Source organism: Thalassophryne amazonica, chromosome 5 (genome assembly GCF_902500255.1).
Source record: "Thalassophryne amazonica chromosome 5, fThaAma1.1, whole genome shotgun sequence".
NCBI lineage: Eukaryota > Metazoa > Chordata > Actinopteri > Batrachoidiformes > Batrachoididae > Thalassophryne > Thalassophryne amazonica.
Window position 1 is genome coordinate 33,139,601 of NC_047107.1, and position 72,089 is coordinate 33,211,689.

Consider the following 72,089-nt stretch of genomic DNA (forward strand, 5'->3'; position numbering starts at 1 on the left):
TAAAAGATGAAACATACCATTCAACAAGGTGTACCACTGAACTCATAAACATTCATTATTTATGAGGTGAAAGCTGGAACAAAGCATTCAACAAGGTGAAGCCAAGTGCAAACTGTCAGGCGATAGTGAGTGCCAGTCTGCACCTCACTTTCAAATATGAGAGTGACTGGGACATGTTTGGTTAAATTTAATTGGCCACAAAATCTGTAATGTGGATCAGATCTGGATCAAACTTTTGTCAGTCAGTAAAGGATACTATCCTGCACAACACACGAATATGAAATAAATTTGGTCTTAGGAATTTTTGAAAATTTGTTCAATGCTAAAGATAGGGATTTTTCCAGTTTTCCAAGATTTGGCCTGACTTTGCCCTTTGACCTTGAAAATTGAATCACTTCTTGCATATGAATCTTGAGTAAAGATTTCAGAACAATATATGAAAAATTGTGGGCTCCAGGCTGTTCCCAAACAGACAGACAAACAAGCAAGCGGGCGAAAATATAACCTCTTCCAACTTTGTTAGCGGCGGGTAATAAGTGAATGAAGGCATATCAGTGCTTCCGATCATCTTCTGAGCTTTAGCTCTTTTGACCTTATTCACAGTTTTGGCACAGTCTACACTAGGGGTGGGCATTCACTGCAGACACTGTAGGTTTTCGTTCCTCAGCAGGTGATTTCATGAATGTTCAGATCTCTCAGCAGGTGATTTTATTGACGATCAGTTATTTATGTTCAGGGCTCATCTGACTTCATCGTGAAGATTAAATTCATGTAATTATACCTTTCTGCAAAGTTTGCTGGTGGTCAAAGCCTTATTCGCACACATATTGTTATGATCCGCAAAACTGATATCGAGTTGGAAGATGGTGGACATGGCAAAATTGACATTTGTTTACCTTGGAAACTACTGTCAGCAAACAGTGTTTATATGGCGGATGCAAATCACACATTTAAATGAGATAATGATTAGGTTTGACAGAGTACCATCATTTTGAAATGTAAACAATGAGAAACCGGTCACTGATTTCTGGTGTTTGTCCCTTAAAACACAGGTGTAAATTACCAAGATCTTCCCACCTTCAAATGCTCATAACAGTGTGTCCTGGGTCTTCCCAGGACACACTGGAGGGACTACCTCTCCCAGATGGTTAGGAAGAGTTATTCCATCCAAATACACCTAAACTCTCTTTCTGAGGATGACGATGTAAAAACACTAATAATTCTTTTGATTCAATTAAAGGTCCACTTATGAAGCCTTTTTTTTACTACTACTAATACTACTTATAATAATAATTATAATAATTTCCAGTTAGTTTTCAAAGGAGTAATCAGTAATTGTATTACTTTTTCAAAATAACTGTGGCAACACTGGTCCTCAGCATGCTGAGTCTGAGTGTATTTACATGAGCAATGATGACATGCAGCTTGTGTCATTCACCCAGCCTGCTCTGAAGTACTTGTAGCTGTCCTTATTCTTGTGGGCCTTCATTGTTTGTAAGGTGTAGGGTGAAGGGTTCTCCATGAGGTACACCATGATGTCACTGAACTCCAAGGCCAGCAATATCAAAGAAAGCAACACGGTAGGTGCAGTGTAGGGATAACAGACACCCAAACGGCAGTTTTCTCCTTGTACCGCTGTAATTCAACACCAGAAAGATGGCTGGTATGTTTGGTTACTCCACTATCAGGTTTACCGTATTTTCCACACCATAAGGCGCACCTAAAAGCCTTAAGTTTTCACAAAAATCCGCCGTGCGACCTATAATCCGGTGCGCCTTATGTGCACACTGAATTCCAAAATCTGTAAAAACGACCGACGTCTTTGACCGTCAGAATATCGGACCATTTCCCGCTGACACAAGGACGTAATACGTAAAGTACGTACGCTAGCAGCATAGAGTACATACCTTGGCAGCGATAAACCAATCGGAGAACATTACGTAATACGTAAAGTACGTACACTGGTAGCATAGAGTACGTACGCTGCCAGTGATAAACCAATCAGAGAAGAGTCCGTGAGTCCGTGGTACGTACACTTACCTCCGCCACTCCTCCGGTAGTTACCGTGTACAGGTATCCTGCAAAACAACATTTGTTTGTCTAAGGACCCCCGAAAATGGCACCAGCAAAGAGACATGCTTACGAGGCACAATTCAAACTGCAGGCTATCAGTTACGCGGTTGTTCATGGGAATAGAGCAGCTGCGAGAGGAAACAAGAAAATGAACTGCGCCAAGTTAAAAAGACCAAACGGAGTTTCCGCAGAAACAAAGTGAGGTGGCCACAGCTAGAAGACCAGCTGTTCAATTCAGACACAGAAGATGAAGGCTTCGATGGATTTGTGACAGAACCATAATAAAAAATAATGTGAGTACCATATTGTTAAATACCGGTAGTTCAAAGTTGTTAAAAAGTTCAAATAAACTCACCGTTTTGCTTCCATGACCTTTTTTTTTTTTTTTGTAGACTATATGTTTTAGCGTGCTCCTTTTGTAAGGGTTAAGTACCCGCTAATTGAGGCCGCGCCTTGTAATCCGCGTTTTGTAAGGGTTAAGTACCCGCTAATTGAGGGCGCGCCTTATAATCCGGTGTGCCTTATGGTGCAGAAAATACGGTAGTTCATGTTGAGTTTATCACTAACCACCTCCCACACTTCGCGGTATGTACCTGTAAATAATCCTGGGTGCGATATGTTTAACCGGCAATATGGCGGCGGTTAGCGGCCGGGTCACATGACTGCAAAGCCCCTATAGACAGACAAACAATTCACACCCGCACGCACACCCATGGGCAATTTAAAGTTTCCAATTTACCTAACAATGAATTGGAGGGAGGAAGCCGGTGTAACAGTATATCTTCCCGAAGATATACTGTTACACCACAGCACACCACCTCCGAGTGTTGTTACACCACAGCACCCGGAGGAAACCCACACAAACACGGGGAGAACATGCAAACTCTATACAGAAAAGCCACAGGCGGGAATCAATCCCATGAACTTCTTGCTGTGAGGCAACAGTGCTAACCACTAAGCCACTGTGCTGCCCCGCCAATAATCACCAATTTTTTTTTACAATCTAACTGCTGCATACAAAGATGAGAAAAGCGCTCACATTGCACACAGATTCATCTTCAAAACACAAAATGACTGATTTGAAAATACAGTGTCAAACCAGCTCTAACATTGTCATGGATATGCAGTGTGGCAGTTCAAAGCTCTATACTTTGTAAAGATGCTCAAACCCAAAAAAGAAAGTCATGATAAAACATTCTCTTGGCTTGTGTTTATTTACATTTAAAGATTATTTATACACTTTGCTGATTTCTCGCAAATCACCCTGGTAACTGTTACTCTGAAGGTCCAACATATTGTGGCTCAATGGGTTCGGTTACTGTTGAGTCCATTCATCATTTGTTGTGACTTCCTGCTTTCTGGATTAGTTCATTGTTCACTGTCACTTCCTGATCCTTGGAGCAGTCCATTTATTAGTCCACTGTTCATTTGGACTTCCTGCGATTCATTCAGTTCATTGTTTATCCTACAACGAGCTGCCAACAACTCAGTGCGACAGTGAATGAATCACGAGTCAAAAGGTTGCATTGCTGTGGCACTGACGGCTCAATACTTCACTGAATGAACTGAGAGTTGAATGCTCCTTTGATTTAAAAGCACAGTGAAACTAGAGCGCCGCGCTCATAGAGCACAAACCTCTGCCAACACTAGTTTCCAATTCCACAAAAATTTACCTTAGAAAAAAATTTTCAAGGTCAAAGTCCTGTTAGAAGTGGCTTTTCATAAGTTAAATTAGATGTGATCAAATGTCAGGAGTATGTATTTAGTTCAGGCACTTGAATCGGTTCTTTTGTGGTGTTATCAGGTTTTGTTTTGTTTTGTTGTTTCAACTTTTTCAGTTTCGGAATTCTTTTTCAAGATAATTTTCACAGAACATTGGTTATCTTTGCTATGCACAATTTGTCATTGGTTTTTGGCACTTGGTTTTTGCCTGATAACAAACAGGCATAAAATTGGAACCTCCATCCAATTTTGGTGGTGCAGGTAAATCCATAACAGTAAAGTGAGAGTGACGGAGACACTTTTGATTGAGATATTATGCAAAATGTACACCAAACGAGCTTTTCAACATTAAATTCAAATGTCCATAAAATCCACAATCTGTATCAGATCCTGATCAAACTTTGTCAGAAGATAGTGAGTGCCAGTCTGCACTTCACTTCCAAATATAAGAGTGACTGGGGCACGTTTGATTAAGATATAATGTTAAATATACATTAAATGGTTGTTTTTGACATATATTTGAATTTTTGAATATTCCTTCAATGTTAAAGATAGGGATTTGTCCAGTTTTCCAAGATTTTCCTGACTTTGACCTTTAATCTATGACCTTGAAAATTAAATCAGTTCTTGTTTAACAGGATATGAATCTTCAGTAAAAATGTCATAAAGATATGTGAAAAATTGTGGGCTCCAGGCTCTTCAAGATCAGACAAACAGACAAACAAACAGGTGAAAACAGAACCTTCTCCAACTTCGTTGGCAGAAGTAATAAGCATCAGTCAACATGAACAAATCTTTGTCCATAATTGTTAATTTCAAATATCACATAGCTCTGTCAGAAGTGCTTCGGTTGCCAGCTACTGTACACATCACAAAAACAGAAGCAGCCTTGAAATTTTTAATCTGGCCTCACTCTGGATGAGCCGACAGGACCGGACACATTATGATCAAGCCCCAACCTGTGGTGCTGAAAAATGAAGCCAGAACACAGAACGGCCAGATTGTGCAGTTCCTTGAATGCCCACTTGAGGCTGGCTCCAAAAATTATTCACTTCCCATAGACCCCCATGTTAAAATCCCAACTTTACAGCAGAAACAAATGTTTACAGCCTTTCACAAAAGAATGGTTTTGGTCTCTGTAGCTAGTTGAATGGGAGGGAACATTCTTTAATAAACATCAGTATAAACTATTTTAAGCAATAAAGTTGGGAATAATTACGTGCATGGTTGCTGTGAGTGACAGCCGGCAAGAGGAGTCTAGACTAGAGTCTAGAGTCCATACTGCCAGAGGGTGCTACCTGCTGTGGACCTGGCTGTTTCTGCCCTTTTCTTACAAATATTACACTGTTACAATAAACAAAGAAATTAAGACAGAGTGTTGGTGTGACCATAAATTTGTTGACTGCAGACATAATGAAATACTGATGGCTGAGTTGGAAAAGGAAGATATTCCAAGCTACAAGAACATCGAGTGTACTCAAGCATCTTCCATTTTCTTGTGGAAAAAGGTGATCTTGGCCAACATGATACACCCCGACACAGTTTTATCAAGTGTTTTGAACATTCCCAAAACTCCACCTATACACCCCAACACCATGAAATGAGGTTGGGAACACAATGTTTTGACTGGTGCATACAATACAGTTAATGGAGAGCATCTTTATGTCCTCTTAACTCAACCCACGTGAGGCAGGATTCAAACACCTGTGCTTCACAGAACCACACTGGCAGTAGCGCAGTTGTTGGCTGAGATACCGATGCGGCGGTGGCATGTGAACATTTTCCGAAGCTCAGCACGGAAGCGGTCGTGTAGCCAGGCATACAGGAAAGGGTTACAGCAGGATGAGCTCATTGCACACAGGTGACACAGCAGCTGAATGAGCAAGAAGTATCGCTTATCGATCAGATCGATGTCAATGTCACGCAGAATGTTGAACACACTGATGGGCATCCAGCAGACACCAAACGCTGTGACAACCAGGCTCACCAGGCGGAAAGTTTTACGTTTGCGCATGCGCTGAGCCTCTGCCTGACTCTGGGTGTGGTGCCCGGGTACAACACAGTTCCGTAGTTTTACAGAAATGCACAGGTAAGAGGTGCACAGTGCCGATAGAGGTAGGACATAGGTGATGAAAAGGGTGCTGTACGCGTAAGCGAGTCGCTCCTTCTCCTGTCCCATCCAGAACTCCTCGCAGATGGTGAAGCCCTCATTCTTAAACTCCACGTGATAGGTGTGAGCCACAGCTGGAGCTACTAGGCCACAGGACAGCAGCCACATCCCAGACAGAAGATACGTGCATGCCAGGACTGAAATGCGCTTTTTCAGTGGGTGCACTGTGGCATAATACCTAGAAAGAAGAGTAAAGCTTCAGTTGTTTGTACATTATCTGTTCATCTTAAGTCATTGCATCATCCTTTAACATACCTTTTATGTACTTGCTTGTGTTGTAAGATGCATCTATTAAAAAAAACAGCTTCATATCACAAAATTCTACAGCATATGATTCATGGTGGCACTCAGAAGTCTGCCTTTAATATCAACACTCCTGGTAACCAAAAGAAGGAAAGAAGCACTATTGTTGTTCATTAGACCTACAAAACCTTTGTGATTATACTAACAATAACCATATTAATAGGTGAAAAGTCATTTCATTACCTATTTTATGTTTTACTATTTAATACCCTTAATTGGAGTAAGTGGTTGAAGAGTGAGTGAGTGAGTGAGTGAGTGAGTGAGTGAGTGAGTGAGTGAGTGAGTGAGTGAGTGAGTGAGTGAGTGAGTGAGTGAGTGAGTGAGTGAGTGAATGAATAAGTGAGTGAGTTTTACAATTGAATGTGATTTAAGGGATTAATGTGATTAAAATTTGAGTCTGGCATATTGATTAGTCTGGCATGTCAATTATCCTGTTGTTTTTTGTCTGTTAGAGACCTCTCCCAGTCAAATTTAGTAGATATAATAACAGTTTTTGGCAAATACTATTCCAGCAGAATATAAAAAACTACAGTCCTTGGGCAGTTACATTTATGTTTTTGTACATTATGTCAATTTTTAGTAACTCAGCCACATGGGGTGTTGCAGCCAGTACATTCTGAGTGCCAGTCCCAAGCCCGGATAAATGAGGAGGGTTGCGTCAGAAATGGCATCCGGCATAAAACAAGCCAACCCAACTATGCAGACTAAGAATCGAATTTCCATACTGGATCGGTCGCCCCTGTTAAGAACGTCCGCCACCGGTGCTGTTGCCCAATAGGGTGCCGGTGGAAATTGGGCTACTGCTGGGCAAAGACGACAAAGAAGAGAAGGAGAACGTTTCCACAAACAGCAGGAGAAGAAGAAAACTAGAAGGGTGGAAATGAGAGTGGGGACTTTGAATCTTGGTAGTATGACTGGTAAAGGGAGAGACCTGGCTGATATGATGGAGAGGAGAAAGGCAGACATATTGTGTGCGCAAGAGACCAAGTGGAAGGGAAGTAAGAGCAGGAGCATCGGTGGTGGGTACAAGTTGTTGTACCATGGTGAGGACAGGAAGAGAAATGGTGTTGGGGTCATTTTAAAGGAAGAGTATGTTAAAGTGTGTTGGAGGTTAAGTGAGTGTCTGACAGGGTGATGAGTGTGAAGTTGGAAATTGAAGGGGTGATAATATCATCAGTGCATATGTCCCACAGGTAGGTTGTGAGATGAAGGAGAAAGAAGATTTCTGGAGTGTGTTAGATGAGGTGGTGGAGAGTGTGCCCAAGCATGAAAGAGTGGTGATAGGAGCAGACTTCAATGGGCATGTTGGTGAAGGGAACAGAGGTGATGAGCAAGTAATGGGTAGATGTGGTTTCAAGGATAGGAATGGGGAAGGACAGATGGCAGTTGATTTTGCAAAAAGGATGGAAATGGCTGTGGTGAATACCTACTTTAAGAAAAGGGAGGAGCACAGGGTAACACATAAGAGTGGACGAAGGTGCACACAGGTGGACTACATTCTTTATAGGAGATGCAAGCTAAAAGAAATCAGAGACTGTAAGGTGGTGGCAGGAGAGAGTGTCGTTAGACAGCATAGGATGGTTGTTTGTAGGATGACGTTAGAGGTGAAGAAGAAGAAGAGAGTGAGAGCTCAACAAAGGATCAGATGGTGGAAGCTGAAGGAGACTGTTGTGTGAAATTTAGCGAGCAGGTGAGAGAAGCACTGGTTGGAGGGGAAGCAATTTTGGACAACTGGAAAAGTACTGCAGATGTGGTGAGAGAGACAGCTAGGACAGTACTGGGTATAACATCTGCACAGTGGAAGGAAGATAAGGAGACTTGGTGGTGGAATGAAGAGGTCCAGGAAAGCATAAGGAGAAAGAGGTTGGCGAAAACGTTTTGGGATAGTCGGAGAGATGAAGAAAGGAGACAGGAGTACAAGGAGATGCGGTGTACGGTGAAAAGAGAAGTGGCAAAAGTGAAGGAAAAAGCATATTGTGCTGTACAAGAAGTTGAATAGTAAGGAAGGAGAAAAGGACTTGTACCAATTGGCCAGATAAAGGGACAGAGCTGGAAAGGATGTGCAGCAGGTTAGGGTGGTAAAAGATGCACATGGTAATGTGCTGACAAGTGAGAAAATCCTTGAAATCCTTGAAAGAGTAATTTCCATTCAATTTAACAATCATCTCAAATTTAATAATCTACACTCAACAAAAATATAAACGCAACACTTTTGGTTTTGCTCCCATTTTGTATGAGATGAACTCAAAGATCTAAAACTTTTTCCACATACACAATATCACCATTTCCCTCAAATATTGTTCACAAACCAGTCTAAATCTGTGATAGTGAGCACTTCTCCTTTGCTGAGATAATCCATCCCACCTCACAGGTGTGCCATATCAAGATGCTGATTAGACACCATGATTAGTGCACAGGTGTGCCTTAGACTGCCCACAATAAAAGGCCACTCTGAAAGGTGCAGTTTTATCACACAGCACAATGCCACAGATGTTGCAAGATTTGAGGGAGCGTGCAATTGACATGCTGACAGCAGGAATGTCAACCAGAGCTGTTGCTCGTGTATTGAATGCTCATGTCTCTACCATAAGCCGTCTCCAAAGGCGTTTCAGAGAATTTGGCAGTACATCCAACCAGCCTCACAACCGCAGACCACGTGTAACCACACCAGCCCAGGACCTCCACATCCAGCATGTTCACCTCCAAGATCATCTGAGACCAGCCACTCGGACAGCTGCTGGAACAATCGGTTTGCATAACCAAAGAATTTCTGCACAAACTGTCAGAAACCATCTCAGGGAAGGTCATCTGCATGCTCGTCGTCCTCATCGGGGTCTCGACCTGACTCCAGTTCTTCGTCGTAACCGACTTGAGTGGGTAAATGCTCACATTCGCTGGCGTTTGGCACGTTGGAGAGGTGTTCTCTTCACGGATGATGCGAAGGAGATGTGTTGCACTACATGAGGCAAATGGTGGTCACACCAGATACTGACTGGTATTCCCCCCCCCCCCCCCAATAAAACAAAACTGCACCTTTCAGAGTGGTCTTTTATTGTGGGCAGTCTAAGGCACACCTGTGCTCTAATCATGGTGTCTAATCAGCATCTTGATATGGCACACCTGTGAGGTGGGATGGATTATCTCAGCAAAGGAGAAGTGCTCACTATCACAGATTTCGACTGGTTTGTGAACAATATTTGAGGGAAATGGTGATATTGTGTATGTGGAAAAAGTTTTAGATCTTTGAGTTCATCTCATACAAAATGGGAGCAAAACCAAAAGTGTTGCGTTTATATATTTGTTGAGTATATATGAGGAATTTCAATCTGGTTTTCGCCCCTCCCACAACATAGAGACAGCTCTCATCAGAGTGACCGACCTCCTGATGGCCTCTGACTCTGGTTCCACTTCCCTCCTCATCCTTCTTGACCTCACTGCCGCGTTTGACACCATAGACCATCACATCCTCCTGCACCGTCTCCAGCACCACATTGGTCTCTCCCACACTGCCCTTCACTGGTTTCACTCCTACCTCACTGACCAGACCGAGCATGTGGTCCTGGGGGACGCTAAATCTTGCCCCCACACTGTCACCTGTGGGGTCCCCCAGGGCTCCGTGCTCGGTCCCACCCTCTTCACCATTTACATGCTTCCCCTCGGGTGTGTCGTTGGCAGGCATGGAATCCACTTCCATTGCTATGCTGACGACACACAGCTCTACATCAAGGTCACTCCCTCTGCTCCTCCCTCTGCCTCCATTTCCCACCTCAACTCCTGCCTGGAGGAGATAGGGGCATGGATGAGACAGAACTTCCTGCAGCTGAATGGCTCAAAAAACAGAAGCCATTCAAACCGGTACTCCTCACCAACTCCACTCCTCTCTCATTACTTCAATTTCTCTCTTTGGCCACAGCATTCCCCTCTCTCCCTCTGTTACCAATCTCGGGGTCAGGTTTGACCCCCACCTTTCTTTTGACAGTCATGTCAATAACATCTGCAAAACCACCTTTTTCCACCTCCGTAATATTTCCAAACTCCGTTCTTCACTTTCCCTTTCGGCTGCGGAGAAGCTCGTCCATGATCCCTGGCAGGAGCATTCAAAAGCTCCAGTATGTCCAGAACAGCGCTGCCAGGGTCCTGGTGAGGGTCCGGAAACACGAGCACATCACCCCCATCCTTCACACCCTCCACTGGCTCCCCATTCACTTCCGTATAGAGTACAAGATCCTTCTGCACACCCACCACTGTCTCCATGGTGATGGCCCCACCTACCTCACTGACCTCCTCACTTCACATACCTCTGGCAGAACCCGGTCAGGCCAACAGCACTGTCTGCTCCCGCCCAGGACACGGCTCAAGACCATGGGGGTCCGGGCCTTCGAGGCTGCTGCTTCCCGCCTGTGGAATGCCCTCCCAGACCACCTCAGGGCCCCACAGACGGTGGATGCTTTTAGGAAAGGATTAAAAACCTTATTTTTTAGAAAAGCTTACAGCTAGTTTTTAACTAATGTATGTATGATGTATTGTAATTTTATCTTATCTCTTTTATTGCTGTTTTATGTGCACTTTAAGATTTGCATTCAAATTTAAAGTGTGGTACAAATAAAATTTATTATTATTATTATTATAAGTAGATGAGTTTAAATACGTGGGGTCAACTGTTCAAAGTAATGGAGAGTGTGGTAGAGAGGTGAAGAAGAGAGTGCAGGCAGGGTGGAGTGGGTGGAGAAAGGTGGCAGGAGTGATTTGTGACCGAAGAATATCAGCAAGAGTGAAGGGGAAAGTTTACAAGACAGTAGTGAGACCAGCTATATTGTACGGCTTAGAGACGGTGGCACTAACAAAAAGACAGGAGGCAGAGCTGGAGGTGGCAGAGCTGAATATGTTGAGACTCTCTTTGGGAGTGACACGAATGGACAAGATTAGGGATGAACATATCAGAGGGACAGCTCAGGTGGGACAGTTTGGAGACAAAGTCAGAGAGGCGAGATTGAGATGGTTTGGACATGTGCAGAGGAGGGACCCAGGGTATATAGGGAGAAGGATGCTGAGGATGGAGCCACCAGGCAGGAGGAGAAGAGGGAGGCCAAAGAGCAGGTTTATGGATGTGCTGAGGAAGGACATGCAGGTGGTTGGTGTGACAGAGGAAGATACAGAGGACAGTGAGATGGATTGATCTGCTGTGGTGACCCCTAACGGGAACAGATGGAAGACAAAGAAGAAGTCAATTTTTTAATAGTACATTTTAAAAGTAGAAAAAAGCTTCTGTTCTTTAAATTGGCAACATTGTGAGAAATTGGGTTTTGTCTGCTTTTAAAAGGGAAATATTGTTGAGAATTTCAAGTTAAATGTCCTCAAAATCCTAAAATTATGCTCGTCCTGAGATCCTCATTTCTCTCATGAAGGATGTAGAAAGTTACTGAGTTCCAACATGAACTTGGGTAAACATTCCACAGGTTAGTGGAGCACTACCTTTGTACACACACACACACACGCACGCACGCACGCACGCACGCACGCACGCACGCACGCACGCACGCACGCACGCACACACACACACACACACACACACACACACACACACACACACACACAGGTGTGCCTTAGGCTGGCCATAATAAAAGGCCACTCTAAAGTGTTCAATTTTATCACACAGCACAATGCCACAGATGTCGCAAGTTTTGAGGAAGCATGCAATTGACATGCTGACTGCAGGATTGTCCACCAGTCCTGATGCCCATGACTTGAATGTTCATTTCTCTACCACTGGTGTGCCCAACCAGTCATCGCGTACTGAGTTCCACTAGACTGTATGACACTGGACTCATCAAGAGGATGTAGTGCTGCTATAATGGACTGGTGCAGAAGGTGGCAGCAATGCACTGATAAGGATCCCTGCTGTTAAATGTCATAGAAGAAGAAGAAGAGCTCTTGCTCTTCTTTTACGGCAGAGGATGCAGAAGAGAAAACCCCTCAAAAACGTATCATTTTCATTCAGAGTTGGAGGACAATTATTATTATTATTTTTTTATTCAAATAGCAAATCCCTGTCTTATCTGCAATGCTAATGTGGCTTTACCAAAGAAAGGAAATTTGGAGTGGCATTTCCAGACGATTGACAAGATCTACGATGCAAACTTCCCAGCTAAATTACCTCGGCATGCCCAAAAAGTCCAGGAATTGAAAAATCGGCTATCAACACAACCGTCCGTAAATATGGAAGATGTGATGGATGTGGCAAACAAAATTGCGTGTTTGGTTCAGACCAGGATTCTGAGGAGGTGGTTATTCCGTGCGCAGCTGCAGACAGGTGCAGAACACACACATTTGCTGCTGCACACAAACATTAGGTGACTGAGCAGAGGTAAATTTTTAGAATGGTTTTCTGAATTGTTGCCTGAAGTTAAAGAATTTGTGATGCATTCCAACCATGCTGAATATGCACAGCTAGAAGACAGTCAGTGGCTCTTTGATTTAGTCTTTCTTACCAATCTGACATGCTGAAGGATAAACACGTCATCAACATGATCATCTCTATGAACGTTTAAAAGCAAGTTAAACCTGCTATCAAGCAGGTTGCAACAGTGTGATTTTGACTTTTCACACATGGACACAGGACTTAAGTGTCAGGGCAAAGACTATGTGGAGCTTGAGGGTGTGCACAATTTCTCCATTCACAGACACATAAGCCTATAACTTCTAGGTTGTCTTGGTGGCTTTCCTCCTTCTTCTCCTTCTTGCACAGTCACTCAGTTTTTGAGAACTGTGAGCTCCATGCAGGTTTACCATAGAGTGCCATATTGTTTGTATTTCTTTGTAATTAATGTAAATAAAGTACGAAACATATTCAGTGGCAGCATTATCATCAGAGAGCCTCGTCCACACCTACCACAAAACAGTCCAAGCTGTCATTGATGTTACAATACACTGCATTAAGAACAGGGGTATGTAAACTTTTGATCAAGGTTATTTGGGTAGTTTCTGTTGTCATTATGATTTAAACAGAGTAAAGACAGTTGTTTGACAATAAATGGCTCCACACAACCACTAAGCATGAGTGAAAAAAAAATTCTTGTCCCTGGAAGAATGTTTTTTTTTTTTTTTTGGAGAATATGAATATTCTCCAAAAAAAAAAAAAAAACATTCTTCCAGGGACAGTTGTATATGCTGATAACTGCTGGTAATCTCATATACATACAATCCTTAGAGGATTGCCTTGTCAGTGAAAAGCTGGATGTCCAGCGATTTCTTACTTCGAAATGTGGACAAGATCGAAATTATGGTTCTTGGTCCAGTAAGACATCTGCATCAGTTTGACCAGCTAGCAGTTAACCTAAGGTTGTGTATCATACATCACACTGACCAAGTGAAGAAACCTGGGGTGAGTTTTTTTGATCCCACACTGTACTTTCTTCCACCTGCAAAACATAGCAAAGATTCATCCCATCCTGTCTATGACTGATGCAGAGACCCTGATCCATGCATTTGTGTCTTCTCGACAGGACTACTGCAATGTTCTTTTTTCTGGTTTACTGCAGTTGCATTAGGGGTCTCTAATTATTTCAAAATGCTGCTGCCAGAATTTTGACAGGAAGTAGAAAGTTCAACCACATTACACCCATTTTGGCCTCTCTTCACTGGCTTCCTGTCTCTGCGAGGTCAGAATTAAGGTTTTGTTCTGCACCCCAGGGTGCTGGATGAACCCCTGCCTGCGGCGCAAATGCTTGCATGGTCAAATCAAATCAAATCAAATCAATTTTATTTATATAGCACCAAATCACAACAAATAGTTGCCCCAAGGCGCTTTATATTGTAAGGCAAAGCCATACAATAATTATGTAAAACCCCAACGGTCAAAACGACCCCCTGTGAGCAAGCACTTGGCTACAGTGGGAAGGAAAAACTCCCTTTTAACAGGAAGAAACCTCCAGCAGAACCAGGCTCAGGAGGGGCAGTCTTCTGTGGGGACTGGTTGGGGCTGAGGGAGAGAACCAGGAAAAAGACATGCTGTGGAGGGGAGCAGAGATCAATCACTAATGATTAAATGCAGAGTGGTGCATACAGAGCAAAAAGAGAAAGAAACAGTGCATCATGGGAACCCCCCAGCAGTCTAAATCTATAGCAGCATAACTAAGGGATGGTTCAGGGTCACCTGATCCAGCCCTAACTATAAGCTTTAGCAAAAGGAAAGTTTTAAGCCTAATCTTAAAAGTAGAGAGGGTGTCTGTCTCCCTGATCTGAATTGGGAGCTGGTTCCACAGGAGAGGAGCCTGAAAGCTGAAGGCTCTGCCTCCCATTCTACTCTTACAAACCCTAGGAACTACAAGTAAGCCTGCAGTCTGAGAGCGAAGCGCTCTATTGGGGTGATATGGTACTATGAGGTCCCTAAGATAAGATGGGACCTGATTATTCAAAACCTTATAAGTAAGAAGAAGAATTTTAAATTCTATTCTAGAATTAACAGGAAGCCAATGAAGAGAGGCCAATATGGGTGAGATATGCTCTCTCCTTCTAGTCCCTGTTAGTACTCTAGCTGCAGCATTTTGAATTAACTGAAGGCTTTTCAGGGAACTTTTAGGACAACCTGATAATAATGAATTACAATAGTCCAGCCTAGAGGAAATAAATGCATGAATTAGTTTTTCAGCATCACTCTGAGACAAGACCTTTCTAATTTTAGAGATATTGCGCAAATGCAAAAAAGCAGTCCTACATATTTGTTTAATATGCGCTTTGAATGACATATCCTGATCAAAAATAACTCCAAGATTTCTCACAGTATTACTAGAGGTGTCATGCTCATCTCAGTAATTGCATTTTGTTTTGATGCCGCTTTGATTTTCTGTTTCTTCAGCTATGTAAAAACCTTGTAACTGTTAGAATTGCCTAAGCAGTGATTACCCCTCTGAGTCTGGTCTGCTTAATGTTTCTTCCTCAATATTATAAGAGGGAGTTTTTTCCTTACCACTGTCACCTGTACTTGCTCTATGGGTTGGTAAGGTTAAGGGCCCTTTCACACATAGTACAAATCAGGGTGAATCACGGCAGAACAGCTCGTATGAGCGAACCACAAAAACATCGAGCCGACGGGTAGGCGTGAACGAACCCGCTGCAACATTGTCAGCACACAGACCAAGGTGTCACTCTGTGATTAGATGAGGTGCCTCGCCTGTGGAGTGAAGCGCGCAAAACACATACACGTGTGGTGGGGGAGCAAACATTCTGGCATGCCACATGCGTACTTGGCAACTTCAGTCATGGGGACACGTAGAAAAATTTCCCCGCCAGCTCGAAAGTGATTGTCTGCTGACTGTTTTTGTGCTGACAGCGCGAATGGCCACACATTTTCTAAGTATCAAGTGAACGGTGTTGTTGTCTGTGCATGTCACCTGGAATTTGGCTGACACCTGCTGCGAGAGGGATCAAACGGGCTCTCGCAGCGCATACTCTGTCTTTCAGCCGCTGGTGTGTGCAAATAGATGTAGCAACAGCTGTACGAGGCGTTGGAGGGAGCTATGATTTTACACATTGCATACAATTCCTGCTTCATGTGCAATTCGACCACATTCATACTATGTGTGAAGGGGCCCAGCAACAGCGAGACCATCCCAAGAATTTACGTAAGACTTCAGTGTGCACATCAGATGTTTAACAACATTGCTCCCAAGGATTAAGTCATCTACCTGACCATCCACAATGAGAGCTTGGACAGATAGCACAGGCAAATACCTCCAACTAAAGCTCATACACCCCAGATGAACTTTTCCTCATGCCTTCACATCCGACGAAGACTACTCAAATAGGAGACATCAAATCAGGCGAGATCACTTTGGTCTGTTGAAGAGGAGGCACATGTGATTTCAAAGAACAAACCATGGAATCACTCTCCAATAATGCACGAAGATTACTGCACCGCAGACAGAGACATCGGTATAGAAAAGGTTGTACACAGGTGATGGTCTCTGTGTGTTTTCAAAGATGATTTTTGAATGGTCTTCAAATGAAGCACAAAACAGAATAGACTCCAAATCTTCATCCTGCAGAGACAGCTCAGCAGGCAGCACACAAGTCCTCTCTCTGTGTGACCCACTAGTTTCCCTACTGGGAAGCCTCACCAGACAACTATAAGGTGAACAAACAAACATACTAACCAACAGACACACCAACACAGTCTTGTCAAATGACTTCAACAAGACTAATAAAATAAATTACACCACTCGCCCCATGGAGGCCAAGAGCAGGTAAGAAGAGACCAAATCTGCTCTTACTGTGGTGTCCTAAAAGGAACCAATAGGGGGCCTCCAGCCTTTAATAGGCTGGATCCGCCTCTGTAGCGGGGATGTGTTGGTAGACTTGGGATGAGTGAGTAGCAGATGGAATTGCTGTGTACAGCTGTAATAAAATTTATCATTCTTTCTAAAGACGCAGCCTTTTTCCCGAAGAGCCACACACGTCTGTTAAACACTTTTTTGCTGACAACAATTTTTGCTGACAAGGATGGGATTTTTCCAGGAGAAATAAAGGACAAACATTGGAACAGACGGCACCTGCAGTGAACAGTAGAATGGCGCAAATGTTTTTCGGCGGCGGACCAGAGCCTCAATTCCATGGAAGCATGTAAAGCTTTGAAGAATATGAGTACCAGCTCAAGCAGTTCTTTTTGGCAAATGGTCTGGATGAGGACAGCACTAAGACAAAGGCAGTATTTTTGATGGTGGTCAGAGGAGAGACACAGTCCTTTCTGCAAGATCTTTTCGCACCAAACAAACCAGCCGAATGTGAGCTGAAAGAGTTATTTGGCTTCAGGACACATTTCATTCCAAAGATGAACTACATACCCAAATGTTTTAAATTCCACACCACAAAGCAAAAGGCAGATGACTCAATCAGTGGCTTTTTGGCAAGTCTGTGAAAAATGGCACCAACCAACGTGTCAGTTTGGAGTTTATGAATGAAACCTTAAGGGATAGAGTTATTTGTGGTGTGAGAAATTACATGAACATTTGTTATCTGCGGCTCAAACAAAGGACTTAGCCCTTGCCAAGGCTTAACTTTTGAGATGTTTGAGCAGAACGCAGTGAATTTTGGAGACCAAATCAGCAAAGTCAAAGCTGTTTTTATGGAAGGAAAACAGAGCCAGCCATGCTTCAGACGTAAACAAAGTGGACATACGCCAGAGAACTATCGTTTTTAAAAATGCACTGTGGCCATGCGTTAAACGACAAGACGAAATGGCGCCAACTTCAGCAGGAAGAAGGGTGGAGCCAAGCTGAACGCCAATCATCTGACGAGAATAGAGGAATCTGGAATTCCTGAAAGGAATCTACCCAAGAGGACAACCCATGAAAGGAGAAGTCAACTGAGAAAAAGCACACTGCAGAAAGGAGGCCTGACTTCAACACTATGAAGAGGATGTGTTATGTGGGCCGCTGAAGAGGAGGTACTGCTGGCCCACCACCACCAGAGGGCGCCCTGCTTGGAGTGCGGGCTCCAAGCACGAGAGGGCGCCAGACCCAGAAGAAGTGACAGCTGTCATTCATCCTCTGCACCAGCTGTCACTCGTTCATCATCATCATCATCATCATCATCACCATAAAGGCTGGACTGCAACTCCACCTCCTCGCCGAGAAATCGACTACTGAAGAGGTAATTTCTCTGCTGACTCATACGTTGTGTAATAATCTGAACTTCTGTTGCAGCCGTTTTCCTGGTGTTTTCCTTATCTGTGGGATTGGCGTTTGGTGTGACAGCGACGGCTTCGCCTCACACCCCAAACCAGATAAGTGGTTAATCAGGAGCTGCACGAGTGTGTGATTGGAGGTGGAGGTGCTCCCTCCTAACTGTGTGCAGACTGTGGATTACTGAGTGTGCGGACTCACACTCATTCATCTTGTCTCTGCTTTCTGCCAGCAGTACCAGGGTCGACAGCCGAAGACAGAGGCCACCTGGGGACTCGGGACTTGGCGGCTCCGGTGTTCTTCAGACCGTTGGTGGTGGAAGCCGTGTGGGACGCGGCTTCTCTCTCGTTGGGGGTCTTCTATCTTCGAGCCTGCCCACACGTCACCTGGTGTTAATTGACTTTGCAAATTTTGTGTATTTAGTTGTGTATTATCACAACATTAAATTGTTACTTTTTGGCTTATTCATTGTCCGTTCATTTGCGCCCCCTGTTGTGGGTCCATGCTACGACACCTTCCCAACAGGATTTCTCGGCCAATCGTCATGGATTCCGAGGGGCGTCAACCCGAGCTTGAACGGCCAATGGAAGAGCCAGGAGCGCAGGCGTCAGCGGGAGGCGTGTTGAGTGAGCTGCAGCAAATCTTAACCGGCTGGATTTAGTGGCCGAGCAGAATGTTCTCCTTAACCGGAGGGTGGAGGCTCTCACCGCCAGGGTGGAAGCGCGCGATCAGGGCGCTGCTGCAGCCACTCCTCTTGCTGGTCCTGGGCCTGTAACAGACGTTCCACTGGTCATTCAACGACCCCCCCCCCACCGTCCCCTGAAGCATACATAAGCCCTCCGGAACGGTACGGAGGCTGTGTTGAGACGTGCGCAGACTTCCTCATGCAGTGTTCGCTTGTCTTTTCACAGCGTCCTGTCATGTATGAGTCACGCCAGCCGGGTGGCTTATGTTATTAGTCTGCTTCGAGGTGAGGCACGCGCCTGGGCTACGGCGCTTTGGGAGCAGAATTCACGGCTCCTAACGTCTTATGCTGAGTTTATACGGGAGTTCAAACAAGTTTTTGACCATCCCAACAGAGGCGAGACCGCTTCGAGCGTGCTGCTGTCAATGAGACAGGGGCGCCGCAGCGCAGCCGAGTATGCAGTCGACTTCCGCATCGCGGCAGCGAGGTCCGGCTGGAATAACGTTGCGCTCCGCGCCGCCTTCATAAATGGACTGTCTCCGGTCCTGAAGGAGCACCTGCTGGCTAAGGAGGAACCGCGGGATTTTGACGGGCTTGTCGATTTGGTTATACGCTTAGACAACCGTTTGAATGAGCATCGTTGGAAACAGGCCGGGGGGCGTGACTGGGCACGAGCCGTCCCTCCCCCTTCCGGTTCCGAAAGGGTGACGTCGTCCCCACGCTTCACTGCCAGAGAGCTCCGTGTGGCTACAGCTCCCCCTGCTGAGGAGGCTATGGACACGAGCAGGGCCAAAGTAAAAACAAACGTCAGACAAAGGAGGCTGGCCCGCGGGGAGTGTTTTGTCTGTGGTTCTTGTGAGCATATGCAGAAGGACTGCCCCAAAACGGTCAAACTACAACGCGCGTCCTTAGAAACTGGGCTAAGGGTGGGTCATAACACGCACGCGGGGAAATCCCGCAAATCTGCACGAATCCCAGTGACGATCCTTTGTGGGGATCTAACCCTTCACGCCCCAACACTGGTAGACACGGGGTCGGAAGGGAATCTGCTGGATAGCAGATGGGCAAAGGAAGTAGGGCTCCCCCTGGTGGCTCTGCCGGCACCATTGCAGGTGCGAGCACTAGATGGCACCCTGCTTCCATTAATCACACATCAGACACAGCCAGTGACTTTGGTTGTGTCTGGAAATCACAGGGAGGAGATAGTGTTCCATGTAACACCTTCTACCTCCCGAGTGATTTTGGGATTTCCATGGATGGTGAAGCACAATCCCCGGATAGATTGGCCATCCGGGGTTGTGACGCAGTGGAGCGAAACCTGCCACCGGGAGTGTTTAGGATCCTCGGTTCCTCCCGGCATGACGGCTAATGAGGAGGTTAAAGTCCCCCCCAATCTATCGGCGGTGCCAAAGGAGTACCACGATCTTGCTGACGTTTTCAGCAAAGATCTGGCGCTCACTCTTCCCCCGCACCGACCGTACGATTGTGCCATCGATTTGGTCCCGGGCGCTGAGTACCCGTCCAGTAGGTTGTACAACCTCTCACGTCCGGAACGCGAATCAATGGAGACCTACATCCGGGACTCTTTAGCTGCCGGGCTGATCCAGAACTCCACCTCCCCGATGGGTGCTGGTTTCTTTTTTGTGGGCAAAAAGGACGGCGGACTCCGTCCATGCATTGATTACAGAGGGCTGAACGAGATCACGGTTCGCAACCGATACCCGTTACCTCTGTTGGATTCAGTGTTCACGCCCCTGCATGGAGCCCAAATTTTCACTAAATTGGATCTTAGAAACGCGTACCACCTGGTTCGGATCCGGAAGGGAGACGAATGGAAGACGGCATTTAACACCCCGTTAGGTCACTTTGAGTACCTGGTCATGCCGTTCGGCCTCACTAACGCCCCCACGACGCTCCAAGCTTTGGTAAATGACGTCTTGCGGGACTTCCTGCATCGGTTCGTCTTCGTATATCTGGACGATATACTCATCTTTTCCCCGGACCCTGAGACCCATGTCCAGCATGTACGTCAGGTCCTACAGCGGTTGTTGGAGAACCGGCTGTTTGTGAAGGGCGAGAAGTGCGAGTTCCACCGCACTTCTTTGTCCTTCTTGGGGTTCATCATCTCCCCCAACTCCGTCGCCCCTGATCCGGCCAAGGTTGCGGCGGTGAGAGATTGGCCCCAACCAACAAGCCGCAGGAAATTGCAGCAGTTCCTCGGCTTTGCAGATTTCTACAGGAGGTTCATTAAAGGCTACAGTCAGGTAGTTAGCCCCCTGACTGCCCTGACCTCCACCAAGGTCCCCTTCACCTGGTCGGATCGGTGCGAAGCCGCGTTCCAGGAGTTGAAACGCCGGTTCTCGACTGCACCAGTTCTGGTGCAGCCTGATCCTGATCGCCAGTACATAGTGGAAGTGGACGCCTCTGACTCAGGGATAGGAGCCGTGCTGTCCCAGAGCGTGGAGGCAGATAAGGTTCTCCATCCTTGTGCCTATTTTTCCCGCAGGTTGACCCCAGCTGAATGGAACTATGAGCTCCTCGCGGTGAAGGAGGCTCTTGAAGAGTGGAGACACCTGCTGGAGGGGGCGTCGTTGCCTTTCACGGTTTTCACGGACAATCGGAACCTGGAGTACATCCGGACCACCAAGCGGCTGAACCCCAGGCAAGCCCGCTGGTCTCTGTTCTTCGGGCGCTTTGACTTCCGGATCACGTACCGCCCCGGGACCAAAAACCAGAAATCGGATGCATTGTCCCGGGTGCACGAAGAAGAAGCCAAAGCGGGGCTGTCGAACCCCACCGAGACCATGATCCCCGAGTCCACTGTCGTGGCCTCCCTCACCTGGGACATGGAGAAGACCGTCCGGGAGGCCCTGGCAAGGAGCCTGGACCCGGGGACCGGCCCCAAGAACAGAATGATGTCCCACCAGAGGCAAGAGCTGCCGTATTGGACTTCTGTCACGGGTCCAAGCTCTCCTGTCATCCCGGAGTGCGTAGGACCGTGGCAGTAGTCCAGCAGCTCTTCTGGTGGGCGTCCCTGGAAACCGACGTCCGGGACTACGTCCAGGCCGGGACTCCTCCAACCCCTGCCGGTGCCTCATCACCCCTGGTCTCACATCAGCCTGGACTTCATCACGGGCCTCCCGCCATCCCAGGACAACACCATTATTCTCACGATGTTGTGTGGGCCGCTGAAGAGGAGGTACTGCTGGCCCACCACCACCAGAGGGCGCCCTGCCTGGAGTGCGGGCTCCAGGCACCAGAGGGCGTCGCCACCTGAGATGAGCAGCCAGGGTGACAGCTGTCACCCATTATTGGACACAGCTGTTTCTACTCGGCACCAAGGTATATCAGGAGGACGGCGTCTCCACCTCAGTGCCGAGATATCGCCTAAGACTGAGGTAGTATCTCTGCATTCTTATTCTGATTAACCAGCTAATCATTTGTTAAACCTTTTCAGGATTGTTGACTGCTAAAAGCTATATTGCTTGGATAAGTACTCACCTTCCTGTTGTGCATTGACAAGAGGTGGAGGCGGCTTCTCCCCTCTTCGTTACTGGGTGCTGTCGCATCACACCTGTGTGTTGTTGCTCTCTCCTGCCAGCAGTACCGGATCCGACGAGCGGAGGCAGTGGCCACCTGGGAATTCGGGACTTGGCGGTTCCAGTATTTCCAGGGTTCGGTGGCAGAGGAGATCGGGGTGGTTCCGGTTCGACTGAGACGGGCGTCTCCTACCTTCGAGCCTGCCCACACGACACCAGCAAATTCGACCCCAAATTGTGATTGTTGTATTTATTGTGCTTGTTTCACAATAGTAAACCTTGTTATTTATCTTCCTCCATTGTCCGTTCATTGCGCCCCCTGTTGTGGGTCCGTGTTCCTACACTTTCACAACACACAATAGTGGACCGGTTCTCCAAGGCGGCCCACTTCGTGGCCCTCCCGAAGCTCCCGACGGCCCAGGAGACGGCAGACCTCCTGGTCCACCACGTCATGCGGCTGCATGGGATACCATCGGACATTGTATCAGATCGTGGTCCCCAGTTCTCTTCGCAGGTGTGGAAGAGTTTCTGTAAGGAGCTGGGGGCCACCGTGAGTCTCTCGTCCGGGTACCACCCCCAGACAAACGGCCAGGCAGAGCGGGCTAACCAGGAGTTAGCCCTGCCCTGTTAAAGGCCCGGACGAGGACCAAGATCCATGCGGACCGCCGGCGTTCCCCGGCCCCCACATACCAGCCCGGGCAGGAGGTGTGGCTCTCGACCAAGGACATCCCTCTCCGTGTTGACTCCCCAAAACTGAAGGACAGGTTCATCGGACCATTTCGTATCCTCAAGATCATCAACCCGGCCGCAGTGAAGCTCCAACTCCCGGCTTCACTGCGGATTCACCCTGTGTTTCATGTGTCCCGTCTTAAACCACACCACACCTCGCCCCTCTGTGCTCCGGGACCTACGCCGCCTCCTGCCCGGCTCATTGACGGGGAGCCTGCCTGGACAGTCCGCAGGCTCCTGGACGTCCGTCGTAAGGGCCGGGGGTTCCAATATCTGGTGGACTGGGAGGGGTATGGACCTGAAGAACGCTCCTGGGTGAAGAGGAGCTTCATCCTGGACCCGGCCCTCCTGGCTGATTTTTACACGAGACATCCGGACAAGCCTGGTCGGACGCCAGGAGGCGCCCGTTGAGGGGGGGGTCCTGACTATGCAATGCGAGTAAATCAACAGCTCCCCATCTGCATGCAAGGGGGCATCAGATTGACATCTACAGTCATCAACTGCACCAAAGGTCCAGGTTAAAGTGAATTCAGACTCACAGATTAAACCACAGAAGGGTAGAAAGGACAGTGATCCAAGTTTATTTGAAGTGGAAACAGATTGTGAAACAAAACCATACTTTGTGTCTATGAACGTAAATAGTCGGAAGCTTAAGATGGAGCTTCATACAGGAGCATCAGTTTCTATTATATCTAAAAATATGTACAAAAGCAGGTTTTCAAAGTTTAAACTGATACCAACTAACTGTGAATTGAAAACCTACAGTAATTAACCCTTGGAGGTTAAAGGACTCCTTTAAGTGTCAGCAGGGCCAGCCCAAGCCTTTATGGGGCCCTAAGCTGAAATTCATGTGCACCCCCCCGTTCCTCCACCACAGCACCAGATTCCTCATTTTCCATAGGCTACACTATCATAAGCATAATTTGCAATTAGCTTACATCATACCAGTGTCATTCTGGCTATTGTTTTGAACCTTGCAGGGGTAGCAAACTCGCAAGATGTTATAATTAACTTCTTGGTGTATGTCACGTGCCCATGGCTCAGAGGACAGTGACAAGGAGGAGACACAAACGAGAGGATTAGAAAAACAGAAGTATTTATTTACAACAGTTTTAAGTCAATAAATTAAAAGGTGCAAAGATGTGCAGCTGTGCAAAAAGGCGCTCTGTTACCGGTCGGCGCAGTGAGACGTCCTAGAGAGAGAGAGGGAGAGAACAAAATGAATTAGTTGGGCCCACTTAAATAAAAAACAGGGGCACCGGGCCCAGGTGCCCCTGATTATGGGCCCGCCCCGCTACAGGACGGCGGGGCCGTCACAGTATATAAGTATTGCATATTAATCTATTTGAAAGTAACATCAGCAGACAAGACACTGCATTTGCAGTAAACAAGTTAACCAGTTTCATTTATTTTGTTTTTAAAATTTGGAACAGATGTGCAATAGTGTACAAAATGTGCAATATTCCAATATAAAATAAAACCAAATGACATTCACATTTCCTTCTTACATAAAAATAATCAGTTGTAATAAAAATAAATATACTTAAATCGTTGCACATAATGAACAGAAAAATCCACAACATAAAGCAGTTGAAAAATGAAAATGTACAGTCCTTTTTTTTTTTTTTGGAAAACCATGTACAAAGGTGAAAATATGAACACTAACCTTAAATAAACCACTGATGTTCAGACATTAACTCTTCTTATTTTATCCTGAACAAAATCGACTGCCTCCACTGACATGACATTCATTCAGAATCTTTGTCTCCTAGCTTTTCTGGAGGCAATTTATGACATCATTGAGAGATGTCATGGCCAACTTTGTTGTTGACGCTAATAAGTGTAAGCACACTGAGTCTTTACTGTGCCATGGTAGATCTCAAGTAGCTTTTGATCAATTTGAGTTTGGAAAATCTCAGTTATGCTGAAGTAACTGTTATAGGGAGTGTTCAGGCTATCCTGAGAGCTATCCAAAGATTTGGGAACAACTCTCAAATGTCATTTTCAGAGAGGTATGGAAGAAGCTCAGATACTGTCATCTTTGCTTGGGGAAGATCTGGAAGACTCTACATCTCTGGAGCTAGTGCACTACCATCAATATCTGACTCTTCTCCACAGGCAAGTTTGTCCTCAAGCACATTACACTGGTCCCTCAATGTCTCTGCGTCAAGATCACTAAAGTTATGAAGCACGCCAAAGTTGTCTCTAACTTCCCCCAGAGACTGAAAGGGGTCCTTCCAAAGACTGAATGCCACAGACATTAAAAAATGGCACTTCCAGTCTCTTCATTGCATTAGCTATTAGCTCATCTGGTGCCTCATAGGCAAAGTGCCTTTTTTGTGGACCTTAACCTCTTCTCCTTCAACCTTCAGCACTTGCTCAGTATTCATTTGCACACAGATCTCTTTTGCAAAGACCTGTGCATCATTAAAGCCAATTGTCCTGTAACTGATCAAATTACTCTTACTTTTCTGGATGAAGCTCACTGCAACATCAAGTTGCATGTTCACTGACTGAAGAAGCTTGCTTGTGATGTTACGTCACCAGACCACACAGCATATTTGAAAATCTAAATGACCCTACTTCTTCAGCAAGGGAATGGGCCTCAGCTTCCAACATGGGGTCATTAGCAATTTCCCTGACTTCCAACAAGGCTTATCTCACCTTATCTGCCTGATAGTGTAAAGGTTCAATGCTCTTAAGCCCTGGTCCCACTGAATAATGAAGGATGAATATTGAGCCATGAGTATGAGTCCAGTTATTCAACAATCGTGGGAGAATAGTGTCTCTGAGAGGCTCTTAGAGGCAGAATATTCGTCTAACGAGGCTCATCTCTGAGCGTGGCACTAATTTCAAGAAGTTCAAAATTTAGCAACAACAGCGTGGTGCAGTTTGTGTACGAGGATTTTAGAGGCATGTTTGTGGTGAGGACAAGGCTGTTAAAAGCCCATTATCCGAGCACTTGGTAGCTACAAGGACAGGACATGCTATTTTGGCTCCACCCTCTTGTGCACTACAATTCTGCCTGCTTTGTGCACCGGACGCTGTATATAAAATAATTTCATAGCAGATTAATCATTTTCTGTCAGAGCTTGGATGTTGAAAGGGAGTTTTTCCTTCCCACTGTAGCCAAGTGCTTGCTCACAGGGGGTCGTTTTGACCGTTGGGGTTTTACATAATTATTGTATGGCCTTGCCTTACAATATAAAGCGCCTTGGGGCAACTGTTTGTTGTGATTTGGCACTATATAAAAAAAAAAATTGAATTGAATTGAATTGAAAACACCTCTAATTGGTTGTGGAATCACAGAGGACATTTGGAGCTTTTTTCCTCTCTCTGTCTCATGTGCTGAGGTGGAGAACATATTTGGAACAGCCTAAAAGGTAATTATCTGTAATGTTTTAATGGCTTGGTAAAACAGTTGCATGTTCATTCCTTCTTTATAAACAGCTGTAAAAGTATGTTTATGATAGATTTAACATCTTGTCATAATGGATCAGATGAGGCGCGCGCTATGCACGCTGAAGCAATGACTCACACTCAAGACAAGCATTTATGCAGAACGTGAGCTCGCAAAAGAGTGATTTTGCAGACATGGATCATATGTGGCTTGACATGGATCATATGCGGCGACACAAGCCACTCAAGGCTGGATGGGGCTCAAATGACAGGTCAGTCATGACTCACTAGAGGCTGATACATGGCACATGCGAGGTATAGAGGGGCCTTAGTAGCAGATACGTGACAGCTTAAAACATGGATCATTCTTCAAATAATCGCTGACACACCCATGTTTGGCTCATTATTCATGGCTTATTATTCAGTGGGATCGAGACTTGATTGCAACTTTCCCATCATGTCTCACTCCAAGTCTTGAGGGTGATGTGTACATACATTGGCTTGCAAAAGTATTCAGCCCCTTGGTATTTCACACATTTTAATTTGTTTATGGCATTTCAAATACAAAAAGTAAATCAGGCTTCTCAATATAAAAATTTCTAAAATTATCTGCCTTAGACTCAGACTGAAAGCAAATCTCTACAACTTTACATAAATTAATTAAAAATATAAAAGCCAAGATGATGGGTTGCATAATTAATGGATCCATTTGGTATAATACTTGTAAGTAACCACTTTTATTGCCAGTATTCTTCAGAAAAGTCATGGGATGGATACATGAACATTTCCAAGTCACTAAATATGTCTTGAACTTTATTTACATCAATTACGAAGAAATGGCACTCTGTGGTAAATCTGTGGAGTAGACAGTTCTCAAAAACTGAGTGACCATGCAAGAAGGAGAAGAGTGAGAAAACCACCAAGACACCCAGACAACCCAGAAGAAGTTATAGGCTTCTGTGGAAATAAAAAGAAAACAATAAAACTGATTATTTACAGGTATTATATCAAAGGGGCTGATTACTTATGCAACCCATCATCTTGCCTTTTATATTTCAAGTTGTAGAGATTTGCTTTCAATTTGAGGCTAAAGAAAATAATTTTAGAAATTTTTATATTGAGAAGCCTGATTTACTTTTTTGCATGTGAAATGCCATAAACAAATTAAAATGCGTGATATACCAAGGGGCTGAATACTTTTACAAGCCACCGTATTTCTGTAAAATGGCCCACCTTTGAGTAGAACCTGAGAAGAGATTGTAAAGCTTCTTGGCATTGCCAAAAAATAAAACAGGTGGCATCCTTTTGATGTTTTAGCTGCATCTGAAACTGAGATTTAGGGTATGTGCGCTGCAAGGCACATAAAAACCTTGTGGATTCTTTGCCAATAACCTAGCCTGCACACCTTTGTTCTTTCTCTTCATGTTTGCTCCATTATCATCAGGACTGTTCCCCGCAGTCCTGAAAAGGGTGGTCAATTCCTCAAGCCTGTTGAGGATGAGCGTGGACAAACCCAAGCCAGTAGATTGAGGAGCTATCAAAAATCCCAAAAAGTACTCCTTTATTTCAGGTGTTCTAAGAATCACCGTACACACAATCACAGACATTTGTTCTTTGTGGCTAACATCAGAAGTACAATCCAGTATTATTGCATAATATCTGGACTCCTTTAATTTCTGCTACCATTTTCTTCAATATTTTATCACTGATGCAGCCTATCAGTTAATTTTGGATGGTTTCCCCAAATGTGTAATATATTGTGCCCCACTGTCAATTCGTCTTGTATGTTCTTTTAAAACTGGGTGAGATTTTCCCATCAATTCCACTTCTTTCAACGTATTGTTCTCATGCAATGTGTCTACAGACCCCCTGAATGCCAGATTCCTCTGTCAGAGACTGAATGATGCTGATTACATGAGTGGGAACATCTCTCTAATGATTTATTATTCCCACCTCTAAGAGGGCCATTTCTGATGCGTCAATAGTCTTCCCCTTAGAAAGACACAGTACAAATTCTTTCCACTGCACCATATTACAGTGATCAGAGCCTTTCTCATGTTGTTTGAGCAGTGCACCTCTATTGACCCAGCCATACTGTCCCTCCCATGCCAATTTTGTTCTCTTTCTAGAGTACAGTTTACAACAGAAGCAGCAGACTACATCTTTTTTTTTTTTTTTTTTATTACGTCATCCAACTTTGCTTAATTTTTTACCCATTTACCAGCTGCCTGTAGGTGTACTGGTAGTGAAAGCTACGGCCAACAGATTTCTTTGGAGATGTGAAGTTTTCACTGATAGGCAGTGGTCCTCTGCTTACCAAATCAGCCCTTTCTGAGTCAGACAGTGTAGGAGACCACTCAGCTGAGTCACCTGGAAGTGTTGATCCATGTTGATGACAGGAACTTGTTGAGGGCGTAGATGTGACATTTATGTCAGAAATAGACAGACCTGTATGGAAATTATAATTACAACTGATCTCAGCATATTTTAAACTGAGAAAAGGCCAAAGCTATCCTGTAAACTCACTGGGTATAGCAGCTGATGTTGAAATACACAGATTGGGCAGCCCTACGATGAACCTGTGGTGAGAAAACAAATAAAATAAGCTCGCCATGTTAAATGCATCATGTCATATTCAAAATAAAAGTAACTGTCTTTCATCCACCAAAGTCTACAAAACATGGTTTATCCATGATCTAGGAGTAACTTCTGTTCAGTACTCACTTGCTCTATCATCATCAACTGAGGAGGCACTGGCACTTGGTTGGGCAGGTGGAGTTGACTTTGCTGCAAAATACTTCAACAACACTCCTACAAAATTTTACACAAGTACATAGACCTAGTTGAGAAATGACTTATTTATTATACTTTACTCATAGCGGCAGGGAGCTGCACAACTTTCTGATGACCAAAAGTTATATAAGCTTAATAGGACTAAACATTCCTTTGTGCCAGATGTTGTATGCCTGCCTCATTTGCACAATGTTGATTACAGTGTACAGTTCTGTCAGAAGCCTAGATTGATCTATACACTGTCATGCAGTTATTTTTCTTTCTTCTGATTGTTGTGTGTTTCTTTTTCTTTCTTATTATGTAAAACTTAATGCACCGTTGGCAAGATAAAGTGGGGAAAGAAACCTGCATAGCCTAATTTACCAGCCAGTCAACTCTTGTCCTGTAACTAACTAGTAAACCAAGTCATATTAAACTACTTTACATTTCTACAGCACTTTTCAAGACACCCAAAGCGCATTGCAGTGGAAGGTGGACCTCTCTAAATTAAATTTTAAGTATATCACGACATGGCTACCTACCAAACATGCCATTCAACGCAGGAGAAAAATATTTCTAAACTTGCACATCTGTGTGTCAGGGTTTGAATGATTGTCTGGTTTTCTGTTTTATTTTCTTTGGTTTGTTTAGTTATATAAGCTCACTGGGTGTGTTTGCTAGTCGCCAGTTTGTTGTGCCTTTTGCCTGCATTCCAGCTCTGTTCTTGTGTTCCTAGTCCTGTCTGCTTCATTGTGTGTACCTGACCTCTAGCCTGTTGCCTCGACCACGCCGATTGCCTGATGATTTTTGTACTGCTGCATTTTCTTGACTGCCTACTCGTGGACCGACCATTGCTATCCACTCAAGTAAAGCCTTTTTACAACCAGAACTGTCTATTCGAGCCATGCATTTGTGTCCAGCAATTCCTGACCATCCAGTCTGATACTGTGCTACATTACAGTTTACGAGGCTACAGTAAGCAGGGGCTGGAGTGAAAGACGCCTCTGCCAGAGGCGCGTCAGGAGGTGAAAATATCAAGCACAGTGTCGGCTGCAGCCTTGGTGGCTGCTATGTTGCTGTATTATGTGGTTATTCCTACCAGGTGCTGCCGCCAATCCACATACGTTGTCGAACAGCAGCAGCGATCCACAATTCAAAGTGGATGATGATTCCAAAATTATTTTCAAACCTGTGAGCCTTAAAAAGGTGTTGCAAGTAACAGGCAGCCTTTTTGCTGGTGATTACCCTTAACCCTTTTACTGCTGTGGATGAATTTATTTGTTTTTAGGACACTGAAATGAAATGGGCCATGTTTTTCAGAAATCCAAGTCAAATTATCACTTAAATAAGCAACTTTTGCAAATATTATGAGTTCTACAGTATTCTGATATCATAAAATAAATTCTATCCAGTGGATGAAAATTCCAAAGGTAAATTCAGCAGTGAAAGAAGTGCTAATTATAGCTTTTGTTTTCTTTTTTTTAAAATTATATTTAGCCACCAAGGTAGTTTTTTCAGGTCTCTGGCGTTTGGTGAGCTAGCCAGCCAAACTATCCAGAACATAAACTGAACGCATGGTTTGGTAATATAAATATTCTAATAATGGACATGCATACCTTTTGTCTTGCTGTTTTTTTTTTTCTCTTCCAACTTTTTTCTCTTCTCTGCTCCAGAGGGATATTTCCTTTTCTGAGATATGCCGACCTGCACTCACTTCATTTCTCCCACGTGGTTATCGACCACCCAAGCGGTGCATATGTGAATTGCCCAACAGTGGCAGCACCCAACAGCAGGAGTTGAGATTAACTTAGTATTGGTGTTGTCAAGTATGAAAATAATAATATATACAGTGAGTAAAATAAGTATTTGAACACCCTGCGATTTTGCAAGTTCTCCCACTTAGAAATCATGGAGGGGTCTGAAATTTTCATCTTAGGTGCATGTCCACTGTGAGAGACATAATCTAAAAAAAAAAAAAAAAAAAAAATCCAGAAATCACAATGTATGATTTTTAAAATAATTTATTTGTATGTTACTCAAATACTTATTTTCCTCACTGTAAATTGTTTTTACATGTGTAATATCATTTCTTTTGAAATATTTAATATTACTAATTTATTCAAAATTATTTTTTTATCATGATTTCTCTGTGCCTTTGGGGGGCTCCTTTGGGCTGGCCGGAGTGTCAGTTAAGTGTAAAGGTAACCTGGGGAAAGTGAGACATCAAATCCAAACTACAGGTTGCACATGGAGCGGTTTCAAAGTTTTTCAAATGTCGACCTGTGCCTTATGTGATGAAGGATGCTGTGGAGGCCCAGTTAAATAAAATAGAAAATAACAAGGTTATAACCATATTAAACTTCAGTGAGTGAGCCCCACCCACAGTTAACATTCCCAAGGTGGATAATTCTGTCACAAAGTCTCTATCAACCCATGGTTAGAGGTCGATCAATACCAAATTCCAAAACTGCCAGATGGTGACAGATTTACCAAATTAGACCTGTCCCAAACTTAACAACTTGAGTTGGGGGAGGACTCGAAAAAGTTCCTGAAAATTAACACACATAAGGGGTTGTACAAAGTAAACAGACTCATTTATGGAGTGGCAAGTGCACCTGTTAAGTTTCAAAAGCTGATGGATCAAGTGTTGCAAGGTTTAGATGGTGTCATATGTTATTTGGAGGACATATTGATTACAGGAAAGGACCACAAGCAACACATGCAAAATTTGGAAGAAGTGCTGAAAATACTGAAAAATCATCATCTTAGAGCAAACAGTGATAAATGTGACTTTTTTCCAGCACAGCGTGTCATATTTTGGCACATGATCGATGCTGAGGGAATTCACCCACTGAAAGACAAACGTGAGACTATTTCTCAAACGAAAACTCCAAGTACTTTGACAGAGTTAAGGTCTTTCCTGTCCTTGTTGAAGTTCATATCAAATTTGTCAACAGTGATGGCACTTATGAAAAGAGTTGCTACAGAAAGATGCAAAATGGGAGTGGTCAGAGTCATGTGATAGGGCTTTTGAAGAAGCTAAAAGACAGCTAATTTCAGACAGTTTTTGTTCACTACAACCCTGATCTACAATTGATTCTGGCATGTGATGTATTGAGTGGGTGCAGTGATTTCTCACAAGATGTCAGAGAGAAGTAACAAACCTACTGCTTTTGCTTCATGAATGTTAACAAAAGCATTATTTTGTTTGGACGCAAATTTAAGTTGCTCACTGATCACAAGCCATTGTTGAAGATCTGGCTGCAGAAAGTGATGGTTTACTCTGAGGATTTTGAGTAATCACCCCAGATAGTCTGAAAGATAGGTTATTTGCAGAGCTACATGACAGCCACTGGGGAATGATCAAAATGAAGTCCCTGGCTAGGAGCTTAATGTGGTGGCCTTCTTTGGATGAAGACTTTGAAATGGGCGGAAGTGAATCAAGGTGAAGTCTACAAATATCAGCGTAGTGCGCCTGATAAAGCACCAGTATATACTTGGAAATGGGGACCAGGTACATTGGAAAGAATACACTTGGATTTTGTGGATCAAAGGGTCAAATATTTGTGGTATTGATTGATGCATATGCAAAATGATTAGAGATTATCCCTATGTCGACAACTACCTGAGTGCAAAACCATCAAAGTTTTGAGAAACGTGTTTGCTGGTTATGGGTTACCTAAAGAGATGGGAACTGATAATGAACCTCAATTCATTTCAAGTGAATTTCAGACATTCCTAAGGGCCCCTTTACACACAGTGAGAATTTGGACAAATTGCACATGAAGCAGGAATCGTATACAATACATGTAAAATTGTAGCTGCCTCCAACGCCTCGTACACCTGTTGCTATAACTATTTGCGCACATAAGCGGCTGTGTGCGCTGTGAGAGACCTGCCTCTTGTGGCAGGTGTCGGCCAAATTCCAGACACGCATGCACACCGTCCTCCAGAGGTCATGGAACCAGTTCCTGCAGCACAAAACTGCAGGAAGACCAAAATGTTGGGAAAGTGCACGGACACGGACCCACAACAGGGGGCGTAAATGAACCGGACAATGGATGAGCCAAAGAATAACAATTTACTGTTGTAAATGTGCACAACAGAATACAGACGGAAACAGAATTTAATTTAATTTAAATTACCCTTCCGACGGACGTCCAGGAGCCGGCGCACTGTCCAAGCCAGCTCCCCGTCGATGATCCGGGCAGGAGGCGGCGCCGGTCCGGGAGCACAGAGGGGTGAGGTGTGGTGTGGTTTCAGTCTGGACACATGGAAAACAGGGTGGATCCGCAGTGAAGCTAGGAGTTGGAGCTTCACTGCGGCCGGGTTGATGATCTTGAGGATCTTGAAGGGGCCAATGAAGCATTCCTTCAGTTTCGGGGAGTCCACTTGCAGGGGTATGTCCTTCGTTGATAGCCACACTTCCTGCCCGGGCTGGTATGCAGGGGCCGGGGAATGCCGGCGGTCTGCATGGGCCATAGCCCTCATCCGGGCCTTCAACAGGGCAGAACGGGTGGAGCGCCACACCCGACAGCATCTCTGCAGGTGGGCCTGGACCAAGGGCACACCGACCTCTCCCTCCACCACGGGAAACAATGGGGGCTGGAACCCCAGACACACCTCAAACGGGGAGAGGCCGGTGGCAGAGGACACCTGGCTGTTATGCGCGTACTCGATCCAGGCCAGATGTTCCCTCCAGGCCGTCGGATGTCACACAGCGTAAGGTCTGTTCCATTTCTTGGTTGACCCGTTCTGCCTGTCCGTTAGTCTGCGGGTGATACCCGGACGAGAGGCTCACAGTGGCCCCCAGTTCTCTGCAGAAACTCCTCCAGACTTGAGAGGAGAACTGGGGACCACGATCGGAAACGATGTCTGTAGGTATCCCATGTAGACGCACGACGTGGTGGACCAGAAGGTCTGCTGTCTCCTGGGCCGTAGGGAGCTTCGGGAAGGCCACGAAGTGGGCCGCCTTGGAGAACCGGTCCACTATCGTGAAGATGGTGGCCATGCCTTGGGACGGCGGGAGGCCGTGATGAAGTCCAGGCCGATGTGGGACCAGGGGCGATGAGGCACAGGTAACGGCTGGAGGAGTCCCTGTGCCCCTTGATGGTCAGCTTGGCCCCTGGCACAGGTGGTACAAGCCTGGACATAGTCCCGGACGTCGGCTTCCATGGACGCCCACCAGAAGCGCTGCCGGACCACTGCCACGGTCCTTCGCACCCCTGGATGACAGGAGAGCTTGGAACCGTGGCAGAAGTCCAGGACTGCAGCTCTGGCATCTGGTGGGACGTAGAGGCGGTTCTTCGGTCCATTTCCTGGGTCCGGGTTCCGTGCCAGGGCCTCCCGGACGGTCTTCTCCACGTCTCAGGTGAGGGTGGCCACGATAGAGGACTCAGGAATGATGGATTCCGGCGGATCCGACAGCTCTGTTTTGACTTCGTCTTCGTGGACCCGGGACAGGGCATCCAATCTTTGGTTCTTGGTCCCGGGGCAATAGGTGATCCGGAAGTCAAAACGCCCGAAGAACAGTGACCAGCGGGCTTGCCTGGGGTTCAGCCGCTTGGAGGTCCGGATGTACTCCAGGTTCCGGTGGTCCGTGAAAACCGTAAATGGCACCGCAGCTCCCTCCAACAAATGTCTCCACTCCTCAAGAGCCTCTTTCACTGCAAGGAGTTCCCGGTTGCCCACGTCATAGTTCCGCTCCGCCGGGGTCAACCTGCGTGAAAAATAGGCACATGGATGGAGAACCTTGTCGGACTCTCCGCTCTGGGACAACACGGCTCCTATCCCTGAGTCAGAGGCGTCCACTTCAACCATGAACTGGCGGTTAGGATCGGGCTGCACCAGAACCGGTGCAGTCGAGAACCGGCGTTTCAACTCCCTAAATGCGGCCTCGCACCGATCCGACCAGGTGAAGGGGACGTTGGAGGAGGTCAGGGCTGTCAAGGGGCTAATCACCTGACTGTACCCCTTGATGAACCTCCTATAGAAGTTCGCAAAGCCGAGGAACTGTTGTAGCTTCCTACGGCTTGTTGGTTGGGGCCAATCTCTCACCGCCGCAACCTTGGCCGGATCAGGGGCGATGGAGTTGTAGGAGATTATGAACCCCAGGAAGGACAATGAAGTGCGGTGAAACTCGCACTTCTCGCCCTTCACAAACAGCCGGTTCTCCAACAACCGCTGCAGGACCTGACATACATGCTGGACATGAGTCTCAGGATCCGGGGAAAAGATGAGTATATCGTCTAGATATACGAAGACAAAGACGAATCGGTGCAGGAAGTCCCGCAAGATGTCATTTACCAACGCTTGGAACGTCGCGGAGGTGTTAGTGAGGCCGAACGGCATGACCAGGTACTCAAAATGACCTAATGGGGTGTTAAATGCCGTCTTCCATTCGTCTCCCTTCCGGATCCGAACCAGGTGGTACGCATTCCTAAGATCCAACTTTGAGAAGATTTTGGCTCCATGCAGGGGTGTGAACACCGAATCTAACAGGGGCAACGGGTATCGATTGCGAACCGTAATCTCGTTCAGCCCTCTGTAATCAATGCATGGACGGAGTCCGCCGTCTTTCTTGCCCACAAAAAAGAAACCAGCACCCATTGGGGAGGTGGAATTTCGGATCAGCCCGGCAGCTAATGAGTCCCGGATGTAGGTCTCCATTGATTCGCGCTCTGGGCATGAGAGATTGTACAGCCTGCTGGACGGGTACTCAACGCCCGGGATCAAATCAATGGCGCAATCATACAGACGGTGCGGGGGAAGAGTGAATGCCAGATCTTTGCTGAAGACGTCAGCAAGATCGTGGTACTCCTCAGGCACCGCCGTCAGATTGCGGGAAACTTTAACCTCCTCATTAGCCGTCACACCGGGGGGAACCGAGGATCCTAAACACTCCTGGTGGCAGGTTTCGCTCCACTGAGCCACAACCCCAGATGGCCAATCAATCCGGGGATTGTGTTTTATCATCCACGGGAAGCCCAAAATCACGCGGGAGGTAGAAGGAGTCTCATAAAACTCAATCTCCTCCCGATGATTCCCAGACACTACCAGAGTTACTGGCAGTGTCTTGTGTGTGATTAAAGGGAGAAGGGTGCCATCTAGTGCCCGCACCTTCAATGGTGAAGGGAGCGCCACTAGAGGGAGCCCCACTTCCCTTGCCCATCTGCTGTCCAGCAGATTCCCTTCTGACCCCGTGTCCACCAGTGCTGGGGCCTGAAGGGTTAGATCCCCACACAGGATCGTAACTGGGAGACGTGCAGATAGGCGTGTACGTCCCACGTGAATGTTATGACCCACCCTTAGCCCAGTCTCTAAAGGTGAGTGTTGTCGTTTTGGCCGTTTGGGGCAGTTTTTCTGTATATGCTCCTTTGAGCTGCAGAGAAAACACTCCCCGCGGGCCAGCCTCCTCATTCTGTCATCTGATCTCCCTTTGGCCCTGCTCGTCTCCCTAGCAACGTCAGTAGGGGAAGCTGTTGCCACACAGAGCACTGAGGCTGTGGAGCGTGGGGAGGGCAGAACCTTTTCGGACCCAGAAGGGAGAGGGACGGCGCGTGCCCGGCCACGTCCTTCGTCTCGCTCCTGACGGCGTTGTTCTAACCGATTGTCTAATCGTATAACTAGATCAATAAGCCTGTCCAAATCCCGCGACTCGTCCTTAGCCACCAGATGCTCCTTTAGGACCAGAGACAGTCCGTTTACAAAGGCGGCGCGGAGTGCAACAGTATTCCAGCCGGACCTCGCAGCCTCGATGCGGAAGTCGACTGCATACTCGGCTGCACTCCGACGCCCCTGTCTCATAGACAGCAGCACCGTTGAAGCGGTCTCGCCTCTATGTGGGTGATCGAACACCAATCTGAACTCCCTCACAAACTCAGTATACACCGTTAGGAGCCGTGAATTCTGCTCCCAAAGTGCCGTAGTCCAGGCGCGTGCCTCACCTCGAAGCAAATTAACCACATAAGCCACCCGGCTCGAGTCCAACGCATACATGACGGGACGCTGTGCAAAGACGAGCGAACACTGCATTAAGAAGTCTGCGCACGTCTCTACACACCCTCCGTACGGTTCCAGGGGACTTATGTATGCTTCAGGGGACGGTGGGGGGGGGTCGCTGAACGACCAGTGGAACGTCTGTATGCAGCACCAGGACAGCAGGAGGAGGAGCTGCAGCTGCACCCTGTGCGCGCGCCTCCACCTCCGCGGTGAGAGCCTCCATCTTGCAATTGAGTATATTGCTCTGCTCGGTCACTAAGTCCATCCGAGCAGTGAAGGCGGTTAAGATGCACTGCAACTCACCTAACACACCTCCTGCTGGCGCATGTGCACCCTGCTCTTCCATTGGTTGTTCAACGGATGGTTGACGCCCCTTGGAATCCATGACGTTGGCCGAGATATCCTGTTGGGAAAGTGTAGGGACACGGACCCACAACAGGGGGCGTAAATGAACCGGACAATGGATGAGCCAAAGAATAACAATTTACTGTTGTAAATGTGCACAACGACGTCGCCCGGTATGGCGGAGCCGGGGTCCCACCCTGGAGCCAGGCCTGGGGTTGGGGCTCGCGCGCGAGTGCCTGGTGGTTGGGTCTTAGCCCATGGGGCCCGGCCGGGCTCAGCCCGAAAGAGTGACGTGGGCCCGCCCTCCTGTGGGTTCACCACCTGCAGAGGGGGCCATGGGGGGCGGGTGCAGAGAGGATTGGGTGGCGGTCGAGGGCGGGTGGCCCAGCGGCCCGGTCCATACTCACAGCCCCTGGCTGTTGGGTCGTGGAATGTCACCTCGCTAGGGGGGAAGGAGCCTGAGCTTGTGCGGGAGGTTGAGAGATACCGACTAGAAATAGTCGGGCTCACCTCCACGCACAGCTTGGGCTCTGGTACCCAACTCCTGGAGAGGGGCTGGACGCTTCATTTTTCTGGCGTCGCCCATGGGGACAGGCGCAGAGCTGGGGTCGCATTGCTTATTGCTCCCCAGCTCAGTCGCCAAGTGTTGGAGTTCACTCCGGTGAACGAGAGGGTTGCGTCCCTACGCCTTCGGGTCGGGGACAGGTCTCTCACCGTTGTCTCGGCCTACGGGCCAAGCAGCAGTGCAGAGTACCCGACCTTCCTGGAGTCCCTGGGAGGGGTACTAGATAGCGCTCCGACTGGGGACTCCATTGTTCTCCTGGGGGATTTCAATGCCCACGTGCGGGACGACAGTGAGACCTGGAGGGGGGTGATCGGGAAGCACGGCCTCCCCGATCTGAACCCGAGTGGTGTTCAGTTGTTGGACTTCTGTGCTAGTCACAGTTTGTCCATCACGAATACCATGTTCGAGCACAAGGGTGTCCATAAGTGCACGTGGCACCAGGACACCCTGAGCTGGAGGTCGATGATCAACTTTGTAGCCGTATCATCTGACCTTCAGCCACGTGTCTCGGACACTCGAGTGAAGAGAGGGGCAGAGCTGTCGACTGATCACCACCTGGTGGTGAGTTGGATCCGCTGGGAGGGTAGGAAGCCGGTAAGACCTGGCAGGCCCAAACGTATCGTGAGGGTCTGCTGGGAACGACTGGTGGAACCCTCTGTCAGCGAGGTCTTCAACTCCCACCTCCGGGAGAGCTTCTCCCAGATCCCGGGGGAGGTTGGAGAAATGGAGTCCGAGTGGACCATGTTCTTCACCTCCATTGTCGATGCGGCTGCTCGTAGCTGTTGTCACAAGGTCTCTGGTGCCTGTTGTGGCGGCAATCCCTGAACCCGGTGGTGGACACCGGAAGTAAGGGATGCCATCAAGCTGAAGAAGGAGTCCTACTTATCTTTGTTGGTAGGTGGGACCCCAGAGGCAGCTGACAGGTACCGGCAGGCCAAGCGTGCCACAGCCCGTGCGGTCGCAGAGGCAAAAACTCGAGTCTGGGAGGAGTTCGGGGAGGCTATGGAGGAGGACTATCGGTCGGCCTCAAAGAGATTCTGGCAAACCGTCCGACGCCTCAGGAGGCGGAAGCAGCTCTCCACCCGCACCGTTTACGGTGCGGGTGGGGAGCTGTTGACCCTGACTGGGGATGTTGTCGGGCGGTGGAAGGAGTACTTCGAGGATCTCCTCAATCCCGTCGTCACGTCTTCCGAAGAGGAAGCAGAGACTGGGGACTCGGAGGCGGACTCATCCATTACCCAGGCCGAAGTCACCGAGGTGGTTAGAAAGCTCCTTGGTGGCAAGGCTCCTGGGGTGGATGAAATCCATCCTGAGTACCTTACGTCTCTGGATGTTGTGGGGCTGTCTTGGCTGACATGCCTCTGCAACATCGCATGGCGATCGGGGACAGTGCCTCTGGATTGGCAGACCGTGTCCCTCGGGGCACGCTGTGGGGAGTGCTCCGGGAGTATGGGGTCCGGGGTCCTTTGCTAAGGGCTATCCGGTCCCTGTACGACCGCAGCAGGATCTTGGTTCGCATTACCGGTAGTAAGTCCAACCTGTTTCCAGTGCACGTTGGCCTCCGCCAGGGCTGCCCTTTGTCACCGGTTCTGTTCATTATTTTTATGGACAGAATTTCTAGGTGCAGCCAGGGTGTAGAGGGGGTCTGGTTTGGGAACCACAGAATCTCGTCTCTGCTGTTTGCGGACGATGTGGTTCTGTTGGCTTCGTCAAATCAGGACCTTCAGCGTGCACTGGGGCGGTTTGCAGCCGAGTGTGAAGCGTCCAGGATGAAAATCAGCACCTCCAAATCCAAGGCCATGGTTCTCGACCGGAAAAAGGTGCTTTGCCCTCTTCAGGTCGGTGGAGTGTCGTTGCCTCAAGTGGAGGAGTTTAAGTATCTCGGGGTCTTGTTCACGAGTGAGGGACGGATGGAGCGTGAGATCGATAGATGGATCGGTGCAGCGTCTGCAGTGATGCGGTCGCTGTATCGGACCGTCGTGGTGAAGAGAGAGCTGAGTGGGGGGGCAAGGCTGTCAATTTACCGATCGATCTACGTTCCGATCCTCACCTATGGTCATGAGATTTGGCTCATGAACGAAAGAACGAGATTACGAGTACAAGCGACCGAGATGAGTTTCCTCCGCAGGGTGGCTGGGCACTCCCTTAGAGATAGGGTGAGGAGCTCAGTCACTCGGGAGTAGCTTGGAGTCGAGCCGCTGCTCCTCCACGTGGAAAGGAGTCAGTTGAGGTTGCTCGGGCATCTTTTCCGGATGCCCCCTGGGCGCCTCGCTGGAGAGGTGTCCCGGGCATGTCCCACTGGGACGAGGCCCCGGGGAAGACCCAGGACACGCTGGAGGGACTACATCTCTCGGCTGGCTTGGGAACGCCTTGGGGTTCCCCCGGAGGAGCTGGAGGAGGTGTGTGTGGATCGGGAGGTCTGGGTGGCTTTGCTTGAGCTGCTGCCCCCGCGACCCGACTCCGGATAAAGTGGAAGAAAATGGATGGATGGATGGAAATGTGCACAACGGAATACAGACGGAAACAGAATTTAAATTACAGTCAATTACACGAAGGGGGCGTGTGGGCAGGCTCGAGGATAGGAGAGCACCATCCAGAGAAGAGCCGGGCCCCACACGATTTCCACTGCCACTGGATCTGGAAACACACAGGAGACGCCAAGTCCTGATCTCCCCAGGTGGCTACCATCTCCAGCTGTCGGATCGGTACTGCTGGCAGGAAGCAAAAACAGTTTATGGTGGGTGTGTGCACACCCAGCAAAACAGTCAGCAAACAGTTCTTTTCCACTTGGAGGGAACACCTCCACCTCCAACTCTTAATCACAGTCACACAGGAACAATAACGTGCAGCGCCTGTATGACTACTTATCCGAGGAGCGAAGAGCGTCGTCTCCTCCCAGCTTCCAGCTGCTGACCAGTCAACAGGAACGCCTGCAAATGTTCAGAATGATTGTACGACACAAAACTACGGCTGAGTGTTTACCTTCCAGGTAGAGTGATATCTCAGCAGTGAGGTGGAGATGCTGCCCGGCTTTTGTGGTGATGGCTGATGAGTGACAGCTGGCAGGGGTGATGAGTGACAGCTGTCACTCCCGGTTGGTTCTGCAATGCGGCAGCGCCCTCTCGTGCCCGAAGCCTGCACTTTGGGCAGGGCGCCCTCTGGTGGTGGTGGACCAACAGTACCTCCTCTTCAGCAGCCCACACAACACAAAAAGGACAATAAAGCCACCAGACAGACTGAATTTGTAAGAAAAAGGATTACTGCACCCTGTCTGTAAGGAAAAAAAAAAAAAAATTTTTGAAGGTGCAGTAATAATTTTACAGAGGACAGTGGTATCCTAAAAGGAACCAGTAGGGGGCCTCAGCACTTTAAAAGGCTGGATCCACTTCTGTAGCGGGGACAGTGTTGTGGACTTAGGATGAGTGAGCAGCAGGTGGAATTGCTGTGTACAGCTGTAATAAAGTTTGTTGTTTTTTACCCACACTTCTGTTAAACACAACACTTTCCACCTCTTAAATAACTTGTTGTCCTTGTGGGACATGCCCACACTTCTGTCCACCTAACCTGCCTTCCTAACCCTATACACCCCCACATGGTGGCATACACACATTACAGGTACAGTGTAAATTTAAAAATAATATACAAATAATGAATGTCTGAGTGCAATGGTAAGAATATTTCATGAGGTAAAAGATGGAATATTCCATCTTTCATCTTATATATTCTTTCCATTGCATGAACAGACATTATTTGTTTTATATAATGCCTAACAATGCTGATGATGTAGTCTGTACCTGATGCCATGTATTGACTCCATGTACAGACTGCAGCCTGCTTTCCTCAGTCCAATGAATAATCATGACAGAAATTTACAAAGCTCTTAATCCGACAGCGCTTCTACTCAGTGGTGGGCACAGCTAACCAGAAAGTTAGCTTTGATAATCAGCTAACTCAAAAGTTATCTTTTATGAACCTAAACCAATAAACCACCAAAAAATTTATCAGAAGCTACAGCTATGAGCACATGCTTTCAGTATTGTCTCCGATACACTGTCAGCTACTAACAAGCCAATTTTGAGTTTTAACACCGCAGTCGTTTCTGGTAGAGTCAAAGGCGATCACAAACCCAAACAATGAGTCAGCACTTCTGTCTTTGTGCACTCTGCCCACTGCTGGAGCTCCTGTTTGCTACATATTTTGCAGCAGTGAAGCAGTTGAGGCCTGACCGCCAGGCTGCCACACAAAAAAAACCAAAAGTCATTACTCCTTAATAGCATACAGCAGCCCTGCTGTGAGGCAGAGGCCTTGGAAACTAAAGCAGTTTCGACTTATGGTTTTGATTTATAAATCAAATTAATCCAGATAGAATAAATCCATTAATGTCATTTCTGTAATTTGTACAAAGTTAAAATATAACACATAGCTATCTTTTAATTTTAAATAATGCTGAAGTTTTGTAACAAACGCATATAGATGCCAAAGGGATTATGGGTAAAATGAGCCTCCGCTAACACTGATTGGTTGACTCATTAATTCTATGTAAAAACCAACATGTTAATGTGACGTGTGTGTTAATGTTTACATATAAATGTGCTTTTGTAAAATATGCCATTTTTTTTCCATTTGTTAAAAAAAGCCACTTGCAAAGGCCAGAAGTCAAGTTGTGATTAGACAACCGTCTGATATAACTGGGGTCAAAATGCATAGAACACTGCCATCTACTGGCACCCAGATGCTCAGACCCTAACCCATAATCCTTTGTGCACCAGAGAGTTGCTGCGGTTTAAACAGCACAGAGAGAATCCACATGACGACAACTGTAAATGAACATTATGCTTTTCATCCACTGCAGCAAGAGGCTGCAGCAACTCTCTGGCGTGCAAAGGATTATGGGATATCTCAATATTTAGGGTGAATACTGCCATGAACACTACTGGCCAGGAGATGGCAGTAGAGACCCTGAAAACTTGCTAAAACAAATATTCCAAATAAATAATCCGTGTCTGCTATGTTTAATCTGCGTGGAATTTAATAAATGCAAACTGAATTTCAGACATCTTATATATATTACTCTTGAACAAAGACAACAGTGTAGGACATAAGCAGGACATTAAAGAGTAAACAGGAAGTGATTACAGCTCACAGTGATTCCAACTGAAAATAATGGAGAAGCAACCTGAGCTTCTTCTGGCATTTTTACATAAAACAAACACAATAACAATGTCAGTGAGTTTTAGGCACAATATACAAAGGGTTTAATGCTGTTGTCTGTGTGGAGCCTGGTCAAAGCGGCTCAAATGCATTTGTCCTGTCTTGTGGAGACTGTGGAGACAGCATGTCCACACTAAAACCTTCAAAATTAGTGCATTACTTTAAAACTAAAACATATATCTGATATTTTCACTTTATAAACTTCAGATGTGACATCAAATAACTTAATTAGTTTAGTTAAAATTTTAACCATAAGTTAAAACTGTATGCCTCTGGATGACTTGGGTAATATTGCCAACAAGTCAATATGCTGTCAAAAGAAATTGTCATTTTTTTTGTCTTGCTTTCTTTCTTTTCTGTGACGAGTTCTCCTTTTTGTGAAGATAACTGTTCTGCTGATGCAGTGGTGGGCACACTTCCGATAACAGATAATTATCGAAGATAATGTTTTCATTATCAGGTTATCTTTTTAGATAACTTTAAGAACGATTATCGGACTAATTATCTTTCTGATAACTTTTAGACCGATAACATAGTAAACCAAGCTGAACAGCAGCAAACATTTTTAAAATTTAAAATCAATTGAGACCTACCTGTTGAAAGTTTCCTAAGAGATGTATAGTTCTACACTCTGCAAACAGAAGCGAGCTAGTTTCAGGAGAAACCACTCTACCCTCTGCAGACTAAGAAGAACTGGTCACAAAAAAAAAAAAAAAAATTCTTTAACACCGTACTGATACACTGGCAATATCACCCACGTCATCCAGAGGCATACATTTTTAACTTATGGTTCAGATTTTAACCAAACTAATTTTGGACAAGTTATTTAAAATTACTGTCATGCCTGACGTTTTATAAAATGGCCAATGTATGGCCTTGCCTTACAATATAAAGCGCCTTGGGGCAACTGTTTGTTGTGATTTGGCGCTATATAAATAAAATTGATTTGATTTGATTTGATGAAGTGAAAACATCAGATATATGTTTTAGTTTTAAAGTAATGTGCTCATTTTTAAGGTTTTGTGAGCACATGCTGTGCCCAGCAGTGCATTATGGGTAATCTCACTATGTTCATGACAGGACAAATGCATTTCAGACACTCTGTTCAGGCTCCACGGACAGCAGCATTAAACTCTAGTGCCTAAAACTCTCATGAATATATTCTCTGGGTTTATAGATGTTATTGTATTTGCGTTTGTTAAATTCCACTCATCTTAAATCACTATAGCAGACACAGATTATCTGGGATTTTGTTTTGGCAAGTTTTCAAGGCCTCTACTGCCATCTACTGCCATGAGCAGTAGTGTTCATGGCAGTATTCGCCCTAAGTACTAAGCGTCTGGGCACCAGTAGATGACAGTGTTCTATTTATTTGGACCCCGGTTATATCAGATGGTTGTCAAATCAACTTTTTCGCTTTGCAAATGGCTTTTTTTTTTACAAATTAAGTTTAAAAACAAAACAACAACAGCAAAAAACATTACAAGACAGCTCTGCGGTGTTTGCACATGCACAGTGCGAGCGGTTGGATGCTTGTAGCTCTTCAGGAGCAGGATACCCTCATGACGGCCGACCAGAATAATATCAAACAGGTTTGATTTTCATTCGACCATACGATCGGCGATCAGGAGGTGGTCGTGAGATGCTAAACGCAGCTTGTTACTTCATGTACACTACACAATGCGGAATGGAATTTGTTTTATATGACATCTAAATAGATCATTTTATTAATTTTATTGATATTTAAGGTGATGGTTCCGCTCTGGGAATCATGGTGGAAAGGTTTGTGTGTCCCCATGAACCTCAGAGTTGCATTGTCTGGAGCCTTCATGCTCCTGGCAAACTGGTCTCAGGCGAGGGGTCTGACTAAGAATGGTTCACAATGACTCCATTGAAAAATGTGGAAGAGCAAACATGACCGAGAGGAAGCCCGGGGTCCCTGTCTGGAGACAGGCCTGGATGGGGGGCCCATCAACGAGCGCCTGGTGGCTGTGTTTGCCACGGGCACAGCCTTAAAAGGCAACACGGACTTTCCATTTCCACCTTGTGTGTTCACCACCCACAGGGGGAACCGCTGGGGTCAGGTACACTGTCCCATGGGTGGCAGTGAAAGTAGAGGGCCTTGACTAGCTATATCTGGGTGTGTGGAATGTCACCTCACTGTGGGGAAAGAGCCGGAGCTTGTGCAGGGAATGGAGCACTAACAGTTAGATCTGGTGAGCTTCACTTACACGCACAACCTCAACTCTGGAACCACTTTCCTTTCTAGGGGTTGGACCTTATTCTTCTATGGATTTGCCCAGGGTGTGAGGCCCCTATGTTGGAGTTTACCCCGGCAGATGAGAGAGCTGCCTCCCTGTGCCTTTGGCAGGGTGGGGTGTGGACTCTGACTGTTGTGTGTATATATGCACCGAACAGCAGTTCAATGTATTCAGCTTTCTTGGAGTCGCTGACTGGAGTCCTATGGGGGACTCCATTGTTCTGCTGGGGGACTTCAATGCACATGTGGGCAATGACAGAGACACCTGGAGAGGCATGATTTGGAGGAACAGTGTCCCTGATCTAAACCCAACTGGTAGATTGTTGTTGGACTTCTGTGCTAGTCATGGATTGTCAATTTCAATTTATTTCAGTTTCAATTTAGTTGCATTTACATAGCGCCAAATCACAACAAAGTTGCTTCAAGGTGCTTCACGCAAGTAAGGTCTAACCTTACCAATCCCCAGAGCAAACACACAGGTGACAGTGTTAAGGAAAAACTCAGAGGGATCCATCTGAGGAAGAAACCTCAAGCAGACCAGACTCAAAGGGGTGACCCTCTGCTTGGGCCATGCTACTGACACAAATTACAAAATAATTCACAAAACAAATATACAGGAAATGTTGCCGGTGCACAGGACAGGAGGGTTTCAGGAACAGATACTACACCCATCTCTGAATGGAGCCACACCTCAAACAAAGACAAAAGAAAAAAACAGAATCAGACATCAGAAAGACCAAAAATACAGTATAATTTGTCAGCATTAAGCAACAAAAAAAACAAAAGAAATACTAAGGTGATCGCCGGCCACTAGCCCTAAGCTTCAATAAAAGACCCAGAATTTAGATAAAGTTGAGGCTGCGAGTCGCTCCGTTTCCTAATAAAATTAATTTAAAAGAGTAAAAAGCATAGTACTATACTATGCCTGTATGCTAGCCATATGAAAGGGAAAATAAGTGCATCTTAAGTCTTGACTTGAAAGTCTCTACAGAATCTGACTGTTTTATTGAGGCAGGGAGATCATTCCACAGAACAGGTGCACAGTAAGAGAAAGCTCTGTGACCCGCAGAATTTTTATTCACCCTAGGGACACAAAGTAGACTTGCACCCTGACAACACAAAGCCTGTTGGTTTTGTATTTTAATTATATTCATTTTTGGGTTTTTCTTTATGTTCAGGTTTTGTTTGCTTTGCGTTTTTCTTACTGCACGCTCTTGTCTTGTGTTTGGGTTTGGATCTTGTCCCTTTTCTTGCCTCATTATTCCTTCACCATGCAAATTGAACCTTTTGCCTGTTTTTGACCTCGTGTACATCTCATGACTTGGATACCGCTGCTGATTTTGGCTTGCCTTGCTGTGCACTGACATTTGCCTCTTTTTTCAGTAAATACTTTTTCTCACTCCACATCGCTGTGAGTCTTCCATTTGTGTATAGCTTTTTAGGGTCCATGTTCCTGACAGCATGTTCTTGATGCTCGGGTGAAGAGAGGGGCAGAGCTGTCAACTGATCACCATCTGGTGGTGAGTTGGATCAGAGGGTTGGAGAGGACCTTGGACAGACCTGGTAAGCCCAAACGGATAGTGCAGGTGAGCTCAAAACATCTGGAGGAGCCCACAGTCCGAAACATCTTCAACTCACATCTCCAGCAGAGCTTTTCTGGCATCCCTGTGGATGTTGGGAGCATTGAACCACAATGGGCAATAGTATTCAAAGCTTCCATTGATGAAGCTGCAGCAGGGAGCTGTGGCCTGAAGGTCTTGGGTGCCTGAAGGGGCATCACCACTCAAACACCTTGGTGGACACCGGCGGTTAGGGAAGCTGTCCGACTGAAGGAGTCCTTCTGGGATATGTTATGTTGGAGGACGCTGGAAGCAGTTGCAAGGAACCCACAGGCCCAAAGGGCTGCTACCTAAGACTGCTTCATCCATTGCATTTGCCAGGTAGGTTCCATTGTTTCATCTATTGCTAAATGGTCCTCGTACTAACTGCCAGCACAAGACCATTATCCACTAAATTTATGAGGGATCTTTCTGCCATTGCATTCAGTTTTGGTGAGACTGCAACACAAATTACATTTATTTAAAATAATAGACTTTATAACAAAGGAGAATAAACTCAGGAATTTGAAGATATTTTGAACTTCACTGCCATGCCTTTTCAACAAACCTTTGAACTTTCTAGCCATGTGCTGGGGGAGGACATGCAGGTGGTTGGTGTGACAGAGGAAGATGCAGAGGACAGAGTGAGATGGAAACAATCGATCTGCTGAGCAGCCCGAAAGAAGAAGCAGGTGGTTTGTTTGTTTTTTCCCAGTTTACCAGTGTCATTTTTTGCAGTCGTCTTTAAGACATTGTGACAATGGTTTTGAGGGCCAGTGTGCAGAATATTAAACTGACGTCAATGTGGAGCTGTAACAAGTGGCATAAGAGGAGTTAAAAGAATGCCTCAGACTGTGGCTTTTATTGTCTTTCTGCTGCTCACATTATGCGTTGAATTTCTGGGCACACATCTGCAATTGAGATGCCTTGCAGGCTTTGACATGAAGCATTTTGTCAAGTTTGTTACTTGTGTCATGCAAAAAGGACTTGTCTGAGTACACAGACAGGGAAAATGATTTAACGATTTACAGCAAAGTTGAGTGAGCACCAGTGGTGTAACAATCACATTATTTTGTTTTATCAATATCGTTTTTTGAATGATGGAAATAAAAAGTACAAAAACAACACACACACACACACACACACACACACACACACACACACACACACACACACACACACACACACACACACACACAGACACACACACACAGGTATATTCAGTGTTTAAAAAAAAAGAACCAATGGCTTCTGTAACTATGTGAGTCACAGGAAGGCAAACAGAAGCACAAGTGTGACGGAGGCCAGCAATAGTATAAAATTAATGAACGTTTATGAGTTCAATGGTACAAATATTTCATGAGGTGAATGCTGAGTTGAATGGTACGTTCCAGCTTTCACTGAATGACATATTCGTTCCACTGAAAACATTCATTATTTGTTTTAAATAACAGCGGAAATAGATCCTTGTCATTTGACATTTTATTGATTTATAAACAACAGAAAAGGGACTTACATTTTGGTGTGCATCACCGGTGCTTTTACGTCAGCAGTTTAAGACGAAGGTTAAAAAGCAGCCCAAAATTGTTCTCAGTCAACTTGCAAAAACATTTCTGAGGATATAGTCTGTGATGCCGTGCACTGACTTCGTGTACAGACTACTGTCTGCAGTTTCCCCACTCCAGTGAAAAATCACTTCGGAAATTTGTCCCGCTCTTCATCCTAACAGCTCTTCATGCCTCCAGATGGCTTATGGCGTAGTGGATTTGATTTTTTTGTGTTAGAAGAATTAGCACCATCAATTAGCTCCTTCAAATCCTTATCCATCAGCAAAACAAACTCTACAATTTTTAACTAAATGCTGCTCCTGTGTGGTTGCAAGCTGCAACGGTACAAAACATCCATCCATGCATCTTCTACCGCTTAGTCCAATTAAGGGTCGCGGGGGGCTGGAGCCTATCCCAGCAGTCATAGAGCGCGAGGCGGGGTACACCCAGGACAGGACGCTAGTCTGTCGCAGGGCCACAAATGGACAAACAGACACACCCACACACACACCTACGGACAATTTTAAAGATTCCAATCCACCTAACCTGCATGTCTTTGGATGTGGGAAGAAACCGGAGCACCCGGAGGAAACCCACGCAAACATGGGGAGGGTACAAAACATATGGAACCAAATTTGCATGGTAAATGTAGCACAACATAAATGGGACAAATAATCCATGTCATGTGACATACAAAGCACCAATCAAATGACAACGATCCAACTCAGCTGTTATATAGTAGTCGATAGACCATTTCGGAGTTCCGAGTGCGCATGTCAGGAATCCACTTCCGGTCGCCGCTATTGTTACAAACAAACCCACGTACGCGCACATCAGGCACTGCTTTCTGTTGTATCCGGCTTTGTTTTCATTCATGCAATTCATGCTTATTTCTTTCTCAACACTTGGCCTTCAGTGATCCACAGCTCCCAGACCAGCAGCAGATGTTCAACTGGTAGTAGAGGCAAGACAGGCAGGATATGTGCAGTGAAAGACTGTGGGAATAGCACATAATCTATTGAGAGATGGAAGCAGAGAGTGTGTGGACTACACAACTGCAGGTTTGCATCTGGGGATTGTGATTGCCCAAGGCCATTTCAGCTATTCCCATTCCCAACTGAGCCAGCCAGGAGAGCAGAATGGACAAAGTTAGTGACCAGAAAGCAGCTGGGCTCTGGCTATGTAAAGAACTGGACATCCAACAAAAATTCTCGTGTCTGCAGTGTACACTTCACTGATGGGAAGCCAAACCCAACACTTCAACTTGGCTATGAGCTAAACCAGGTATGTGATAATAAAGTTTAGTGCTTGTTGATCCCTCCTCCACTACAGTGACATTTAGCTTTTTCATGTTTTTGTGCAGGCTGGTGACCAGTTTTACTTGCCTGAAGAAGTTTTTCACTTGCACACTTTTTCATTTCCTACCAGAAAAGCTTCTGAATATCGTTTTGTTGTCAAATTGGTGTGATTTAGATGCAAAATGTCCCCGAAGAGCGTGTGCTCATGAGCGATATACTGTTTTGCCGAAGCGAGTGAAGCACGGGGGTTTGTTTGTAACACTGGCATCCCATCAACCCCTGCGCACGCGGAACTCCAATAAGGTCTATAGGCCCCACTACCCCAATAGCTAAATGATACTCGGGCCGCTCAGGCTAGAGCCTGGGTTTTAAGACAGCTGGTCAGAGTGTCCGCCTCCCATGCCGGTGATTGTGAGTTTGTGTCCCAGGGGGAGCGAGTGGGAGGAGTTATTTATTTTAGAGATATGGAGATGGATCAACCAATCCATCCCCATATCTCTAAAATAACCATTTATCTGCAGCAGCCAGGTGGATATCCCAGTAGGTGGTAAAGATTTGGTCAAAACTGGTTTTGGGTTCATAGATTATTTTGCTGCTGGAGGAGTCTCTCAGTGAGTCATGAAGAAAGCCAAACATCAAGTATGGTTGTCCAGAGGTGTAAAAGACAACTACAATGACATTGTCCATATAGTCAAGTTTTTTTTTTTTCTGAACACAGTGAAAATGAAGGATTTAAATATTTTAAATTACAAATTTGTATTTGAAGGATTCTGGTGAGTTTTCCACTTAAAACAAACAAAAAAAAGGACAAAGGCACTCTGTTGAAGAAAAATATTAAGAAGTCTTTAATCAAACATGACAAAAAATTCAAATCTCCTGGGCCTACATGTCAGGATTTTTTATTTTGTGTATCTAGGTTTTTCACTTGTTCTGGACAACTGCACAAGCACTAAGACTCAACCCTGCCACTGATCAAAGGAAACAATCCATCATTCAAAGCTGTGTATTTCAAAGGTCTTGCTGCAATGCAGAACTTACCTATCCACACCAATAGCAGTTAGAGTGAAGACTGACACGTAGACTGTGACCGGCTGGATGAGATACACCAGGTAGCACATAAAACGGCCAAACACCCAGCCTTGTGGGTTGAAGGCATAGGCCAGTGTGAAAGGTATACACGTAGCACACATCAGCATGTCCGAGAAGGCCAGATTTCCAATAAAAAAGTTAGTGACGTTGTGCATCTTGCGGGTTCGACATATAACGTAGAGGAGCAGGTAATTGCCAAAGATGCCCACAAGAGCCACTAGAGTGTAGCAGGGAATGATGAGAGGTTTGAAGGACTGCAGCAGTTCCACACCCTCAAACTGCCAGCTGCGCTTGGAGGAGACATTTTGCAAGGGCACCTCAAAGACCTGACCGCCACTGCTCCCGTTCACATCACTCAGACATGGAGGAGTGAGCTCCGCTGCACAGCCGCTGCCCGTGCCCTCCATCAGAAAAACGCCAAGATCAACCTGGAAGAGTGACATCAGGATGCAGGTTCACCAGTGTGTACGTTAACTATCAAAACACTGCACAGGCTTTCACTAGAGCCATTTTAAATCTCAGGCGAGTGACAGATACTGTAAGCACACTGTCACAGTCTGTGTGAATCAACACCAGCTGCCTTTTACTGCACTCCTGTGCAAATGCGGATAAACCCAACACTGACTGCTGCAGTCACAATAGGACTTACGAGCTTTTAACAGCTTATTTTTGTGTCACATGTAATTGAAAATTTCTGTGCAGACAGATGCTAATATAAAATATAATGCAATACTAAATACCCTTGGCCGTATGCGCATGTACCCTCTGCAGAAGGACGTGCATGTGAGCACACATGAGCTTTTGAACAGACCGGAACCTTTGACCACGTGTGATGCGTGTGAATGCTGACGTCCGCAAAATGTCTTGTAAATCATTCCAGAGGTGTTAATACGTTACAAAAACAACCTTTTCGGTTTTACAAATGTTTATTTCTTGCTAGTGTAGCAAAGTGAAGTCTGGATTGAAAAGATGTTCCCGCTAGATTAACTAACGGGGAATTCCCCTCTGTCCAAGGCAAATTTCTCCTTAGGGAGACAAATAAAGACACTTTGACCTTTGACTTTGGTCCCCTTTGGCTGACCTGGTAGAGTTCTGGTCTTTAGTTCGAGCAGTCCAGTGTTCGATCCCACCACCGTCCCGGCCACAAAGGTCTTACGGTCACAATTGGCGTTGTCGGCAGGATATGAGTAGTCACAGAACATGCTTAAATGCACCAGTGACTTTAGGACGAAGTAAAAAAAAAATGGTGGGCATATATGTAGCAAGATGAAGTCCAGACTGAAAAGACGTTCCTGCTAGCTTGGCTAACGGGGAATTTCCCTTTGGCTGACCTGGTAGAGTTCTGGTCTTTAGTGCGAACAGTCCGGGGTTTGATCCCACCACCGTCCCGGCCACAAAGGTCCTACGGTCACTAGTTTTTACATAATACATGAGAAACATGTTAGATGTACGTAGAAACACAGCGGTTTCGGAGTGGATTCCACCATCTTGAATTATCAGCCAGGGAGAGACCAGCCAGTGATGTCGCAGTGCTTCTCTACTCTGATTGGCTGTCACCTTGTCCTTGCCAGAATGTCGACCCCCCCCCCCCCCCCCCCCCAAAAAAAAGTGGATTTGCATGATCCATAGCATAAAAATAGGAAACAGGAATGTGACCTTTTTGACCTGTTAAAATAGGTCAAGCTTAACCATCTGTTGAATTTGAAAACTCTGGCAGTAACAGGACTGGACTTATGCTGAGCACAGACAGACGATGGTCATCAGGTATTGTGAAGGCAAGACCTTCACAATACCTGATGACCATATATTTTTGGTCTTGGGTAATAAAAGCAAAAGGTTTCCCAAAAAGTTTCCCACTCCAGGACAGTGTCTTCTTCAGCCCTCTATAGTTATAAAAGAGCACATGTCATATAACCACATCAACCACAAATCAAGGTTGAGACATGCGTCACTCCTTCTGACCTCCGAGTTGTACTACACATAGCAGCAGAAACAGCACAGTACTGTAAAAGATCCAAGGCACATTTTATTATCTTAAAACCTTTCAAGAATATAGTATGAATAACAACAATTGACAAATAATTAAAGCTGCTAATTAACTAATATGTATAAATTAATAAGATGGAGAACCACTTTTCACCTGTAAAATATGGACTGTCCTTCAGGATGTTGATTATGTAATCAAAGGTTGCTGTTCTTTTTATCTTTTTTTTAAGTGAGGTCAGTAACTTGATAATCAAGTTCATCTCGAGACATTTAATAAATAAATGAATAAATCTGATTTCTTTGTAGCTGTCCTTCCTGGAACATGATGACACAAACGGAGTTGCTGACAATCAACAGTAAAATGATTGTGAATCAGATTAAATACAGCCTGAAAGTCTCATCTTTGATTGTGTTGTTGTTGCTGGAATATGAATGTTTGGACATATCAAATTTGAGTTTCTGTTGAACCATTCAGGAAGGAAGACAAATATACTGGGTTGTCAGAATTCTGCAGTGCCTTTTAAGTTTTGCATAAGACTGTATGGCCTATACAGTATATATAAAATAAGATGAAATAAGCTATTCCTTTATTAACCCAGTCCCCCATTGCCTATTTCCAGTCATGCTTGAAGTCTACATTCTAAATATGAGATTATCGAGACCGATTGTCCACAACAGCAGTTTAAAGTTTTGTTTCATATTGTCATACACGATTATGCACCAGATCACTGCTGATCACAAGCGGCACTGAACACAGCACCATGTGCTCACAATGGCACTATGTGCAGTCTCTGTGCGTATGTGTTAACCAATGTATTTTGTGATGTTTTGTTGTAAACATCTGAAAACTGTCTTCTGCTGAAGAGTGTAAAGTGCTTTTCATGGGATTATAGATGTATTTTATTATTCCCAGAGGAAATTTAAAGAGATGATGGTCTAGTGTTTAAAGCGTTGGGCTTGAGACCAGAGGATCCTCGGTTCAAATCAGCTTGACCGGAAAATTACGAAGGACGCTTGGGCAAGTTCCTAGTTGCTCCCGGTGTGTAGTGAGTACCTTGTATGGCAGCATCCTCACATCGGAGTGAATGTGAGGCATTATTTGTAAAGTGCTTTGAGTGTCTGATGCAGATACAAAAGCGCTATATAAATGCAGTCCATTTACCATTTATTTTTAGTCATTGAACTACACACACACACTGATGTGCGCTGGTCAGAGTTGCCACGGTTACTTTGAAAAAGTAATCCAATTACTGATTATTCCTTGAAAAAGTAACGTTACTTTACTGATTACTCAATTTTAAAAGTACCTAAGCAGGATTAGTAGTTATCAGCAGCAGCTGAATGTAGCTAAAGTATCTAAAGTAACTGTGGCAACACTGTCAACATTTCCATCCCACTGCCAAGAAATCATCCACCACTCAATTCAAACAAGTCTGCATCATATTTTTTTTATTTTTATTTTAGCCTTTAATATTAACTGGGCCTGAAACTGAATGTGCAGCCAAGTCCACATTCAAGCAAAAATGATTCATTTAAAGATGCAGAAATTAAATAAAAACCACAAATTACATCAAATTATTTACTTTTGTGGAACACAATGTGTCACATCAGTGCTGTTGGGAAAGTGTAGTGACATGGACCCACAACAGGGGGCGCAAATGAACGGTCAATAGATGAGCCAAAATATAACAATTTAATGTTGTGAATGTGCACAACGAACATACAGACAATCTCAGAATATCACAACAGTCAATACACAAAGGTGACGTGTGGGCAGGCTCGAGGATAGAAGACGTCTGTCCCGAGGAGAGCCGGAACCACACGATTTCCGCCGCCCCAGAACCTGGTGAATACTGGAGCCGCCAAGTCCCGAATTCCCTGGTGATCACCGTCCCTGACTGTCGGATCTGGTACTGCTGGCGAAGAACAAAGCCAGTCAAGTGTGGGTGTGTGTACACCCAGTAACAATAACGGTGGGAATGCCACCTCCACCTCACACTCAGCGCGTTGCAGCGGTCTCAGCTGAAAATGAGCGCCGTCTTGCACAGCCTCCTCAAAAACGACCGGTTCTCCTGCAAACACTCACAATAAACAGATTTACAAAAGGCTGAGGATATTACCTCCAATGAAGTATGATATCTCGGCAACGAGGTGGAGATGACGTCTGGTCTTTATGGAGTGAGATGATGTTGAGTAGATGGGTGACAGCTGTCAAGAGGTAATGAGCGACAGCTGTCACCCCCGGCTGTGTCCATGGCGGCAGCGCCCTCTCGTGCCTGAAGCCCGCACTTCAGGCAGAGCGCCCACTGGTGGTGGGCCAGCAGTACCTCCTCTTCTGGCGGCCCACACACAACAGGACCCCCCCCTCAACGGGCGCCTCCTGGCGCCCGACCCGGCTTGTTGGGGTGTCGACGGTAGAAGTCAGCCAGGAGGGCCGGATCCAGGATGAAGCTCCTCTTCACCCAGGAGCGTTCTTCAGGTCCATACCCCTCCCAGTCCACCAAGTACTGGAACCCCCGACCCATCCGACGGACGTCCAGGAGCCGGCGCACCGTCCAAGCCGGCCCCCCGTCGATGATCCGAGCAGGAGGGGGCGCCGGTCCGGGAGCACAGAGGGGTGAGGTGTGATGAGGTTTGATACGTGACACGTGGAAAACCGGATGGATCCGCAGTGAAGCCGGGAGTTGGAGCTTCACTGCGGCAGGACTGAGGACTTTGAGGATCTTGAAGGGGCCAATGTACCTGTCCTGAAGTTTCGGGGAGTCCACCTGGAGGGGGATGTCCTTCGTGGAAAGCCACACCTCCTGCCCGGGCTGGTAAGCAGGGGCCGGGGATCGCCGGCGGTCTGCATGGGTCTTCGCCCTCGTCCGGGCCTTCAACAAGGCAGAGCGGGCGGTGCGCCACACCCGACGGCACTTCCGCAGGTGGGCCTGGACCGAGGGCACACCGACCTCTCCCTCCACCACGGGAAACAACGGGGGCTGATACCCCAAACACACCTCAAATGGGGAGAGGCCGGTGGCCAAAGACACCTGGCTGTTATGCGCATACTCGATCCAGGCCAGATGGTTACTCCAGGCCGTCGGGTGCGCGGATGTGACGCAGCGGAGGGTCTGTTCCAGTTCCTGGTTGACCCGCTCTGCCTGTCTGTTCGTCTGTGGATGGTACCCGGACGAGAGGCTCACGGTGGCCCCCAGTTCCCTGCAGAAGCTCCTCCAGACGTGTGAGGAGAACTGGGGACCACGATCTGAGACGATGTCGGAGGGTATCCCATGCAGACGGACAACGTGGTGGACCAGGAGGTCTGCTGTCTCCTGGGCTGTTGGGAGCTTCGGGAGGGCCACGAAGTGGGCCGCCTTGGAGAAACGGTCCACTATTTTGAAGATGGTGGTGTTGCCCTGTGACGGCGGGAGGCCCGTGACGAAATCCAGGCTGATGTGGGACCAGGGGCGATGAGGCACCGGCAGCGGCTGGAGGAGTCCTTGGGCCTTCGTGTGTACTGCCTTGCCCCTGGCACAGGTGGTGCAGGCCTGGATATATTCCCGGACGTCTGCCTCCATAGACGCCCAACAGAAGCGCTGCCGGACAACTGCCACGGTCCTTCGCACCCCTGGATGACAGGAGAGCTTGGAACCGTGACAGAAGTCCAAGACTGCAGCTCTGGCCTCTGGTGAGACGTACAGACGGTTCTTCGGACCTGTTCTTGGGTCCGGGCTCTGTGCCAGGGCCTCCCGGACGGTCTTCTCCACGTCCCAGGTGAGGGTGGCCATGATAGTGGACTCAGGCAGGATGGGCTCCGGTGGATCCGACAGTGCAGTTTTGACCTCCTCTTCGTGTACCCGGGACAAGGCATCCGACCTCTGGTTCTTGGTCTCGGGGCGATAGGTGATCCGGAAGTCAAAACGCCCGAAGAACAGTGACCAGCGGGCTTGCCTGGGGTTCAGCCGCTTGGCGGTCCTGATATACTCCAGGTTCCGATGGTCAGTGAAAACCATGAACGGCACAGACGCTCCCTCCAACAGGTGTCTCCACTCCTCAAGAGCCTCTTTCACCGCAAGGAGTTCTCGATTGCCGACATCATAGTTCCGTTCAGCTGGGGTCAACCTGCGTGAAAAGTAGGCACACGGGTGAAGAACCTTATCGGTCTCTCCGCTCTAGGACAGCACGGCTCCTATCCCTGAGTCAGAGGCGTCCACTTCAACCATGAACTGGCGGCTAGGGTCGGGCTGCACCAAAACTGGCGCAGTAGAGAACCGTCGTTTCAACTCCTTGAACGCGGCTTCGCACCGATCCGACCAGGTGAAGGGAACTTTTGGAGAGGTCAGGGCTGTCAGGGGGCTAACTACCTGACTGTAGCCCTTAATGAATCTCCTATAGAAATTAGCGAAACCGAGGAACTGTTGCAGCTTCCTACGGCTTGTTGGTTGGGGCCAATCTCTCACCGCCGCAACCTTGGCCGGATCAGGGGCGACGGAGTTGGAGGAGATTATAAACCCCAGGAAGGACAAAGACGTGCGGTGAAACTCGCACTTCTCGCCCTTCACAAACAGTCGGTTCTCTAATAACCGCTGCAGGACCTGACGTACATGCTGGACATGGGTCTCAGGATCAGGAGAAAAGATGAGAATATCGTCCAGATATACGAAGACGAATCGGTGCAGGAAGTCCCGCAAGACGTCATTAACCAAGGCTTGGAACGTCGCGGGGGCGTTGATGAGGCCGAACGGCATGACCAGGTACTCAAAGTGACCTAACGGGGTGTTAAATGCCGTCTTCCATTCGTCTCCCTTCCGGATCCGAACCAGGTGATACGCATTTCTAAGATCCAGCTTAGTAAAGATTTTGGCTCCATGCAGGGGGGTGAACACGGAATCTAACAATGGCAACGGGTATCGGTTGCGAACCGTAATCTCATTCAGCCCCCTGTAATCAATGCATGGACGGAGTCCGCCATCTTTCTTGCCCACAAAAAAGAAACCTGCCCCCATCGGGGAGGTGGAGTTCCGGATCAGCCCGGCAGCTAATGAGTCCCGGATGTAGGTCTCCATTGATTCGCGCTCAGGTCGTGAGAGGTTGTACAGCCTGCTGGATGGGAACTCAGCGCCTGGAACCAAATCAATGGCACAAACGTACGGACGGTGCGGGGGAAGGGTGAGTGCCAGATTCTTGCTGAAGATGTCAGCAAGATCGTGGTACTCAACCGGCACTGCCGTCAGATTGGGAGGGACTTTGACCTCCTCCTTAGCCTGTGAACCGGGAGGAACCGAGGATCCTAAACACCCCCGATGGCAGGTTTCGCTCCACTGAACCACCACCCTAGACGGCCAATCAATCCGGGGATTGTGCTTCAACATCCATGGGATGCCAAAATCACGCGGGAGGTAGAAGGAGTTACAAAAAACTCAATCTCCTCCCGATGGTTTCCAGACACCACCAGAGTTACTGGTTGTGTCTTGTGTGTGAGTAAAGGGAGGAGGGTGCCATCTAGTGCCCGCACCTGCAATGGCGAAGGAAGTGCCACCAGAGGGAGCCCTACCTCCCTTGCCCATCTGCTGTATAGCAGATTCCCTTCTGACCCCGTGTCCACCAGTGCTCGGGCTTGAAGGGTTAAATCCCCGCTCAGGATTGTGACTGGGAGTCGTGTGGCAATTTGTGTGTGTCTTACTTGAATGTTTTGACCCCCCCTTAGCCCAGTCTCTAAGGGCAAGTGTTGTCGTTTTGGCCGTTTGGGGCACTTTCTCTGTGTGTGCTCAGTTGAGCTGCAGAGAAAACACTCTCCACGGATCAGCCTCCCCATTTTGGCCCTGTGCATTTCCCTAACAACGTCAGCAGGGGGAGCTGTTGCCCCACAAAGCGCTGCGGCTGTGGAGCGTGGGGAGGGTGGCCCCTTTTCGAACCCGGAAGGGAGAGGGGCGGCGCGTATCCGGTCACGTCCTTCGCCTCGCTCCCGACGGCGTTCCTCCAACCGATTGTCTAATCGTATAACGAGATCGATAAGCCCATCTAAATCCCGCGGTTCCTCCTTAGCTACCAGCTGCTCCTTCAGAACCAACGACAGTCCGTTTATGAAGTCGGCGCGGAGCGCAACGTTATTCCAGCCGGACCTCGCAGCCGCGATGCGGAAGTTGACTGCATAAGCGGCTGCGCTCTCGCGTCCCTGTCTCATTGACAGCAGCACTGTTGAAGCGGTCTCTCCTCTGTTAGGGTGATCAAACACTGTTCTGAACTCCCCCACAAACCCAGTGTATGCTGATAACAACTGTGAGTTCTGTTCCCAGAGCGCCGTAGCCCAGGCGCGTGCTTTACCCCGAAGCAGAGCAATCACATAAGCTATTTTACTAGCATCTGACGCGTACATGACGGGACGTTGTGCGAAGACGAGCGAACACTGCATAAGAAAGTCCGCGCATGTCTCCACACAACCTCCGTACGGCTCAGGAGGGCTTATGTATGCTTCAGGGGATGGTGGGAGGGGTTGTTGAACCACCACTGGAACATTTATATCCTGCACAGGGTCGGCAGGAGGAGGAGCTGCAGCAGCGCCCTGAGCGCTCGCCGCCATCTGTGCGGAGAGAGCCTCCACCCTGCGGTTCAGGAGGATGTTTTGCTCAGTCATTTGATCCAACCGAGCCGTAAAGGCGGTGAGAATGTGCTGCAGCTCACCAATCACGTCTCCTGCAGATGCCAGCACTCCCTGCTCTCCCATTGGTCGTTCAACAGCCGGGTGACGCCCCTCGGAGTCCATGACGCTGAGAGATATCCTGTTGGGAAAGTGTAGTGACACGGACCCACAACAGGGGGCGCAAATGAACGGTCAATAGATGAGCCAAAATATAACAATTTAATGTTGTGAATGTGCACAACGAACATACAGACAATCTCAGAATATCACAACAGTCAATACACAAAGGTGACGTGTGGGCAGGCTCGAGGATAGAAGACGTCTGTCCCGAGGAGAGCCGGAACCACACGATTTCCGCCGCCCCAGAACCTGGTGAATACTGGAGCCGCCAAGTCCCGAATTCCCTGGTGATCACCGTCCCCGACTGTCGGATCTGGTACTGCTGGCGAAGAACAAAGCCAGTCAAGTGTGGGTGTGTGTACACCCAGTAACAATAACGGTGGGAATGCCACCTCCACCTCACACTCAGCGCGTTGCAGCGGTCTCAGCTGAAAAGGAGCGCCGTCTTGCACAGCCTCCTCAAAAACGACCGGTTCTCCTGCAAACACTCACAATAAACAGATTTACAAAAGGCTGAGGATATTACCTCCAATGAAGTATGATATCTCGGCAACGAGGTGGAGATGACGTCTGGTCTTTATGGAGTGAGATGATGTTGAGTAGATGGGTGACAGCTGTCAAGAGGTAATGAGCGACAGCTGTCACCCCCGGCTGTGTCCATGGCGGCAGCGCCCTCTCGTGCCTGAAGCCCGCACTTCAGGCAGAGCGCCAGCAGTACCTCCTCTTCTGGCGGCCCACACACAACAAGTGCAATTTTTTGTACGTGTTCGACATTTTTTCATCTTGGTCACAAAGTTCTACAATGTGACTATTAGCACTGGGTGCACACTGTGACATGCCTCATTTGGGTATCTGATCATTTTTTGAGCTATAAAACTAAACAATCAGGTGCTAGAAATCAGCAATTGGAGGCCCTCTTTCGTCCCACGTGGGGAAATGTGCAATTCCACAGCAGCAGTGGAAATTGTACAACAGTAGGACAGACAAAAAAATATATATATATATGTAAGTGAAAGGCAGGGTAAATACTCAGACATGGCAAATCAAGAGAATGAAAAACAGAAATACTACATACTTTGAAAGCAGGACACACAAAGACTATATGCATTGAGTAGAACAAGTCCAGCGTGAACACAGTGAAGATGATCTACCAAATGAATATTAAAAGTTTGTGGACCTCCAGTGATATATAAAGCAGGGAAAATAAGTATTGAACATGTCACCATTTTTGCCAGTAAATATAGTTCTAAAGCTGCTACTGAAATGAAATTTTCATCAGCTGTCTGTAACATCCCAAGTTATCCACAGATGCAAAGGAACCAAAACAAATACAGTGCATCTGGAAAGTTTTCACAACACTTCACTTTTTCTACATTTTGTTATTCCAAAATGGATTATTTTTTTCTCAAAATTCCAAACACAATAACCCATAATGACAATATGAAAAAGCTTTTTTTTTTTTTTTTTTTTTTTTTTTTTAGGTTTTTGCAAATTTATATAAAAAAATACAAAAAAACCCACATGTATGTAAGTATTTACAGTCTTGTACATCCTATTTCCACTGATCATCTTTGAGATGTTTGAGTTTAATTGGAGTCCATCTTGGGTAAATACAGGTGATTGGACGTGATTTGGAAAGACAGACACCTGTTTAGATCCCACAGTTGACAGTGCATGTCAGAGCACAAACCAAGCATGAAGTCAAAGGCATTGTCTGTAGACCTCCGAGACAGGATAGTCTCAAGGCACAAATCTGGGAAAGGGTACAGAAACATTTCTGCTGCTTTGAAGGTCCCAATGAGCACAGTGGCCTCCATCATCTTTAAATAGAAGATCAGATACACCAGGACTCTTACCAGAGCTGGCTGCCTGTCTAAACTGAGCGATCCGGGGAGAAGGACCTTAGTCATGAGGTGACGAAAAACCCAATGGTCACTCTGTCAGAGCTCCAGCATTCCTCTGTGGAGAGAGGAGAACCTTCTGGAAGGACAATCATTTCTGTAGCAATCCACCAACCTGTATGATAGAGTGGCCAGATGGAAGCCACTCCTTAGAAAAAAACACGTGGAAGCATGTTTGGAGTTTGGCAAAATGCACCTGAAGGACACTGGGACCATGTGAAACAAAATTCTCTGGTCTGATGAGACAAAGGCTGAACTCTTTGGCATGAATGTCAGGCATTATGTTTGGAGGAAACCAGGCACCATCCCTACAGTGAAGCATGGTGGTGGCAGCATCATGCTGTGTGGATGGTTTTCAGCCACAAGAACTGGGAGACTAGTCAGGATTGAGGGAAAGATGAATGCAGCAATGTACAGAGACATCCTGGATGAAAACCTGCTCCAGAGTGCTCTTGACCTCAGACTGGGGTGACGTTTTATCTTTCAGCAGGACTATGACCCTAAGCACACAGCCAAGATATTAAAGGAGTGGCTTCAGGACAACTCTGAATGTCCTTGAGTGGTCCAGCCAGAGTCCAGACCTGAATCCGATTAAACATATCTGGAGAGATCTGAAAATGGCTGTGCATCAACGCTCCCCATCCAACCTGATGGAGCTTGAGAGATGCAGCAAAGAGGAATGAAAAAAACTGCCCAAAGATAGGGGCATCATATTCAAGAAGACTTGAGGCTGTAATTGCTGCCAAAGGTGCATCAAGAAAGAATTGAGCAAAGAATGTGGATACTTACATACATGTGATTTCTTATTTTTTTATTATTATTTTTTTTTTATATAAATTTGCCAAAAAATCCAGAAATCTTTTTTCATGTTGTCATTATGGGGTGTTGTAGGCTGTAACAGGTTGCCACCAGATGGCGTTTTTGCCTAGTGAGTATGAATCCGTCCAGCTTCCATGTATGACTTCAATGCATTGTCACTGAGCACAGCTTTTGTTTTGTCCGTATTTCAAGGAAAGTCATTGAAAATTAGCTGAAGAAGTTTTCTAGGGCAAAAACATCCACAGATTCCAAATCTGCCATCACATTTGTGCCAGCTATTATGGTTCAGGCGCTAGGGGCCCCAGTTTGATGCCGAAAATAGCGCTCGGGCAGGGCGCCCCCCCCCAAAAAAATGCATAAAACAATAGTTTTGTGAAAGCATTGCTTCGTAATTATCGGAAACAAACATCAGCATGTTTTTATTACACTTTCTTTCCAGTCTTGCCTTGAATTTTGTGCATTCTCATAATTTATTATAATCTGTCATTCCCATCATACTTCAGAATACACTAGGTGGCGCTGTTACTGCTGCAAATGTCTTTTACTGCCACCTGGTGTTGACAACTTCATAACATAGTAAGTCCCTTCGGCTGCTTGTTTTTTTTTTGTACTCGGGGTCGCCACAGCAAATCCAAGGTGGATCTGCATGTTGAATTGGCACAAATTTTATGCCGGATGCCCTTCCTGACGCAACTCCACATTACATGGAGAAATGTGGCAGGGGTGGGATTTGAACCGGGAACCTTCTGCACTGAAACCAAGTGCACTAACCACTTGGCCACCACCCCTGATTGACAACTTCATAGAGTCAGTCATTTCATAATTATTAGGACTTTAAAAAGATGAAGTTTAACCTTCTTAAATAAAGGCTAAGTATGTCTGTTGTAGCTGCAACTTCAAAATGCTTTGAAAGCTTTCTTTTGGAAGCTAATACGTTATCTCAGTGTAAGGCTGCACACTTTCCCGGGTTAGTGACTCATGATTAGCACACGCTTTCTTCACCATCTAAAGGACGAGGACTTTGCTAGTGTGTACAGACACACACACACACACACACACACACACACACACACACACACACACACACACACACACACACACACACACACACATATATGTATATCAGTGGCAGATGCTGGTCTTTCAAGGAGAGGAAGCTCAATTTCGGCTTACATCACAAAATGTGTCGATTTATTTATACGTAAATTCTACCCTCTGTTCCTTTTCAAGAAAATGATCTGTGACCCTGTCGTACCAACAAAGCGTTTTTTCCAGGGACTTGACTAGTGTCCTCTCAATGGGCAGCAGAGCTAGGCTGCTTAAACGGCCTTGGCCCATGGTGTTGTGGGTGTAAGACTTGAGCTGCTTTAAACAGGAGAAGCTCCTCTCTACACCTGCAGATGCAGCTCCAATCATTGCCACTAATGAGAATAGTTTGTACACCTGAGGCATTGCACTGTTCAACTCCATGTCTTTCAGAAACAGCAAGAAATCACATAGTTTTCCCCTTTTGCTCTGCAAGTCCTGGTTTGAATATAGGACTTGAAGTTCAGACCTCAGTCTCCCTGAATCAAAGAACTGGCCAAAACTTTTCAGGACACTCTGAAATGCCTCCTCTGGAAACACTTGTCTCATCTCATCAAATTTCCCTGGATTGACCAATTCCAAGAAGCGCAGACTTTCCAATTTTGCAAAACGCCGAGGTAGCTGCTCTGTGAGATTGTCTAGGATGGCCATGTACAGATTTCTGTAGCGCTCCTTGGGATCCTGTAGTTGTGACAGACGCCGTTTTCTCATGGACTCAGTTTGTGGGTCTGATGTGAGATCTGCTGCTTTGGCATAAACAGCTTGGAAAGCCCCGTCTGACCTCTTCTCTTTGACAAAAGCAAGAAGAGACTCAATTCTTTTCTTGCAGTACAGAACATCCATAGCTCTCTGCTGGACAATGTCAAACACCACATCAGTCTCAGAGAAGATTTGTTCATCTGTGTACAACATGAACACAAACTCAAAATCCTCCAGTTTCATCAGAATGCCTTTGGCACAGTCTAATGTGTCATCATCCATGGACTTATCTGCAATGATCATCTCAAACGTTTGCAGGAGGGCATCATAACTGTTTGCCACAGTGCTCACTATCCGTGATGTGAAATTCCATCGTGTAGGAGCATTTCTGGGCAACCTTGAGCAGCCTGCAGACTCAAGAAAAGACATCCTCTTTGTGGATTTTGAGAAAAATGTGGCAAACCCAGAGAGTGATGCAAAAAATATTCTGCACTCAGATAAGCATTTAGCCCCCTGAGACAGAACCAGATTCAGTCTGTGTGCATAGCAATGCACAAACATTGCACTGGGGGCTATTGCTTTAACTTTGGCCTGCAAACCATTGAGAGCTGAAGCCATGACAGCAGCCCCATCATAGGTTTGCGCCACAAGTTTCTCCCTGAAATTGTAGCCCTGCATGTTCTCATTCAAGACTTCAAAAACAGACTGAGCATCTCTTCCCCCAGAAACATCAAAAAAATCCAATAAAGCGCTCCTGAATTTTACCTGCCCTATCCACATAGCGAACAATGACAGAGAGTTGAGCATGGCACCTATATCAGTTGTTTCATCCACCTGCCCTGCAAAAAAGGGAGCAGCCTGGATTTCATCCTTGATCTCATCAGAAACGGTGGCTGAAAGAGCAGAGCTCAAGTCATTTTGGATTGCATGGGACATACCAGAAAACACAGCTGATGAGTGGAATTGTGTGGCCAGGACAGAGTCATATTTAACTAATGTTTCATTAAACTCCCTGTAATTCCTCTTGTTGGATGATTCAACACTCTCATCATGCCCCCTAAATGACAGCTCCTGATGGCCAAGCAAGGAAGTCACATCAATAAGGCGGTTTAGGAAAGCTCTGTTTTGTTTAACTGCTTCATTATGTTTTGCCACTTGAATGCGAGCGCCTTCATTGATTGCATGCTCAACCCTGACTCTGACCAGGCAACTTAACCTTCCACATGCACTCACATGTTCATTGCTTTTTTCATGCCTTTTGTATGCCCTGTCAAAGTTGGACAGATCCCCAAAACCCACTTTTGTCCAGACAACACATCCCTGAGATGGTTTCATCAAGAGGCATGGCCAACAGTACATTTTATTTGTTACAGCACTTCCAGTCAGCCAGCTCACTTTGTCATACCAGGACAGCTGAAAAGACCTGTTACTTTTCCCCACCTTTTGCACCAAATTCATCTGAGGAGTTGATCTGCCCTGCTGTTTAAGTTTTTCTTCGTAAGGAAGACTATCAAATGGCTTCACCAAAATCCGGTCCACAACATTCAAATTGTCTGCCATTATGTGCAGCTCGCTAGCTGGGACTGGCGCGAAGCTAGTGTGAAGTGTGTCCGCCTGTGAGTGCTCCGTGACGGTGGAGGAGCTCAGCAGCACCCGCTGCTCGGTAGGGACAGAAACTGCGATAGAAGTCAGAAAGAGTGATAGAAATCAGTCTCCAAACACAAGCAGCTACAAAAAAAACACACCAGAAATAGAAGCTTGATTTGTCACTAGTCGTTTTTAACAAAGAAAATGCCGCTAAAAGGATTAGGATGAAAATTAAAAAATGCTCCCACGGATGTTTACACCAAAAGATCGCTGATTCGCTCATTTTGCTGTCAATCAAAAAGGGATTCAGTCTCAGACAGATCATCCAATCATCATGCAGAAGCTGAGATTCCGGGCCGGCCGAGGCCAGCCCACTGCCCCATAGACCCCCACACACGCTGAGCGTCCGATGGGCGGGACAAAGCCCAGCATTTATCCAATAACTCATCTCATTTCACTGCACTCTTTGCGTCTGCGTCTCAGACAAAGGATTTCAGCCGAGAGAGCTGGACCAGTGCTCACTCAAAGCCTGCCCACAGGCGAATGACGTCACCGACACGCGTGAAAAAACTCACGCATGCGCACGAGGGTTCAAGCATGTCTGGTGTAATCGCACCTGATTCAAATCCATATAGTTTTTTTTTTTTTTATAAAACTGCAGGTTAGTTTTCTAATAGACCTCATATATATATATATATATATATATATATATAGATAGATAGATAGATAGATAGATAGATAGATAGATAGATAGATATAAACCTTCTCAGTACACAGCCACAGTGGGTTTTTTTTTTTTCTTTTTTTTTTGTCACTGACAAAGCGTTCTGGGTTGGTTTGGGAACCTCAGCAGTTATAATGAGCTGTGACAGGTCTGTTCTTCTGGCAGCAGCGGTAAGGTCACAAACACAGTTAACTGCCATAAAATCTGCATAATCACTGGATCAGGAGGACTGATACAAAGTATTGTGTGGAAATTTAGATTTTACACAAACTGCACCAAGTGCTAGTTTTAATTCTGGTCAACTATGGAACAGAAATTAATTATTAAAGCATGTTTGATTAAAAGTCGCACACACATTGGAACTATTGTATAGATAAGCTCGTGGACATTTAAAAAAAATGTGTGCAGATTTACTTAAATTATACTTATGTATTATTATTATATTGGTGTTGTTATATAAGGATAGAAAATAAATATAGTTTTAATGTCAAACTTATAGACTTTACACATCTGTTGTTAAAGCTCACACAAGGAATTTACACAAACACACTGTAAATTGAGAAGAAAATTGTGCAGCCTTTGGTCAGTGTTAGGGAGTTAACACTCCCATTTTCTGAATTTCATATGAACATTGTTATTACATGAAATCACCTCAAAGACTGACACGTTTCTCATTTACATGCCATATGCTAAATATTGGTCATTTAAAAATTGTATCCTTTAATGTAGTTGTAGTTAATTTTCAAGCAAGATTTATTGCAAATATATTTATTTTATGATTTAGACTAAATTCCTGATATTTCCTTGCAAATTCTATCAAGATAAAAGAGTTTTCTTTCCAATTCATCAGAATTATGAGCAGAATATGACACACGAATTAAACTCTGCAGTTTAATGAGATGAAAACCTGGAATATTTATTCGCATTTATTCTTAAAACACTGCAAATTCTACGAAACTGACAACTTTCTATGATCTATAGTTTATGTTATTTGTTGACTATTTCATGAGCGTTCGATTGACGTGTATAGATATTTTTAATTATTGTTATTAGTTGTTTATTATATATTATTAACATGAACTCATGTGTACGTTTGGGTGAGATGAAAAATATCCGCAGCTCGACCTTGATTTTCTCAAATCCATCCAGCTGCAAAATCGAAAACCCAGCGCGTCATGAAATCCTCTAAAACTGTTCTCTTTATGACGAAATGCACTCACTTTGAACAATTTACGTTTTGGGGTTTTTTTTTTTCCCCTCAGTTGTGCCTCCAAAGCCCTAAAGAACAGGTTTAAAACCATCATGAGGATTAAAAAAGTGTCATACGTACCGTGTTGTTCGAGGGGGAGAGGAGCTCGGTGCGTCCGTGTGCGTCTGGAGAAGTGCGCGTCTGGAGAGGTGCGCATGTGGAGAGGTGCGCATCACACAGGTTTGCCCGAGCCTTCAGGAGAATATCTCACAGCGTCATTGCGCTTTTTCCTTCCGTTACTCATAAAAGGTCTGCGTGTACGTACGTGCGCGCGTGCGTGCAAGCTCATCAACAGGTTTGGCGCTTCACATTCAGTCAGCTTGACTGACAGCTGATGTGTTTGTTGATGTTTTACTGCGACAATTCATATGAGCCACAAGTCTCATTAAGTTTTATTATTATTATTTAATTGTTTGTTTATTTATTTAATCTATTTAAGATTGTTTGTTTGCAGAATGGGCCTCTGGGCATTTATAGGACTTACTTCCAGAATGGTGCAGGGCTAAAAATGTTTTGCTGTAAGCTTCCAGTTTTAGGGTGGATCTGTAAAAGTGGCCATCACTTGGCCACATTGGATAAGTGGTTAATGCGCTTGGTTGCAGTTCAGAAAGCTCCGGGTTCAAATCCCACCCCGTCACATTTCTCCATCTAATGTGGAGTTGCGTCAGGAAGGGCATCCTGCGTAAAACCTGTGCCAATTCAACATGCAGATCCATCTTGGATTTGCTGTGGCGACCCCTAGTGCATACAAGGGAGCAGCCGAAGGGACTTACTTTTTTGTAAAAGTGGCCATCACTCAATTCTAAACAGACAGATGTGATTTTTTTCTTCTAACATACTTTGCACACATACACGGTGCCCTCCAAAAGTATTGGAACACTTGGTATTTCACACATTTTAATTTGTTTATGCCATTTCAAATAAAATGCATAAAATACATACATACATACATAAAAACATAAAATACAAAAAATAAGATTTTCTAAAATGATCTTCCTTAAACTCAAAATGAAACCAAATTTCTATAACTTGATATAAATTAATTAAAAACATAAACGCAGAGCTGATGGGTTGCATAAGTAAATGGAATATAATACCTGTAAATAATCAGTGTTATTGCCAGTTTTCTTCAGACAAGTCAGGGGATGGATACATGAACATTTCCAAGTCACTGAATATGTCTTGAACTTTATTTACATCAGTTATGAAGAAATACAAACAGTATGGAACTCTGTGGTAAATCTGTGTGGAGCCGATAGTTCTCAAAAACTGAGTGACTGTGCAAGAAGGAGAAGAGTGAGGAAAGCCACCAAGACACCCAGACAACCCAGAAGAAGTTATAGGCTTCTGTGGTTGTAACTGGAGAAACTCCCCAGTTATACAGCTTCATGCTGAAGTGGTATAGAGGAGGATTTTCTTTCACCAAAACATAAAATCTAGGCTTGCATCTCAAGTGTACCTTCTGGCAAATATTTCAACCATCTGATACAACCCCTGGCAAAAATTATGGAATCACCGGCCTCAGAGGATGTTCATTCAGTTGTTTAATTTTGTAGAAAAAAAGCAGATCACAGACATGACACAAAACTAAAGTCATTTCAAATGGCAACTTTCTGGCTTAGTTTTGTGTCATGTCTGTGATCTGCTTTTTTCTACAAAATTAAACAACTGAATGAACATCAACCGAGGCCGGTGATTCCATAATTATTGCAGGGGTTGTATAACCGGGGTCAAAATGCATAGAACACTGCCATCTACTGGCGCCCAGATGCTCAGACCCTTATCCATAATCCTTTGCGTACCAGTTTTTTAATTTTGTTTTTTTTAATGTGCCAAAGAGTTGCTGCTGTTTAAACAACATAATCCACAACGACAATTGTAAATGAACATTATACAACCAAAATGTACATTTTTATTTCTTTAGCTGCTGCAAGAGGCTGCAACAACTCTCAGCCGCGCAAAGGATTATGGGATATCTCAATACTTAGGGTGAATACTGCCATGAACACTACTGGCCAGTAGATGGCAGTAGAGACAATGAAAACTTGCCAAAACAAATATTCCAAACTATCCGTGTGCTACGTTTAATCTGCGTGGAGAAGCAACCTGAGCTTCTTCTGGCATTTTTACATAAAACAAACACAATAACAACATCTATAAACCCAGAGAATATATTCTCACAAGAGTATTAGGTACAATATACAAAGAGTTTAATGCTGTTATCCGTGTGGAGCCTGATCAGAGTGTCTCAAATGCATTTCTCCTGTCGTGACTGTACTGAGATTACCATAATGCACCTGGACACAGCATGTCCACACTAAAACCTTCAAAATTAGTGCAATACTTTAAAACTAAAACGTATAGCTGTTGTTTTCACTTTCTAAAACTTCAGAAGTGACATTAAATAACATGTCCGTTTTGTTAAAATTTTAACCATAAGTTAAAACTGTATGCCTCTGAATGACTTGGGTGATATTGCTGGTGAGTTAGTAGGGTGTCAAGTGTGGTTATCTTGTGACCAGCTCTTTTCTGACTGCAGAGGATAGCGTGGTTTCTCCTGAAACCAGCTCTCTCCTGTTTACAGAGAACAGGGCTGTTTATCTGCTACAAAACATTTAACGGGTAAGTGCTAAAATCTTTGATGTCAGACTTAATAAGTGTTTTTAACTGATTAAGATTTATTCACTTCAACTACAAAACATGTTAGCGATCTAAAAATTATCGGAACAAAATTTATCGGAAAATAATTGGTCCAATGATGGTTTTCAAAGTTATCTGAAAAGCTTATCTGATAATGAAAACATTAGCTTCAATAATTTGTGGTTAGCAGATTAGCATAACTGTGCCCACCACTGAGCATGGAATAGATCATCTGGTCTCTGAACGCTATTGAACCATTTTTTCAACAAGGAAATCAGGGCTGGGAAACCCTGCGTGCCCAGATGGAACCTACCCTGTGGGCTGTGTTCTTGACACCTGGGAGACGTGGCATGTTGTGTGCTTGACACCACTCTCTGTGGAGGATGTTGAAGATTTATTTATATTTGGTTTTATTATGGGAGGGCTGGTACTCTTGGTTTATGTGCTGCCCTGATCTACCGGAGAATTGGCAAGACGGCTGCTACCAGATCCACGACTCCATGATTAATGAGTTGGGCAAGGCATTATAGTCTCAGACTGCGTTAACCCTTGAACTCAGATGTAAGTTGGATAACATCTTGGAGCAAATGTACGCCTTGCAAAGGAAGATGTCGGAGACCTGGGAATACTCATAAATTAGATATGGTCAGTCAGAGGAGCTGCAAATGTGTTTCTTTGCTCAACCCTATGGCAGACTTAGCAGCCTCCGAAGGTCAAAACAGCCCGCTGTTTTCCTCCAGAAGAAGTTCTACGGCCTTGGCGAACCATTCTGCTGCCCCTTTTATTTTCTGCCCTCCCTGACAGTCTGATGTTGTCAAGGCAACTCCAGACATTATGCACACACTGATAGAAACTGATACAAACTCATCTGACTGATACAAACTCATCTCATCTGCACACATGATGCACACCCCATGTGTCTCTTCACCCCCCCGAGCTCACGGCTAGGTGGGACACTGCTGCCCCCCCACGCACACACACTCACATTGACTCAATTTGGATGACGGACTGTCTTAAAGTTTAGCGTACATAAACAATCAAATGTATATGTATGGTTGTTATAATTCTGATGTGTGCCATTATTACATTCAACTTGTAATAATTGTAGATTAATTGTGTTTTTGTCTGAGATGATTGGGTGTGAAGAAATTTCATTGTACTAGTTGTTATGACAATAAATCTGTCTGTCTTTTTACAGTTGTGCATTTAAATTATGTACTATTGTGTATTTAAAATTCTATTTCTATTTTCTTACTTGCTTCTTTTGCACTGAGAACATGAAACAAATGCAATTTCTCCTAGGAATAATGAAAGTATTCTGATGCTTCCAAGCAAACTATCCCAAGATCAAGGCTGCCAGAGGCCGGTTCTCCTAATACAGTTGGAGTTGTGTTAGATTAGAACAACTAGATGAAAATGTGGATGCAATGTCACACCACCTGTGGTAGCCTTAAGTAAAATGGGAGCGGCATCACAACAAATTCTTAATAAATGAGCAAATAATTGGTGTCAAAAAGGCACGATAGTGTAAATTTATGAGGGATTGGATTTACGAGGGCTGTCAATAAAGTATAGGTCCTTTTTATTTTTTTCAAAAACTATATGGATTTCATTCATATGTTTTTACGTCAGACATGCTTGAACCCTTGTGCGTATGCGTGAGTTTTTCCAC

General features: G+C 45.8%; 1 protein-coding gene across 1 annotated transcript; it reads right to left on the bottom strand.

The window, feature by feature from the left end:
* Positions 1–4,966: 4,966 nt before the first annotated feature.
* Positions 4,967–51,407, bottom strand: prlhr2a (prolactin releasing hormone receptor 2a). The gene is made up of 2 exons (XM_034169942.1): positions 50,934–51,407; positions 4,967–6,143 (listed from the first exon to the last, which is right to left on the bottom strand). The coding sequence occupies exons 1-2, from the start codon at positions 51,389–51,391 to the stop codon at positions 5,507–5,509; spliced, it is 1,095 nt and encodes a 364-aa protein (XP_034025833.1). The 5' UTR covers positions 51,392–51,407; the 3' UTR covers positions 4,967–5,506.
* Positions 51,408–72,089: the final 20,682 nt, after the last annotated feature.

Coding starts and splice junctions, on each gene's coding strand:
- prlhr2a (XM_034169942.1), bottom strand. CDS start 51,391: ATGGAGGGCACGGGCAGCGGCTGTGCAGCGGAGCTCACTCCTCCATGT. Junction 6,144..50,933: donor ACTGCTATTGGTGTGGATAG/GTAAGTTCTGCA, acceptor TCTTCTTTCTAG/GTATTATGCCACAGTGCACC.